The 71603-nt window shown below is 36.3% G+C and overlaps 4 protein-coding genes across 7 annotated transcripts in view; 1 reads left to right on the forward strand and 3 right to left on the reverse strand.

The window, feature by feature from the left end:
- The first annotated feature begins 3295 nt into the window (after positions 1-3295).
- On the forward strand, positions 3296-42183 carry LOC132282880 (probable serine/threonine protein kinase IREH1). 4 transcript variants are annotated; one of them, XM_059784691.1, is made up of 18 exons: positions 3297-4334; positions 15648-15712; positions 15839-16021; positions 16121-17509; positions 22979-23151; positions 23489-23735; positions 34344-34436; positions 34519-34659; positions 34741-34833; positions 36019-36223; positions 36839-36924; positions 38249-38337; positions 40067-40118; positions 40218-40274; positions 40364-40537; positions 40643-40720; positions 41239-41395; positions 41478-42183. In XM_059784691.1, exons 1-17 carry the CDS (start codon positions 3587-3589, stop codon positions 41314-41316), a joined length of 3951 nt encoding a protein of 1316 aa, XP_059640674.1. In that variant the 5' UTR covers positions 3297-3586; the 3' UTR covers positions 41317-41395; positions 41478-42183. The 4 variants fall into 4 exon arrangements, with proteins under 4 accessions (XP_059640677.1, XP_059640674.1, XP_059640675.1 ...); XM_059784692.1 differs by lacking the exon at positions 34344-34436; XM_059784693.1 differs by lacking the exons at positions 34344-34436; positions 34519-34659.
- Positions 42184-48394: 6211 nt separating this feature from the next.
- LOC132286074 (probable inactive receptor kinase RLK902) lies at positions 48395-51900 on the reverse strand. Its single transcript, XM_059788328.1, has 2 exons — positions 50307-51900; positions 48395-49441 (listed from the first exon to the last, which is right to left on the reverse strand). Exons 1-2 carry the CDS (start codon positions 51667-51669, stop codon positions 48786-48788), a joined length of 2019 nt encoding a protein of 672 aa, XP_059644311.1. The 5' UTR covers positions 51670-51900; the 3' UTR covers positions 48395-48785.
- Positions 51901-55560: 3660 nt separating this feature from the next.
- On the reverse strand, positions 55561-65983 carry LOC132286076 (uncharacterized). Its single transcript, XM_059788329.1, has 11 exons — positions 65485-65983; positions 65182-65250; positions 64836-64931; positions 64556-64680; positions 63179-63374; positions 62750-62925; positions 62018-62147; positions 59480-59640; positions 58157-58233; positions 57908-58010; positions 55561-56876 (listed from the first exon to the last, which is right to left on the reverse strand). Exons 1-11 carry the CDS (start codon positions 65821-65823, stop codon positions 56660-56662), a joined length of 1689 nt encoding a protein of 562 aa, XP_059644312.1. The 5' UTR covers positions 65824-65983; the 3' UTR covers positions 55561-56659.
- Positions 65984-67022: 1039 nt separating this feature from the next.
- The window catches only part of LOC132286606 (uncharacterized), a 5184-nt gene continuing 603 nt past the window's right edge, over positions 67023-71603 (reverse strand). The window contains exons 3-14 of the mRNA XM_059788969.1: positions 71330-71489; positions 70436-70506; positions 70278-70355; positions 69941-70028; positions 69701-69779; positions 69414-69606; positions 68976-69165; positions 68239-68309; positions 68082-68159; positions 67767-67854; positions 67539-67594; positions 67023-67423 (exon numbers count right to left, since the gene is read on the reverse strand). Of these exons, the coding sequence (XP_059644952.1) occupies positions 67344-67423; positions 67539-67594; positions 67767-67854; positions 68082-68159; positions 68239-68309; positions 68976-69165; positions 69414-69606; positions 69701-69779; positions 69941-70028; positions 70278-70355; positions 70436-70506; positions 71330-71489 (1232 nt within the window). The 3' untranslated portion in view covers positions 67023-67343. The remainder of the gene's footprint in view (positions 67424-67538; positions 67595-67766; positions 67855-68081; positions 68160-68238; positions 68310-68975; positions 69166-69413; positions 69607-69700; positions 69780-69940; positions 70029-70277; positions 70356-70435; positions 70507-71329; positions 71490-71603) is intronic.

A 71603-nucleotide genomic window follows, 5' to 3' on the forward strand; every position in this document is an offset into this window, starting at 1 on the left:
TAGAGCCGGCTCCAAGAGAAAAATTGAGCAGACTCCAAATTTTAGAGCCTGCTCCATTTTAAAACGCACAGAATCGAATTTTTAGGGACTTTTTGGCTGAAATTGGATTTTCTAAAATTGTTTAAAGGCTACTGGATGTTGTAATTTAATGTTTAAGACTTGTAAAAATGTCGGGAAGCATGATTACAAGTAGGAAACTAAGAACGGGATTAATCTAGGATTAAACAGTGAACCCGTGGGTGGATGATTTGAAAATTAATTTCTATTGTCTACTATGTTTGGAATTTTATTTCTCTGCATGACTTGGATTTATAAATCATGTTTTGCAGCTGTGTTATAAGCATACTGTTGTATAGTTATATGTATACTTAGTTGGGATCAACTGGTGTTAAAATCTATTTTATATTGCATCAGTTATGGTACTATTTGGAGAGGTAGATTCTGTAATTATACTTAATAAATTTAACGGACTGTAATTGGGATTCTAGATCTTATATTGAATGCATAAGTTGGTTATATACATGTTAAACTATATTTATGCTAATTCTGGAGTATAGTTGATAAATACTTATTCTTGTTTTTGTCAACTTCGTTAATTGGAGGATTGTATGTACCGGTATGGGACGGTGACATACTAGGTATGGATTAGTCCAAGCACTAAATCCTACCTAATTTGGAATGAGTTGGATTAACTATAAAAAGGTTAAGTCCTACTTATATGGATATATATATGAACCGGTATGGGACGGTGTCATATTAGGGATGGCTTGGTTCAAAACACTAAGACCTACCTATATTAGGAATGGATTAGTTCAAAACACTAAGTCTTACCAAATTTGGATTAAGGTATGGATTAACTATAAAGGTTAAGTCCATCACCTACTTGTGTCATGTCAATCAAATAAATTGAATGACCTATTGTGGTTTCAGGATGGATTTGTTATACACATATCAGACCACTATACGGATGGATGATATTTTGTATTAGGAGTACGGACTTTATATATTTACTTTATGTGCCATGGCAAGAGCTTGAGTCTCAGGACCATGGTTAGGGCGCGTATATCGCCTAGGATGGATAACTGGACATAGGTGTTGTTTCCTGGTAGGTCTAGGTACTCATGTCCACCTTCGGGTGCGTATTCGCATGTTGCCTTCTATTCCGGCTGAGACAGATCTATTGGACTAGCGAACGTCCTATAGTGTGTACTATATATATATATGGACTACTCTAGATATTGTTGACTCTTCTTAGAATGTATCTGCGTATCGGATTACTGTTTTGATTGTAGTAGATCAGGGCTTACACGTGGGCCTGACCCACTCATTTATTTTTCAGGTGTTCGTCAGTTCCAGGGTTAGAGCTCGGACGTGCAGAGCAGATACAGCTATTCATTCCTCCGATTATGTAGGAATCTTTTCTATGTTAGTTTTGGGTTTTATTTCTATTATTTCAGTTTTGGTTTGAGAATTTTAATAAGGGGTCCAATGGATGGATTCCCGAGTTGTAAACTTATAGAGTTTTGGATTTAAGAGATTTCAATAATGATATTATTTTAAGGATTTTTCAATTAGCATTATTTCAGTTTATTATTTATTTATTTTTATTTATTTCTTATTTCGTCTTGTATTCTGTGTTCGGTTACATATTAATTATTTGATATCCCTCGGGTTTGGGCCTGAGCCTGATCAACCCATGTCTCGGATCCGAGGGGTATCACATTCCACTAACACCACTACTGCTTGCTACAACCACCATTGCCCCGCCTTCCACCATTGTCACCACTGTTGCCTTCCAACACCACCACCTACATCACTACCGCTTTCCACCTCTACCGCCATCCACCACCGCCATTGCCACTATTTATTTAGAAGAATGTCATTCTATTAATTTAATTTATTTATTACTACGAGAAATATTTTGGAGAACTCAATTTAAAATTTATTTCATTCTAAATTTTAATTTGATCCAACCAAACATTAGAATAGTTATTACCACCAAATAATAAAATGAGAACGACTATTCCATTTCATTCTATTCTTATTCTTATTTTATTCCTACTTACATTCTATTATATTCCTATATACTAAACGCAACACATGTCATTGAGCAAACCTTAGGAGAAGTAAAAATAATAACCGCTAAAAGTAATGGACTGGCAGTCACAAAGCCTGCTGCGAGGTATGGGCCATCATTTAGCCCAACAATATCCTGATCTCAATATAGACGCGGAATCCATATTGCAGATTAGAAGATGGATGGTTAGTGATGGCCAACTCATTTGCTGGAGCCCAGCCCAACTCATTTGCTTGAGCCCAGGCCAACTCATTTGCTCGAGTCCAGCCCAACTCATTTTCTCGAGCCCAGACCAACTCATTTGCTCGAGCCCAGCCCAACTCATTTTCTTCTCGGGTTTGAAAAGATGTTAGTAGTATAGATATAAAATTAAAATTATAAAAATTGGACTTTTTTTTAGAAAGTATTCAAATTGGACTTTCTAGCAAATAGACGTGCACGTTTCTGCTGAAATCATGTTGTCTTCTTTGTTGTTTCATTTTCACCTCTCTTTTGCCCATATTGTTCAAACCCTCAAACAAGTAGATGGTTTATTTTATATTTTTTATTTTTTTTGGATTAAGTAATACATGAATATTTGACCCGAATTAACACCTCGTGAAATTTTATTTCACTGAAGATTGATTAATGAATAGACCAATGATTTATGAAGAACTTGATTAATGAGTCTTAATTTTGAGTTTCTTTAATTGTATATTTAATTTCTTAAATTAGGTAAGAACACGTGATACAGTGGTCTTAAAAATGCAAATAAGTGTGGAAAATATTATTCAAACTTTTACTCAACTCCGATTTGAGTTGACAATAATAACTAAGCTAAGCCAAACTCAACCCTAATCCAAACCTAATCCAAACTATAACTTTACATCTTATATATTTATAAAATTTTAAATAAATATAGTATACACATTTCAAAATCATGATCAATATTTTCTTTTAATTTTCTTTTTTCTCTTAAATTTTAATGTATCATATATTACTAGGAGAATTAATGTCCCTATTTTCTGTACATAATTTTCCGAAATGTATTACTAGATTGAATACTCTATATATATATAATTTTTTTTTTCGGAAAGTCATATATATATAAATTTTGTAGTCAAGCTTTATTTAACAAAGAAAGATTAAAAAGTTTTTTTTTAAAATTTTTTTTATTATAAATAAATTGTTCAAAGTTTTATTTATTTATTTATTATTATTATTTGTATTATTATTGCCATTAGACAAACGCGTTTCAACTGCAGTCACGTTGTGTTCCCTGGTGCTTCAATTCAACTCCCATTTTCTCTGTCTCTCTGTGTAGTCTCCTCTATCCATCTGGAAGTTCAAACTTTTGGACAGCTTTGTTTTCCTCTTACTTGCTCTCTCTACATTTTGGGCATGGTATTCTCTATTACCACTCTATATTAGCGAGTCTTTCTAAGTCTTTTTTGTGGTCATGTTGTAGTTGGGCAGCCCTGCATCTATGTTGGGGCTGCGAACTGTTTTGAAACCCTAGCAATCAAGGAAATGGTGTTCAAGGGTAGGTTCTTCTCTTCCAAGAAATCCGATACTTCAAGCCCTGACGGATCCAACAGTCCTCGATCCTTCGGTTCCAATTCGCCAATCAGATCTGAGAAGAAGAAGGTCAAATCCGCCAAAGACGATCAACCGATCGGCGGTGGTGGCAGTGCCAGTGGAAGTGGCTTCAGTGCTCCGTGTCGTCAAACGCAAGTCAAAGATGGCCTCAAGCAGCAACAACAATCACAATCACTGTCACAACAACAGCAGAAGAAAAAGGATTTGAAGGGCAAAGAGACTCAAAGTCAAATTGCGGCGAAGCCGAGCTCGGTGGCGGCGATTTCGAAGACAAGAAAAGCAGCCTCGGATGTGAGGGAAGTGCCGTCTTCGGTGTCACCCATTCTGGCGTCGTCGCTGGGCTTGAATCGGATCAAAACAAGATCGGGGCCGCTGCCCCAGGAGAGCTTCTTCGGGTTTCGGGGAGATAAGGGGTCTGCTCTTGGTGCTAGTAATCTTTCGAAGCCCGGTGGTGATGGGTGTTCTTCTTCGGGTTCGGGGTCTGCGGCCGCAGGGAAAAAGAAGGAGAGTGTTCATCAGAGAAGGATGGGTTCTCAGGAAGCTGTTAACTTTGTGGGTTGGGTTGATAATGGAAGCAATTCGGACAGTATGTCGACTGAGAGTGGGCCGTCTAGAGACCAGAGTCCTCATGTTCAGGCCCGGTCTAGGCTCCAGAATGGTGAATCCTTCTCTGAAGTTGGTATGGTTCCCTTGCAATTGCATATATTGTTAGTGTGTATATATATACATACGTGTGATTTATATATTTTATATATATGTTAACTCTTAATACACGCGTACTTGTAGCTATTTGTACATTGGAACATATTATATATGCGGAGATAACCAAATTAGATGCTTTGGCGTTGGGATTTTTGTGTCTCTATGTATTGTCATTTTACTGATTTTATTGCTCCAAATTCATATTTAGAAGATTGAACTTCGAGGATGACAAGTATAATTAATAGAAGAAGGTTGATACTTTATGTTACTAAATGCAAACAGCTTTGCATTCGGTTGAGCATTATATGATTTCCGAGTAAAAGTAATGTGAGGTGGTTTATAGAAGGTCTGCGCTGCCTTTTCTTCTTAAGAGAATTAAACCCCTTGTATGCAAGACATTATGTTATATATTGTTGTCAAATTGATTTTTGAGCAAAATGTAGCATCTAAAAGTTCTTGTTGTCATTGAACATAAGTGGAAATGAACTGACTTGGAAAGTCCCTATATTTCACCTCATCCTCATCTCTTCACAAGCAATTAACTATATAAAGGATAAAACAACTACATCCCCATTTGACCACTAATCATTCGCCTCCCTCTGAAATCAGTCCTAGACCATTCTTCCATCTCGAGGTTGTGGATATCTGCCACATTAGCATTCCGATCCGTTGTGATACTAAACAAATAAGGAATAAAGTTTATCAAAGCGAGAAATTCATCTCACTTATCGTACTTGAATCTCACCCTATTATCTGCCCCCACGACAAAAATGCATGTTGCACTTGAAATTAGAAATAAAGAAGTTTTATAGTTAATTCTTATTTTGTCTAAATGTCAGACCTCACTAATCCCAAATCTTAGAATATGTCAACCCGAGTTAAAATGCATCCAAGAGTTAGATACAAATACAAGGTTAAGTTTGGCACATTAAAAACATAGTATTCTACATAAAAGTATTACACATGATGCTCTTATTCTTTACGTTTACAAATGTATTCAATATTGATTGAATTTTAAATGGCATATGGTGAAAAAAAGAGAGAGATTTAATCTATTTTAGAAGTAGGTAACCCGTCTTTGTTATCAAAATTTGAGCTTTTCATCTTCTTCTTCCCTCATCGGTCATCACAATTAGAGGATGCAATTATTCGATTTGAGTAAATCTATAGGGCATATGTTCCATATCCATAACTATATTGTGTTGTGTTGAACAATTACATTAAGGGGAATAGTAGTGTCTAGGTAGCACAGATGAGTCGTCAACTCGAAATCCCAAAGAGTACAAAGAGTCCCAAGAACCTGAACTCTCTCAAGTGTGCACAGTAGCATTGTTTATTTGTTGCCATTGTCTCACAAACTCCTTTTATCTATAAACAGGAGCAAATAGAAAGCGTTCAAGAGGGGGGGGAAAAAAGGGAAAGAGGAAGGCTTATGGATCCAAAGACCCCAAAAAGTCCATGTTCTCGTCTAATGAAATACAATCTCTCCCCATTCCCCAACTAAAAAGAGAACAAATAATAGCAAACGGGAACAAATTCCACGGGGTTAGTTTGGTTAGCGTGAAATAGCTAGAAAGGAAAAAAAAAACGGAAAAATTAATTTTAATTTTTTATTATTTTTTGCAGTTTGGTTAGTGTGAAAAGCATAGTTTTCAGAAAAGTTATATTCCCGCAACTGGTTGATTTTCCTCAAAATTTTTCCTCCATAAAACATGCGAAAATTTTAGTTTCACGTGAAATTTGTATAATTATATGCTAGCTTCCAATTATACCCTTGTCAGTTGTTTCTCTTCCTTCTTCAGACCCACAAAAGGAGTGAGTTTTTTTTTTTTTCTTCATAAATTAGGACTCCTAATTAGGTTACAACTTTCTGACTCTTTAAAGTAGGACTCTATATATATGCACGCACACATATATTTATTTATAAAACAATTGTTTATACCATTTTATTACGCTTGTTGCATGATGTATATTACTTAGTGCTGAATTCATAAGGATAGTTTTGGCATATAAATCATTTTCTTTTCACTATTTTGCTATCCAAACTAACGAAACAACATTTTGCCACAATTTTTTTTAAAAAATTTCATGCTAACAAAATGGATAATAGAAACTTAATTTTCTTTTCTTTCATTTCATTTTCTTTTCCTTTCACTTTCCACCATCGATTTCCAACTAACCAAATGGAACCACAGGGTCTGTAGCAAAGCAAAACTCCGAAACGCGTTTGGTAACTTTTGTTGTGATTTGTATAGTACTACCTCTGCCCAAATTCTTGGGATGTTTGGGGAATCCAACTTTTTATGGGATTGGGTTTTAATTTTTTTTTTGGTTGTATTGATAAGAGTGAATTTTCAAATATATCCTTGTTAAAAGACAAAATAGTACTCTGTAATTAGTGCACTTGTTTAATCAAGTCAATGTCAAAGGGATAGTTTGGGAATGTTATTAAAAATAGTACATTCATTTTTGGAATGAGACATGTATCTTAAGACATCCCAAAATAGAAAGACAGACAAGAATTTTGGGACTTTGGGACGGAGGGAGTACAACGTTTGTTGTCGAAAAGAGGCCCAAATCGGAAACACCGAATTGGCGTTTCTTAACATTTTCGCACTGTAGTAAAAACAATAGAACTAAAAAAATCTAGGTAGTCTTTTTTAAATGGGTAAATTACACTAACTTCCCTGAGATTTGGGCAAATTACTCATGGATAGAGCGTTTGACCTTTATTATTTTGACCTCCCCTGGAAGTGTGAAATGTCTTTGATACCCTTATCTAATTTAATGAAGTTAAATTACAAGTCTGTATTACCCTTTTATTTATTCCCCCCACCCCCCATCTTGTAAGCACTATATTACCCTACCTACACATTTTTTTTTTTTTTTTTTGGGGAAAAAAATATAGGAAACCCTTAAAAGAAACCGAATCAAATGTCATTAACAAAAAAATTATATATTTTTGTAAAATTTAAGAATATAAAATTGGTAAGAAAATTTAGGCATCTCATGGTGTTTTTGTCATTTCATGTCAAAATTTAAGGTTATTGAGATTTTTTATTTATTTTTTTTGGTAAGTAAGGTTATTGAGGTCTTTTAACGCAAGGAAATGGCAACTTAGTCATTTTTTGAATTTTCATTAAAGGCAGGGGTGTCATTAAGCACACGCGCCAAATCTCTAGGGAGGTCAAAGTAATAAATGTCAAACGCTCTCCTTGTGTGTAATTTGTCCAAACCAAGGGAGGTTAGTGTAATTTACCCTTTTCAAATAGCCATTTTGTTTATCAATTTTGGAACACTTTTTAGTTTTTACCAAACATGTTTTCATATTTTTTTTTCCAAAAATTTTGTAACAAATTTATGTTACCAAATATGGTTCCAATCACTATTGAACACACTTTACACAAAAAATGTTGTTTTTGTTTCAGATGAAAACAGAAACGCAAAACGGATACGTTTTCCAAATAGGCCCTTAGCGAACAAGGAATAATTTTATGTTTTTTCCCCACAAGAATGAATAATGTCTTGTCCTAATCAATGCTATCATATGTTTTCTATCCCAACTCATGTTAATTTTATTCTTCCCTTCCCTAAGCACTACCTTCAATGTGAGCCACACCACTATTCCTCATTGGTGCATTTACTCTACATTACACAGGCTAAAAACATTTTCGCCATATATATTTATATTTTTTCATTTCGTCTCTAGTTGGTGCTATGTCAATGCTGATGAATTCATCAAGCTACGATCGGCTCTAATACAGCCTAGAAAAAAAAAAAAAAAAAAAAAAAATCCGACTTAGTCTCCTATTGTTGTTTTGCTTTGGTTGTAGGCTGTTTAGTAGCTTAATTATTTTCTACCGCAATAGTATGTTCTACTTGCATGTCTTAAGTATATAGCTAGCTTGAAAACCATTTTGCTACCACAGCTCCACTTCACTTCACTTTTGCGAATTAAACTCAGATTTTTTGAGTACGAGTGTGTTAAATATAAAAATAAGATTTATAATATATAATTACTCATTAGTATCTTGGTTGTAGGTTAGGAATATTTGAAAGGTTGGTATGGCGGAAAAGAATGATATTCGATTAGAGGGGAAGCGGCTATTCTTAAAGGTGTTGAGTTTAAAATTGTTGGTTTAGGAGTAGTAAAACGGATTGAAAGTCAGGGTGTATCCCCCACGAGCTCAACCCCAGTCTCTACCCCTTATCAACGTAAAGGGTGTTGTCCATTTTGAGCATCATAAAGACTCGTATGCCTTTTCATTTTGTCTCTACTTGGTGCTATTTCAATACCGATGAATGAAATCTGTTCTAGGTTTATCCTCTCTTATCTCACCGCACATCCTTCTTAACATCCACATTCCAGCCGCTCTTTTAAAAATACATTAGTTTCTTAGTTGTCAAACGTTTGCCACCTAGTTTAGTAGCCGTTTCATGGAGTTTACCTTATAATTTTAGAGGTTTATGTTGACCACACAATACTATAAGTACTCTCTCTGCCCTCGGAGTTCTTTCACTGCTCCATCTTCTTCTTCTACTCCTTCTTGTGAGATGTTGAGGAGTGATGTAGTTGAGACGGCAACGGAGAAGGGGTGTGGGTTATCAGTTATGCATATTGGACCTGAAGTTGAGTATGGGTTGAATACGGAAGGGAAGGAAGTATGTGACTCTGTTTTTTTTGGGCAAATGGACCTAGCTGGTTGTGCAGTCAAGGACTTGTCTGAGGGGGTTACGGTCCGTGTAGGGAGATACCTTCATTTTCAGTTGTTCAACGATGAGGCTTTGGCTTTGTTCAAAGAGCTTCGATTGCGTGTAGCCTTGAAAGGCCTTAATTGCTTGCCATTTGTAGGGGCCGAGTAGAACAAGCCTGTTAGTTTCGTTGGAATGGGCGACTTCGCTACAGAATCAAATACTACGCCTGTGTATGGAAGGGATATTAAAGAGGAGATGGATGATGATTTGGGGTCTATCCAACATGTTTGCTCTAATGAGCTTGCCCCTTGGCTGGAGAATGATACTGATATATTAGTGGAGGAACCACTAGCTGTTGTGCAACCTGACTATTATGAAGAGGCTGTTGATTTGGGAAAGGATTGGGTAGTCGATAATAGTGGGGCCACTAGCGAGCTGTTGGGGAGTCTCATCAGAGGGTACTGATGACCAGTCATTATCCATCCTTCAAGCAATTGTTGAAGGAAGAGAGGTTGCAGTGACCAATGAAGTCATGAATACAAGGCCTTTATCGTCCTGGAAAAGGGCACATGAGGTCAAGAATCTCATCTCTGATGTCAATTATGAAGGGAAGAGAGGGGTGGTGAGGGAAAGGGGAAGGACCTGAAGTAGGAGTATAAGGAAGGGAGGAGGGGAGATAATTTTATCTGGTTTTTAATGAAGCTACGAATCATTACGTGGAATGTTCATGGTCTCAACGACCCGAACAAGAGGAGGGTGGTAAAGGTAGCTTTAAGGAAGTGGGGGGGCCACGTTGTTTGTTTGCAAAATTCCGCCTGATGTCAATTATGGTTAGGAGTTTGTGGGGTGGAAGGTTTGTGGAATGGGAGGCCTTGAATGCTATAGGTACTTCAGGCGGAATTTTAGTTATGTGGGATTGTAGGTGGCTGTCTAGGATTGATGTGTGGTTGGGGAGGTTTTCCGTGTCCTGCGAGTTGCAGATGGTAGAGGACAATTTCAGATGGGTCTTTTCTGGGGTTTATGGACCGGTTGTCGATAATGATCGACCTATTTTTTGGGAGGAGCTTAGCCATGTTCAAGGATTGTGGTCTCTCCTTTGGTGCCTGGGTAAGGATTTCAATTTTGTTAGATCCCCGATCGAGAGGTCTACAGGGGGGGGGAAGGAGATTTTTTGAAATGGATCAGTTTTCTGATTTTATTGATGAGCATTTTCTCATTGATTTACCAATGGAAGGTGCAGCCCATACTTGGTCAAACGGTAGGGACCCAGTCACTTTTTCAAGGCTGGATCGATTCTTGATTTCCGGGGAGTGGGAAGAGAAATTCCTGGACGCCGTTCAGGCAATTTTAGCAAGGGTCACTTCTGATTATGTTCCTTTGGTGTTGGATTGTGGGGGTTTGTGTTCTCGAAGATCCTTGTTTCGGTTTGAGAACATGTGGCTGAGAGCAGAGGATTTCCAAGGGAAAGTTCGGTTTTGGTGGGAGGGAGTTTTAGTTACAGGCTCGCCCAGCTTCACGTTAACAAAGAAGTTAAGAGCTCTCAAATTCGATCTTAAGAAGTGGAACAAGGATGTTTTTGGGAATCTTGAATGGAGGAAGAATAGAGTCCTTGCCATATTCTTTGAGATTGATCGTCTTGAAGAGGCGGGTGGGGATGTGGAGGAACTACGTTCAAGGAGAGCCTCCTGTTAGGCAGTTTTTGCTGAGATTGCTAGAATGGAGGAGATTTCGTGGAGACAAAAATCCCGAGCTCTTTAGCTAAAAGAGGGAGATCGTAACACAATTTTTTCATAGATTCGCAAATGCTCATAGAAGGAATAATCATATAGGACGAATTTGGGTGGAAGGTGTGGAGCTGCGGAGGGAGGAAGAAGTGCGCATTGGGATCGTTTCCTTTTATCAGAAGCTTTACTTAGAACCGTTAGCTTAGAGACCTAAACTTGATGGTCTCCATTTTGAGGCTATATCTGAATTGGACAGAGATGGGCTTTAGATTCCTTTTACTGAGGATGAAGTTCTACAGGCTTTATCAAGTTGTAATGGGGACAAAGCTCCGGGGCATGATGGGTTTGCTATGCGGTTTCTATTGGAAAGTTGGGCGGTTGTGAGAAACGAGATGATGGGTACATTTCAGGAGTTTCATTCTAATGGCGTTTTTGAGAAGTTGCTTAATGCCTCATTCATTGCCCTTATCCCTAAGAAGGGAGGCGCTTAAGACATTAGAGACTTTAGACCAATTAGCCTAGTGGGTTGTATTTACAAACTCTTAGCTAAGGAAAGTAATGGATGGGATTATTTCGGATTCCTAGAACGCTTTTGTTGGAGGAAGGCAAATTCTTGATTTAGTTCTTATTGCAGGCGAATGTGTGGATTCCAGATTGCGTAGTGGGGTTCCCGGAGTCTTATGCAAACTTGACATTGAGAAAGCATATGATCATGTGAATTAGAATTTCCTTCTTTACTTGCTACAGAGAATGGGGTTTGGAAGCCGATGGAGGAATTGGATTGAGACTTGTCTTTCGTTTGTCAAGTTTTCTGTTCTTGTGAACGGATCTCCTGCTGGTTTCTTTGGGTGCACCCGTGGTTTAAGACAAGGATATCCTTTGTCGTCTTTCCTTTTTCTTATTGTTATGGTGGGCTTGAGTAGACTTATGCGAAGGGCAGAGGATCTTGGTCTTTTTAAGGGCTTTAGAGTGGGAAGAGATGTAGTACATTAGGTGGAGATTTCTCATCTTCTCTTCGCGGACGACACCCTGGTTTTCTGTGATGTTGATGTGTTGCAACTTAGATATTTGAGGTGTATCCTGGCGTGTTTCCAGGTGGTTTTTGGGTTAAAGGTCAACATGGCTAAGAGTGTGCTTGTCCCGGTAGGGGATGTTTAGGACATTCCTCTTTAGCTGCAGTCCTCGGGTGTAGGGTTAGTTATTTCCTTATTCCTTATTTGGGTTTGCCGCTAGGGGTCTCTTCTAGGAGAGCCCTGTGATTGATAGGTATGCGAAGAGATTGGCAGGATGGAAGAAGCAATACTTGTCTAAGGGGGTAAAGTTACTCTTATTTAGAGCACTTTATCGAGCCTTCCCACATATTTTTTATTTATGTTCCAAATTCCATGCTCCGTTGCTGATAGGATTGAAAAAATTCAAAGGGATTTCTTTTGGGGCGGAAGGGGCGAAGAGTTCAAGTATCACCTTGTCAAATGGGAGCAAGTTTGCAAGCCCATGAAGTTGGGTGGTCTAGGTATTAGAATGTTGGTTCCTTTTAATCAAGCTCTTTTGGGTAAATGGTTGTGGAGATACGGGAGAGAAAGACATCGCCCTTGGCGAAGTTTAGTTTCAAGTTGGTATGGAGAAGAGAGTGGTGGCTGGTCTACCGGTCCGGTTCATCTTGCGGGAGGAGTTGGGGTGTGGAAATCCATCCAAAAGGGATGGGATGTCTTCTCTACTCCTATCAGGTTCAAAGTTCGTGATGGCAAATGCGTTCGTTTCTGGGAGGATCTTTGGTGTGGTGACCAACCATTATCTCATACTTTTCCCAAATTATATAGTATTGCAGTTGATAGACATGCCTACGTAGCTGACTGTTATCGCCTTGATAGTAGTGGGATTATGTGGGATGTGCGTTTTAGGCGTTCCTTTAAGGATTAGGAGCTGGATGAGGTGTGTGTTCTTCTGGATATGCTGTATAGGCAGGAGTCAGTTGGCAGTTGGCAGAGGTAGTGACGATCTAATATGGATTCTCTCTTCCCATGGTCTTTTCGAAGTGAAATCTTTGTTCTTATGCCTATCTAATTTTGTTGGTCTTGACTTCCCGTGGAAGACCATTTGGCGTTCTATGGCTCCAACTAGGGTGGCATTCTTTGTTTGGATTGCTGTATGGGGTAAGATACCGACGATTGATAATTTGAGGAAGCGGGGTAACTGATTTGTTAATTGGTGTTGTCTATGCAAGCAAAATCATATCCTCATGCATCGTCTTGTGGCATACAATTGCTGGAATCTTATTCTTGGGTTGTTTGGTATGCGTTGGGTAATGTCACGTTCTTCTAAGGATTTGATTCAAGCTTGGAGAGGATGTCGTGTGAGTAGAGGTGTACGCGATTATTGGAGAATTGTCCCACATTGCGTTTGGTGGTGCATCTAGAAGGAGAGGAATAGTAGAATGTTTGAAGGAAAGGAGTCGCCCACGGTGACGCTAAAACTCCATATTATTCGTTCCCTTTTCAGTTATGTGAAGAGGAGCTCTTGTTCCTCTTCCGATGATTTAATTATTTTTTTTGATTCGCTGGGGCATTAGTCCCCGGTTCTATTTCTGTATAAGGGACGCGTTCTCCTTTTGAACACCTTTTTTATTTCATTATTACGTATCAAAATTTTTTTGTCCATCTTTCTATTTTTGGATGTGCCAAAATACATGTCCCATTCCAAAAATGGATATACTATTATTTGTAACATTCCCAAACTAGCTTTTTGACTCAAGTGCACTAATTACGGAGTACTATTTGTCTTTTAGCAAGGATAGATTTGAAAATTCACTCTTATCAATACAATTAAAAAATATTAAACACTCACTATCATACCCCAAACTCCCCAAGAATTTTGGGACGGAGGGAGTACTCCTTTTAACTCGTCCTTCTTTAATTCACGAGCAACATTATATCCAATATTGGTCTCATTGTGGATAATCAAGTTTAAGTGATAAAATTGTCTGTTTTCTAATTATCCGATGACCATCGATCTCCACTACATTTTGATTTATATTTTTATTTAAAATAAAGTTATAGCATATAGATTGAGTTTTAGCGCTACTTATTTCATACGTCTAATGTACCATTAATCCCTGTTTTAGTTTAGTCCCAAAATAATCTCATTTGCAACAAGCATATACAGATGCTAATTCATAATGTGCTTGTCATTTCATCAGTCATTAAGGCAAAAGATGAGGTTAAATGTTTGTTCCTAATGCAAGCATACAATCATTTGTACCTTTTATTTTTTCTGAGTTAATCATTTGTACTTTTTTCTTTTTTGATGGGTACCATCATTTTCAAAATGAACAGTTATTTTACATCCTGAAATGATTGAGCAGAAAATCCCAGAAAATAAGTTCCTCTAAGAAAACATGGAAAATTGGAAATCCAGTTGTTAAGAATTTGAGGCTAATTGCAACACCTATAGCATTGCTAGAATGACGATTAATAGAGTTCCTCCCCCCTCCATCACTCAAAAGAACTTAGCAACAATGGTAGATCCCGTTTGGGAACATGATTTGTAGGAATGATCTATCTATGGAAATGAGTTTCATCGATGAGTGACAACCGGTTATATTTAGTATTAAACATCCTTCAAATGGGTTCAAGTTGAATGGAGTAAATGTATATAGCTTTAGGGTTCCGAAGGCAGAGGATTTTTAGTTTTTTGTGCTAGAGGTTATCCTTGTACACGCTGTTGGATTCACTCTGAATCATGTTATTGTTACACACTTGCACCTTATGATTTTTTTTCTTTCTTCTTTGCACCTTATGATTTTGTTAACATTGCATTTTATACATACGATATATTGTTCTTAGGGATGGCAACGGGGCATAGTTGGGGCGGGTTTGATTAAACCCTATTCCGGTAGACATACCAACTTTGCCCCTACTTTGGAACAGGTTTGTAATTGTTATATCATCCCTGTCCCTACTCCGGTAGACAAAATACCGACTCCGCCCCATGTACTTCATTTAATTGCTGGGTGCAGCGGGCCGGGTTATACCACTTTTACTATGTAGTAAAAAAAAAAAAAAAAAAAAAAAACTAGCCTAATGTACTCAAATTGGGCTAATAAATAAGCTGACCCAACTTTTAAATTACTAATTAGTGAATATTAATATATTAACAGACACTTTCAGCAAAGTAACAAGAGTCTTAAAAATATATAAAAAAAAAGGTGCATATATATAATCGGAGCAGGGTCGGGGTCATCACTAAATCCGCCCCCGCCTCAAATCCGCTTCAGGTTTTCAATTATTTTACCATACCCGTCCCAAACCCATTTAGGGGCCACTAAATTCACCCCATTAGGGGCGGGCGCAGGGCGGAAACCCGTCGGGTCGGAGGAAATTGCCATCATTAATCTTGTTATGAATTGAAATTGTACGATTGATTCCACTACACTCTAATTGACTGTTATGTACCTTCTACTAAATCTTTTATTGAAGTATAACATGGTCTTCATCTTCTATTATGTGTCTGGAGAAGTAGATCCGAATAATAGATACAACTGTGGTTGCTACTTGTTGTGGGGGAAAAATCAATACCGGGACATACATGCCCCATCTACTGTCGTAATGATACTCTTTCTTAATTAATTTTTCTGTACGTCTTTTTCTCTTTTTGTTCACTGTTTTAAAATTCCAACTAAGGTTTTTATTCCCTCATTTCTCAATTTTCTTTTCTTTCCTTTTTCCTTTTCTGAATCTTTTCAACTTAGGGCTTTTTTGAAATGGTACCTGTTAGTGAAATTCTTAAACCATTGCAATGTATCGTTTATAATGAATTGATTAGCAGTGTATAATTATTCGCCTTGCTTTTGGTCTCTTGAATCATGTCAACAGGGCGATACAATTCATCATGTGGCCCTTCTGGTAGCTTAAGAAGTCCAGATGTTTGTACTCCTGAGGTAAAAGTAAAAAAAACTTTTATTTTTTATGCTGGCAAATGCATTCTATTATTTCTAACTTACTGCAATTTTCTTTTATTCCTCATCTGTTGTGGTACTGCTGAAATCTGAATATTTATTTTGTAGACTTCATACGATTGTGAAAACCCCAAGGAGTCTGAATCTCCCCGCTTTCAAGCTATCCTCCGTGTCACAAGTGCACCTAGAAAGAGGTTTCCCACTGATATAAAAAGTTTCTCCCATGAATTGAATTCCAAGGGTGTACGGCCTTTCCCATTTTGGAAGCCTCGAGGCTTAAATAACTTGGAGGTACTTAAGTTATCCATTCCAATTATCTATCCATTCAGCTGATAGATGCTTCTCTTGCCAGTCTTAATTGTGCCTAATTACTTTGTCAATCATGTACAGGAGGTTTTGGTCATGATACGGGCAAAATTTGACAAAGCAAAAGAAGAAGTGGACTCTGATCTGCATATTTTTGCAGCAGATCTGGTTGGAATTCTGGAAAAAAATGCAGGCTCACATCTTGAATTGCAGGAAACACTTGAAGACTTGCTGGTTTTGGCTCGAAACTGTGCTATGACATCACCTGGAGAGTTTTGGCTTCAGTGTGAAGGCATAGTTCAAGAATTAGATGATAGGCGTCAGGAACTTCCAATGGGTATGCTGAAGCAGCTTCATACTCGAATGCTTTTTATTCTCACAAGGTGTACAAGATTGTTGCAATTCCACAAGGAAAGTGGGTTGGCCGAGGATGAACATGTCCTTCACCTTCGTCAATCATTGCATTCTGTGGATAAGCGGATTCCTCCTGGCATGGGAAAGGATGGCAAAAGTTCTAGTGCTGCAAAGGCCTCAAAAGCAACCTCAACAAGGAAATCTTACAGTCAGGAGCAGCATGGCTTGGATTGGAAAAGAAGTTATGCTGTGCCATCTGGAAATTTTCAATCCCCACCTGCTGCTGAAACAACAAAAAACTTGGATTCTCCTGGAGGAAGGGATAGGATGGCTTCTTGGAAGAAACTGCCAACTCCTGTCCGAAAAAGCCCAAAAGAAGCCGATCCGGTGAAGGAGGAAGAGAATGATAGTAAGGTGATAGCTTCTAAAATGCAAAACAACCGAAGAGTCATTTCTGATATTGATATGAGTATCGCTAAGATTCCTGAGCTTCCTCCTGCTAAAGATTTTAATGTACATTCTTCAAATCATTCCAAGCACCAGCACAAAGTTTCTTGGGGTCACTGGGGAGATCAGCCAAATCTTTCTGAGGAAAGCTCAATAATTTGTCGCATTTGTGAGGAGGAGGTTCCAACATTGCATGTGGAAGACCACTCAAGAATTTGTACAATTGCTGATCGATGTGATGAGAAGGGTTTCACTGTCAATGACCGACTAGTCAGAATTGCCGAAACACTTGACAAATTAATTGCGTCCTTTTCAGAGAAGGATTTTAAACATGTAATGGGAAGCCCAGATATTGCAAAAAAATCAAACTCGAGTGTTACTGAAGAATTTGATGTTGTCTCTCCCAAACTCAGTGACTTGTCCCGTAGAGGCTCGGAGGACATGCTGGACTGTTTCCCTGAAGCTGATAATTCTGTTTTCATGGACGACCTTAAGGGTTTACCATCCATGTCATGTAGAACTCGTTTTGGCCCAAAGTCTGATCAAGGAATGACAACGTCATCTGCAGGTAGCATGACTCCAAGGTCTCCGTTGCTGACTCCTAGGACAAGCCAGATAGACTTACTGTTGGCAGGAAAGGGTGCTTACTCTGAACATGATGATATTCAACAGGTAATTTTTTTTGTTCTTCTTCAGAAAATTTGAGTACCTTTTTTTAAAAAAAACCATATTAACACATCAATTAACTCACTTTCCCTTTTCGACTTTCTTCGTTTTGTTCTATTAGATTCTACTTCCCATAATTTTACTGCAGGTTCTCTGATTGCTGTAATGTTTAGAACACATGTATAAATGTGTAGTTGTATATTTATAAATGTATGTGTTTTTATGTATTAGAATTGGTTTCCATCAATGTAGAAGATGAAACAATTTACTGCTAAATAACATTTAAGATTTGATGGCATTAGTTATCCTCCTTGTGCAAAACCTCATTATTTGTCCTTACCATCGAGATTATGAGTATGCCTTATGTTTATGGTATGCCCTATGACGGCCGCACTGATGGTTGTCACTAAGCGATGTATTGCATCTTCACCAGATATGCTTGAACTGTCGTGACTTTTTTTTTTCATCACAGATGTATAGCATTTATGATCACTGACACCTTCTCTGCCTTGTAATAAATACTTGAATACCCAATACCCGATTGTCATGCTATAGGGAGAAAAAAGGTGGGTATCAGAACCCAACTTATAACATGAATGGCACTCTTCATGCCTCTATGTTGATGTGCCACGTGATTTGACCGTCTCTCACCATTGTCACGTCCCCAAACAATGTTGTTCTCGATGAGGTTGTGGTCACATATCTTTGCGGAATCATGTCCCACCTCCATTTCTATACTCCACTTGGTAATCGATATCAGTCGTTTGGTCTATAAGGGAGTGTTATAATAATTGATCTTTGACTGTGTGGGACAATATCAATGTTCTCTTACTCGTGGAGCTCATCATTTTTGTCTCGACCTTTCTCATTAACTATGCAATCTTTTACCGTGTGATTCAGTTTACTCCTATCTTTAGGTCAATCTCGGTTACCTCATCCTGCCAAAAGCCGCATCTGAGTGCATGCATCTTAATTCTTGTCAGGTGCTAGGCATAATGAGCTCTTTGAGATTGGTGTGGCCGTGTTGTAACCTTGGGCTTTCGCCATGATCCAACTGTGGATCCCAGGGATTTGGACGTTGAAACCGGTGCTCACTGATCTGTTTTTCTTATTGCCATCATATACATTTTTGCTGGTCTTATAGAGAGACGGATATCACATGTCCTCGCGAACACACGCCACATGATGTGCTTTGTGTGTGGCATTCAACTAATGGATATTCTCCTATGAAATGTTGAATTCTTCATTCAATTATGTTGTCTTGATCCGTGTTCGTTACCTCTTGCTGTTTCTGTACTTCCGTATTGCTCTAAACAGGAGATGCCTCTTGTCTTATTAGGAATGAAAACTTATTACAGGGAAAGTGGAAGATGGTGATTTTGGACTTTTATAGATTTTCTCGGTCTAATCAATCTCTTAGGACGTCTATTATCCTAATATGGTACCTCCCTCTTCATTACTAGAACCAGACACCCACAACAGGAATGTCTAATGCCTCTTATTTGCTTGTTTGGGCTATATTCTGATGTATTGGTTGGTGGGGCCCTTTTGTATTGGTCAGCTATATTCTGTCCAGCTTTTTGTGAAATCTTACTTAATCACATAAAAAGGAAAAAAAAAAAAACGGATTTTGGCTTGCATCGTCCTCTTCTTGCACACACACACTATCAGAAGTGTTTCTGAAGATGGATCTGAATTTTATTTCTTACTGATTTGTTACAGCTATTGAAAAAGAAACCCAGCATCAGCTGCTGAAAAATTTACAAAAATTGTAATAATTAAGTGGGAACAAGTGTGAGGATGCTAGTTTGAGTTTGAGAGAAGCCACTTTGTGCAAAAATGATGGCAAAGGATATGTCTGTTGCCTATTTTCATCTCTCAGCAGCCCGCATAAGTGGGCTTAGCACAGGCAATGGTGTTTTTCACTAGGGTTTCAGCTTTCAATACCCAATAAGGTATCTTTGTTGATCTTTTGCTTTGAAAAGTCTAGGGCTCCTACCATCTTTTTTTTTTTTTTTGGTAAGTAAGATTATATTGAAGAAAGACCCTCAAAAGGGGAGCGCTCCCAAAGGAAACAAAGCTGTCCAAGACGACACTATAACTTTAAGCTATCCACAAAGTCCAAAAGACAATCTATACAGTTAGAGTTACAACCCCTCCCATTGACCCAAAAGAATAAAGTAGATTTAATATTTTATTTAAGAGACCAAATAGGAGACTCCTCTCCCTCAAAGGATCTCCTATTCCTCTCACGCCACAGACCCCACCAAATACAAAGGGGAGTAGCCCTCCAAGCATCTCTGACTCGGCTCTCCGCTATACACCCTTTCCAAGTCTAACAGATCCACGGTGGAAAATGGAAACACTCATGGAAGACGAAAAGCCGCCAGAATGTAGACCAAACATCCCTTGCCACTGAGCAATGAAGAAGAAGTTTGTTCACAGATTCACCCGACTTCTTATGCATGTAGCACCAGTTGACCACAATCTGACCTACCATATTTATAAGAAATATATAAGAAGAAGCAGAGAGAGCTTATTATCTTCCTAATGATGAAAAGACACGTTATCCCTTATTAGTTATTTAGATGATAACATAGTTAAACAACCTAAAATGGATAGATGACCATTACATTATAATAAATAAGCACTAGGATTAATAAGGACATATTGACATAAAAATAAATAAAAAAAACTTGGTTAAGGTTCCACGCAGTCTTCCTAACCTCTTTCCAATGTTCTTGCATCACATTGGTACAAGACTAGAATTTGACTTAAAGATATATCTATCAACAAGGATTTTTTTTCTTCTTCTTTTTTCATTGCATTTATTCACTTGGAGAATGTTGTATTTGTGGGGCAACAACTGTGGATTGTATTGTGCAACCTAAGAATCATGAAAACTTCTACAAAGGTTCCACGTTCATGTTGGAATGCATACCTCACGGACATTCCTAGACGCTTGCCTGACGTCTCAGATGTGTCCTTAGTTTCAAAAATAAAGTTCATTATTTTAGACTTTTGGCTGATAAATTACAGACACCCCCACACAAACCTTATGTAGTACAAACACATAGTAAAAGGAGCCATGCCTGACAATCTTGAAAGCAAGATGAACAAACACCAAATGGTCCAGCATTTCCTTTAAGGAAAACGTAACATGTAATGAACACTTTTAAATATAGGACATGAAACAATTGTGATAAAAAATAATAATAGGAAATTACCGGTAGTAGTATATAAATGAAAATATTTATAACATTTGTATACCTTCATCCTCCACATTATGCAATTATTAGTATGAAATTAGAAAATTATTTAAAGCATATAGTTGCCTTATGTAATTGATGCGTATAAATAAAATTATATATATTTTCGTGTCCACCTAGCATTCTTATGATTTATCTTAATTTAGAATTAGGCATATCGGCATATTTGTGTTGTCTTTTGCATATGTGCATGTGTCTGTGCCACTTAGTGTGCTACTCTCTATCCAACTTGAGTGACAATGCAAAATTACTAGTTCTACAATTGTGAGTATGTACTATGGCTTATTGAACACTAATCATAATAGTCTCTGCGAAGGCCCTTCCCTTGACGGATCTTTGAGGCAGGAAGTGAAAACTGAACTCCATTAGGGAAAGGGCCCACTTTTCTATTCTTGCAATACCGCAAACACATTAGAGATATGCACCAAATCATCCTTGTCATCTGTACTTTGGATAGCAGTCATAGGAGCAGGAATCTCTCCCTCTATATTATCCTTATTTTGCAAAGTCTATGCGCCCTGCAAATACCATAGGATGCGCTTGACCGCCTGAAAGTGGAAAACTATGGGCTTCTATAATTACACATGCTTAGATAAGGGTCTTTCTCTTCCCATTATCTCCGGGTTGTACAAAGTACACCTTTGGTATAGAGACTGAAGATGGTTCAATTACGTATTTAGAGACATTGCGACTGTAAATTATATCATATGTGAGGGATAGGATTACCAACCTACGCTCTAATCGTGGTTTGCGAACTCGGCCAAGTTGGTGTGATTTGGCTGCTGCGGAGTCTCAGTCCATCTGATATATCACTCAGAGTGAAATCCACAATCAAATCGTCCGGTTCAGTAGAGAACCGACTGAGTCAGAGTTGACTCTGCCGTTCCCATGTAGAAGCAGTTGGTTTTGCCAGAGAGCCGTCCCTTTCACACGTGCGTGTTCGGTTTACGCGCAAATCCTTTGAAAGCCAGTCAGTTCAACCGAAAATTGGATCTGTTCACTGCCAATCCAACCGGTTCCCGAACCGCGACTCGCCAGTCTCTTTAGTCTTTTGTCTGTGCTGAGGTACCCAGAGGTTGCCTCTCTGGGGACTTGTTGGCTCCAAGCTTAATATCCTCCTCTTTCCCCTCCAGTCTTTCTCTCTCTCTCTACACTGAAGTTTCAAGATATAGGGAGAAAATATGTAATGTGCTTTTTGATTTGGGTAATGGCGAGAAATTGGGAATTATATATTTATCGTGGATGTTAGCTAGTTGTGTTTTAATCCTCTGAGGTAATGTGCCTCTGGTAATGTGCTTTCTGTCAGGTTGCAAGTTTTGTCAAATTACAATATAACCTTTGTAAAGTAGTCGTTTTATGGAAGTTGGTAATATGTTTAAAGGATGGGTATAAGTGTAATTTAGATGTACAGAAGTGGCCTCAAATTTTTTCCAGTGACGGATCTATTGTCCTAGATTCCTTGTGAGTTGTGACGACTGAGTGGGAATCATGACATGAATATAACATGCATTGAGATGTTTCTGGAAAGAGCAAAAGATACTGGTGAGGATGATGAGTGTCCTCATCTTTTTTCAGAAACATTTTCTTTGGGTAAGGTTTTTGTGGAAACTTTAACCTACTTTTTCAACTTTTTTAGCCCTTGATGCTACTATGATTGAACATGATGAACTGAATTAATTTTTTTTATAAGTACGATAATCATTGAAAAGCACTCAAAAGGGGATCTCCAGTTTAAACTTGGATGGAGTTAACTAACTTCTTAAAAACATAACCAAGTTAAGAATTAGAAGTATAAACTCTTGTTTTGAACAAAATTTGCCAGCTAAGTCGTATTGACCTAACAACATGTTTGCTTGGTGCTGAGAATATGTCAATCAGCTCTTTTTAGCATATTGAGGGTTAGTGATGCTTGACCTCAAGTTAAGAAGCACAACATGGATATGAGGCACTTGTAGAAAAATACTTGGTAGATTGGGAACATATGTTGGGTAATGCCTTTAATGGGGATGTTATCTAGTGCAATTATAGAAGTTTGGGCTAATGTATGTGACAATGTATTTAGGTATTTCAGTAAATTTTTTCTTGATAAGTAATAGTGTCATTAGGAAATGCTGATGGTTAGTTTTATGTACAATTGGATATACAGCTATGAATATGTATTTATCACATTTCACTGTTAAGCTATTAAAAGTCCTCACTGATGCAGATGAATGAGCTTGCTGATATTGCTCGATGTGTGGCAAATACGCCTTTAGACGACGATCGGTCACTACCATATTTGCTTACTTGTCTTGAAGACTTGAGGGTTGTCATTGACCGTAGAAAATTGGATGCCCTTACAGTGGAGACATTTGGAGCACGCATAGAGAAGCTGATTCGGTGAGTTCCATGCACCAACTTCCTCCCCACCTTTTTTTTTTGTCCCACCCTGCGCACTCAAGGATCTGTTGTGTACAGAGCAGGGGATTAAAAAGGAATTTGCTTAAATGTTAATTCCTCTGAGTAAATTTAGGGCATTTTTTTCTTTACCTACTTATTTTAGAGATTGAAACAGGTCGTGAGTGAATCATATATACAGGCAAAGATTCTTCTATAGAAACTTACATACAATTTACAGTTGAGTGGAAGGTGTTCGTTTCAACATTTATGCTCTCTCTCTCTCTCTCACCTTTTCTTTCTCACCTTTGAGTTAATGTAATGAATTGTCATTCTCCAGGGAGAAGTATCTGCAGCTTTGTGAACTAGTTGATGACGAAAAGGTTGACATAACAAGTACAGTAATTGACGAAGATGCTCCTTTGGAAGATGATGTTGTTCGTAGTTTGAGAACCAGTCCTATACATTCTAATAAGGATCGTACCTCCATAGATGACTTTGAAATCATAAAACCAATCAGTCGTGGGGCATTTGGCCGGGTTTTCTTAGCAAAAAAGAGAACGACAGGGGATCTTTTTGCAATTAAGGTACTCATGTTTAATTTCACTTTTGTTATTATGTTATTATTATTAGTAATGCTTTTAATGTTATTCCTTACCGCCTTCTACAGTTTACTTTTTCCTGTGCTTTTCATTGTTTGGTTGCACTAAAGTTCATTCTACAGTTTGTGTTATATCAAGTTTTCATCATTTCGTCATTTATTCTATACTCGTTTGTTTTAAATTTCATCTCCCTAGTATTCTGATCAGTTTTAAAATTCGAAAAAGTAGTTCTAGAAGAAATTGTTCAGCAATATATGCAAAATAGAAACAGGTATAGATAGGTTTACTTAGTGTGATTTTTCAGATCTATATATTTTTTTTACAAGTTTGATTTTTCAGATCTATTACGTCCTGAATGCTTGTAGATACTTTGATACATTACAATCGATCTCTGTAAGCAGTGGTAGCACTCTTTATTCACGGGCTTTGTTTATGTTGTTTCAACGTTTACTGGTTTTTAAGTAATTTGTTCACAACGCTTTTGACATTTACTAGTTGATGCATGGGAACATCCGCCTCATTACCGAACAAAAGTTTTTTAGAATTGTCATAACTCCTTTTAAAAGATTCCCAGTTATTTAATAGTAATTTTGGCCTAAACATAGCTGGATTGATTTAGAGGGTTTAAAATTACTCAACATTGCTTAATATTTATAAACTAATCATTGATTTACCTCCAAAACTCATTTAATGATGCTCATGAATATCTGGTTTGGTACTATGTTATTGGATTTGTAGTACTTTACTGACCTAGGGCTCACAGAAAACTGTCTTAATCTTGAACTACTAGGACATTTCTTTTCCAATATTTCAATTCCAATTAAAATTCGTGCATTTAGTGAGGACGAGCTGGAAACTTCACTTTTTATTTTTTTTTCTTTCTTTCTTTTTTCTAAGAGCAGTACCATTATTAAATTCCTGATGCACGCAATATTGTATGACTTATTCTTACTGTTGCACAATATTTATGTTATATTTGAATTTTACCCTCACTTTTGTTCATACATAAACACTCTATAACAATTACTTCAAGGATCCTTCGATGCATTTTTTTTATTGATTTTAATTTATTTGGTAACAAAGTATCTGCCCACTTGCTAGCCACATTGGAGTCTCAGATGGTTTGCAAATTCCGGATGCACCCAATCACCCGCAAACCATGTGCATCATTTAAGTCCAGATCTCACCTTTAGAGAGTCACGTGTGGTCTTCTTCAATGCATTGTTTGTGTTCACATATTTCAAATTTTAACAATTAGAAGCATCTGACCCTTAGACATGCACCTGTGTTCGACACCCATACCCGAGTCTAGGTAACATAGGGAATAACACAAAAAACATGATATCTTGTGACCATACAGTGCCGGTGAAATACGGGGAATGCAGAGAGGATTCGATTATTTATCATGTCAGTATACAATATTGCTTCATTGTGGGGTTTGGGGAGGGTTAGATATCGCTGCCTTACCTCCACGTGTGAGCCTCGTGCACTGGGTTTATAAAAAAATATACAATATTGCTTCATTGTCAGCCTCAGCCTATATTAACATTACTTGGATTATGCATTCCAACAGTGCAGGTATTGTATTACCTTCTTCTATTAGGGTGGGTTGCGGGGTGGGGGGGTGGGTTGGGGGGGAAGAAAGTTTAAAAGTATTAAGTGTTCTTTCTTGTATTTATGGATCTGTCCATCACATGGTTCTAGTCAAAACAACCAAACACTTTATCAGTGCTCACAATAAAATATTCCTTCAGCGATAATTGATACAGCCCTGTTATGTTTTTATTCTGCTGAGGGTAATTTAATTTCTAACATTTTTCCTGTGTCTGCGAGCAAAAGATGAGACTTAAAAAAAAAAAAATTCGTAGGAAGGTTCCTTTGTCTGGTGTAGTGCCAAAAGCTTGGGTTGCCAAGTATGAAGGGGACGCATTCGAGTTTGAGGACAGCCACTTTCTGCAAATAAAATACATGGTCAGGTCTATGCCTAATCAACCTCTATCCAGCACCCTACCCTTGATAACAGATACCATGCTGGATAGTAGCCTTTAAAAACTTTGGCAGAAATTTCAGTATTGAGTATAAATGGAGAATGTATAGCTAGGGTGAATACTCTTTTAACCTGAGCAATGTGTCCTGTTGCAGTTCTTGTGTATCTAGACTTCATAGGTACCATCACAAATTATCAGAAAGAAAATGTAGCATGCGCTGACCTTACCTTCCGAGCACCACATCTTATATTGGTTTTGTGTTATATGGTTGTCGGATTGACGAAAAAGATGAAACATTAATTGATCTGTGTTACTGAATCCTCACTTTGATCTGAAATTGTTAGTTATTACATTTCATAGGACTGAGCCTTTCTTGACCAAAACTCTATAAAGACGTGTAATTTGGACGTCAGATGGAAATTGAATCATTGTATTGTGTTTCCTGCAGCATTTGAATCGAGTCCATCGTGTTATTCAAATGACTTTCTTTGTTACTAAAATCATTAAATATTGACGTATATGAGAATTCATTGAGCAGCACACTATGTTATATAATAGTTTTGTTCGGTGTTCTATCTGTTTACTGTAATGCCTGTGTAAGATTCAGTCAACTTTTGTGTTCTAATCATAGTTGTCCAAACCTATTCACACTGTAAATCTGTATTTTTTTTTTTTGATAAGTAATAATAATATAAAAAAGGCGCTCAAAAGGGGAACGCGTCCCTATTACAGAAATAGAACCGGGACTAAGGCCCCAAGGAATCCAAAAAAATAATTAAATCATCAGAAGAAGAGCAAGAACTCCTCTTCACATAAGAGAATAGAGAACAAAGAATGTGATGTTTCACCATTGCCGTAGACGACTCTTTATCTTCAAACATTCTACTATTTCTCTCCTTCCAAATACACCACAAAACACAATGTGGGATAACTCTCCAGAAATCGCGTACATTCCTTCTCACGCGACAACCTCTCCATACATGAATCAAATCCTTAGTAGATCTTGGCATTACCCAACACATGCCAAACAACCCAAAAAATGTTATCAAATAGTTAATTGCAAGTTTCATTAAAAAATAGTCTAGAAATAACAGTAATTTGCATAGAAATGAAAAATATGTAAATCTTTAGACAATTCTAGCCTTCAACATTATTTGCACAAGGTGACTGCTCTCATACTTGAACCTTCATTTTTATGCTTGTCATTTGAGTTTTCACCATGGTACCATGCAATGATCCTTAACTTGAAAGTATATTGTAGAAAAAAACAGTAGTTATATAGAACCTATTTAAGTTTATCAATATGATGACAATCTTTACAAGTGTGATTGATACCTTTCTTTCCTTCTCTTAATTCCCTTTACTCAGAACAAGTAATCAAACAAATCCAGTGTCCAAACAATAAGTACAGGGCTCCAAGTGAAATAAAAGAATCCCTTTGTGAGTAGAAACACGTGGCAAAAAAATGGATCTTAGTTTTTTTTTATAAATAATAATCGATTAAAAAGCGTTGAAAAGGGGAACGCATCCCTTAAACAAAGTGGAACCGGGATCTAAGGACCCAAAGAATCCAAAAAATTAACTAAGTCATCAGAAGAGGAGCAAGAACTCCTCTTCAAGTAACAAAAGATAGAGCGAATAATATGTGAAGTTTCAGCGTTGCCAAGGACGACTCCTTCTCTTCGAACATTCTGTTATTCCTCTCCTTCCAGATGCACCACCAAATGCAATGCGGAACTGTCCTCCAATAGTCGCGAACACTGCTTCTCACACGGCATCCCCTCCATGCGTTAATTAGACCCTTAGAAGATCGAGGCATTACCCAAAACATACCGAATAAGCTAAATATAAGGTTCCAACAGTCGTACGCTATAGGGTAATGCAGGAGGATATGATCCACTGTCTCACCATCTCGTTTGCAAAGGCAGCACCAATTAACAATACTGTTGCCTCTCTTCCTTAGATTGTCAATCGTCAAGATCTTACCCCATACGGCAGTCCATACAAAGAATGCCACTCTAGGTGGGGCCTTAGAGCGCCATATGGTGTTCCACGGAAAATCAAGGCCAACGTAGTTGGAGAGGCATAGAAACATGGATCATACTTCGAAGTCTTATTGGAGAGAACGATGGATTATTTGTCTATTGAAAGTGACTCTTGGAGTTCTTCTATACTATATGGTCCAGTGAATGATGTTGAGCGTAGGGAGTTGTGGGGAGAGTTGGGTAGCATTAGAGGAAGATGGGAGGTGCCGTGGTGTATTGGGGGTGATTTCAATGCTGTTCTTCACACATATGAGAGATCTCATTCAGGTGGGTGGGATGGAGCTATGGCAGACTTTTCGGATTTTGTGGAGGATTTTAATCTTTTGGATTTACCCATGGCGGGTGGTGCATTCACATGGTCAAGCGGATGTGAAACTCCATCTTTTTCGAGGCTGGACAGATTCCTTATCTCGGTGGAGATGGAGGAGAAGTTTCCTGGTATATCGCAAACGGCCAGTGCTAGGGCAATTTTTGATCATGTTCCCATTTTGCTTGATTGTGGAGGGATTAGGAGAGGTCGCGTTCCATTTAGATTTGAGAATATGTGGCTGCGAGTAGGAGATTTCAAGGATAGGGTAATGAACTGGTGGTGCGCATATGAGGTCAGGGGTACTCCAAGCTTTCAGGTTGCTACAAAGCTGAAAAGTTTAAAAAGGGATCTGAAGGTCTGGAATAAGGAAGAGTTTGGCAAGTTGGAGTGGAGGAAAAGCCAATTGCTCTCTGAAATTTCGGATTTGGACAGAAAGGAGGGTGATGTGGGGATCTCAGGCATGGAGAAAAATAGAAGAGAGTTGTGCAAGGCTGAGTTTGAAGAGATTGTTGTTATGGAAGAAATATCGTGGAGACAAAAGTCTAGAGCCCTGTGGCTCAAGGAAGGGGAGCGGAACACAAAATTTTTTCAACGCCTAGCTAACGCTCATAGAAGAGGGAATAGTATCGGCAGGATCATTTTTAATGGAAACTGAAGAGGAAATCAGGAATGGATTTGTGACATATTTTCAGGATCAGTTCACTGAATTAGTTAATTGGAGACCGAAATTGGATGGCATTGAATTTGATAAAATTTCAGAAGAGGATAGGTTGGGGTTGGAAAGGCCTTTTGGGGAGGAGGAAGTTCTGGAAGCTTTTAAAGAGTTGTGATAGTCTCTGGGACCGGATGGCTTCACAATAGCGTTTTTCCAAAAGAATTGGGAGGTGGTGAGAGCGGACTTGATGATAGTCTTGGCTGCGTTCTTTGAGGAGGGTTGTTTTGAGAAGAGTTGGAATGCCTCTTTTATCACCCTTATTCCCAAAAAGGGTGGAGCGGTTGATGCCAAGGATTTCAGACTAGTGAGTTTGGTAGGCTATGTGTATAAAATCATTGCGAAGGTCTTGGCTTTGAGGCTAAGGAAAGTGATGGATGGGGTTATTTCGGAGTCCCAAAACGCATTTGTGGGAGGAAGGCAAATTCTTGATCCAATTCTTATTGCTAGTGAATGTATTGATGCAAGAGTCAAGAGTGGGGTACCCGGAAGTGTGCAAGTTGGATATTGAGAAAGCATATGACCATGTTAATTGGGGGTTTTGATGTATTTATTAGAAAGGATGGGGTTTGGTACCAAATGGAGAAGGTGGATTCAGTTTTGTATCTCGACAGCTCGGTTCTCTATATTAGTGAACGGGTCTCCTGCAGGCTTTTCGCAAGTTCGAGAGGATTAAGGCAGGGGGACCCTTTATCTCCTTATCTTTTTATTATAGTCATGGAAGCTTTCAGCAGAATTATGCGAAGGGCAGAATTATTGGGATTCATTAATGGTTTTTCGGTGGGGCAAACCCCAAATCAGACCGTTACTTCCACTTGTTATTTGCAGACGACACCATTGTCTTTTGTGATGCGAGGGTGGATCAGTTGAGGTACTAGAGGTGTGTTTTGGCTTGCTTCCAGGTGGTCTCCGGGTTGAAAATTAACATCACCAAGAGTGTGATTGTTCCAATAGGGGTGGTGGATAATATGTTGGAGCTGGCAGAAATCTTGGGGCGTGGTATTGAGTCTTTCCCGCTGTTGTATTTGGGGATGCCCTTGGGTTCTTCGATGAGGAGAGTGGCAGTTTGGGATCTAGTGGTGGACCGTTTCCAAAAGAGACTATTCGGGTGGAAGAAGTAGTATTTGTCGAAAGGGGGAAAACTCACGTTGCTGAAAAGTACCCTCTCTAACCTTCCTACGCACTTTATGTCCTTATTTTTGATTCGTAAACAGTGGTCAACAGACTTAATATGATTCAAGGGAAGTTTCTATGGGGGGTGTATTGATGGGGAGTTCAAATTCCATCTAGTAAAGTGGGAGACTGTATGCACGCCCATTAAAAAAGTTGGTCTGGGTATTCGTAGTTTGGAGATGTTTAATAGAGCCTTGCTATGGAAATGGATTTGGAGATTTGGGTGTGAGAGGGCCGTTCTTTGGAGACGGATTATTGCTTGTTGTTTTGGAGAAGAAGAGGGAGGTTGGAATTCTAGAAGTGGGTCTGTATCAGAAGGTGTTGGAGTGTGGAAAAGCATTAGGAGGGGTTGGGATGAGTTTTCAAAGCGGATAAGGTTTAGAGTTAGGGATGGGCGGAATGTGAGGTTTTGGAAGGATTTATGGTGTGGGGATGTGGTACTGGCTTATAGATTTCCGTATCTATTTAGGATTGTTGATAGGGGTGCACAAAAGAACCGTGGAACCGGAACCGGAACCGGAACCGTGAGAACCGAAACCGAAATTCTGGTTCTCATGGTTCCGGTTCCGGTTCCGGTTCCTAAAATGAGGAACCGTTGAGTTTCGGTTCGGTTCCGGTCTCACGTTGATTATATATATATATATATATATATATATATATATATATATATATATTTTAGGGCAAATCATTTTAGCCGCAGCCTCCCCAATCGCCTCCATCTCTATTCTCTCGACTCTGAACTTGCCCTCTTTCTCAGATCTCTCACTCTCTCAGTCTCAGTCCTCGCCTCCTCTCAATCTCTGAGATTCTCTGCCTCTCTCCTTTGGCTCTTCACTTTGAAAGAGCAGACCCTAATTAAGCTATCTAAGCAAGCAAAAGGTAGAAGACGATGCCGAGAGTTGCGCGGGTAGGAGGTTAACCTCTCTCTCATGGAGGTCCACCCAGACATCATCGGCCTTCGTCAACAAAAATCCAATTAACGGCTCTGATTTGCCATCATCCGATTCCAGCTGGTTCACCTCCCAACTCCCTTACACATTTTCTGTCTCTTCCCAATTTCTGGATCAAATCAGAGGTCAGCCCTCTCACCTTTGTTGCTCTCTCTCTCGTCTTTCAGGTCTAGGGCTCATATATTTTTGCCTACTATGCATCTGTTCATGGCTTTAGCTTTTCTTTTCTGATCCATTTGATTGTTAGCAAGATATACAGGAAAAAAACCAAACAAACGGTTCTCATGGAACCGAACCGGTTCTACGTTTCGGTTTCGGTTCGGTTCCATACTATACGGTTCCGGTTTTGTTTTTAAGGAACCGTTGTGAACGGTTCCGGCTCCAGTTCCGACTGGAACCGTTAGGAACCGAACCGTGTGCATCCCTAATTGTTGAGAATAAGAATGCAATGATTGCTGATTATTTCCATTTTATGAATGAGCGAGTATGCTGTGACTTGAGATTTCGTAGAAGATTCAATGATTGGGAGCTGGGGGAAGTTACAGAGTTATTGGGTTTAATTTATAGCCAAGAGGTGGAGGGGGTAGGAAGGGATGAGATGTTGTGGACAAGAGGTTCTATAGGGGTGTTTGGGGTGAGGTCATTTTTCCAAAGCCTTATGAATGATATTTGTAACGATTTCCCTTGGAAGGTTGTTTGGAGGACTTCAGCACCATTGAAGGTGGCTTTTTTCACATGGTCAGTGGTTCTTGAAAGCATATTGACTCTTGACAATCTTAGGAGAAGACGGCATATTACTGTTAACTTGTGTTGCATGTGCAAAAAGGAAGGTGAATCGGTTAATCATCTCCTGATGCACTGTCAAGTGGCAGCGGATGCTTGGAGCATGGGTATGAAGGTCTTTGGGATTCATTGGGTTGTTTCAAGAACAACAAAAGGTATGCTAGAGGCCTGGCGAGGGAGACCAGTCGGTAACCGTATTAGAAAAGCTTGGAGGGTAGCACCTCTTTGTATTTGGTGGGGGTTGTGGCTCGAGCGCAATAGAAGATGTTTTGAAGGCAAAGAGGCGCCGGCTTGGGCTGTTAAATCGTCTATTCTACATTCTCTATATTTTTGGGTCTTTGGGATTAATTGTTCCTCGGTGGACGGTTTGTTAGATTTTGTCAACAACTTATTGTTGTATTGACGCCTATGGTGCCTTTGTTTTTTCTTTGTTAAGGGCTGCTCTCCCTTAGAGCTTTTTTGATATATATATGCTTTACTTAAAAAAAAAAAAAAAAAAAAGAAGAAGGTTGGAGCTTAAAGGACCTTTGGAGAACTTCCTTTGGACCTTTACAAAGAAAGGCAAGACAAATCGATATGAAATTTGAATTCAGCAAGACCAGGACCTGATTGAGTCGATGGGTTTGGGAATTCATAAAATCTACCTGACTTGCATGATTCTAATCATTTGAGGTTGATTCCATCAATTAATTCATCTGAACACTTTGGTGGAGCAATAAGAACTTGTATTTAATATTATTACAATTTTGTTTGTTTGTTTGTTTTGGGGGGGGGGGGGGGGGGGGGGGGGAGTGGGTGATTGTATCAATTGTGATCCATATCACGATTCACACAATTATGCCATCTGGTTCTCTTCAATATCAAATTCCTATAGGGTATGTAGTCACATCTTAATTTTTGTGATGAAGGAAATTAGTCGAGATGCAATGAGTAGAGAAGTTGGCAGTCACTTTCCTTTTGGATGTAAGTGCATAAACTTTTGAAACAATGGGTGTTACAATAGAATAGAAGAGGATATATTTTATGGAAGAGTGTAAAACATCTTCCATTACATCAGCTGGACTATTGCTTTTAACTAAGAAGTGGAAGATATGCATTCGTAAACCTTTAAAATAAGCATGAAAAGTAAAAAATATCTGCTTAGAATTAATGTTTGGTCCTTTATTTTGTATCAGAAATGAAATGCTGTATTAGTTTGTCGTGCTCTAAAGCACCATTTCAATTAGCCAATGTCCTTGGGACATTTTGAAGTAGCTATTTTGTAGAAGTATCCAGTGGTATGGCGTGTTATTTTTTGTGGCCAAATCTGATCGATTCTCTGGTAGTGATTGCAGTGACAAGCATAGTTGGTGAGCCATAAGCTACTAAATATATTGGTTACACTTTGTTCAGTGTGGAGAGCCAGACTGGATTATGTAATATGATGTTAAAAAGCTACTTTAAACTGTACAATTTGGCTACACGAAAGATCATGAATTAGTTGGAATTGTGAAATAGGCTGGTTAATTTTTCGCAAGATGTGTGTGTGTTACTCCTGAATGAGGTGAATTGATTGGGCCGTCTTGGGCATATATATTTGTGATGAGATGAGGCCTGATAGAGGTCATATCAAAATTTGGGATATAGAAAATGAGTTTGAGCACTGCCATGATCAGATCTCACGGTCAAAGAGATTGGGTATTATAAAAGAAGCTGATGCAGTCAAATCTTGTGACTCGAGTTCAGATCGAAATATTTCACTGTGGCTTAGGGAGAAAAGTGGTATTTTTAATGAATTGAAGTCTAGTTTTAAAAATTGTCTTTCCAAAGTCTTTGGATCAACTAACGATTTTGACCATGAGCGAAAGTCTAGTGAGAATGCCAACACTAGTGCGAGAAAAATGTAGATCTCCATGTTTTACGGTCCTGAAAACTTCTACATAACCAATAAGCAGTGGTACATGGACTACACAGAATGTCTAACACCTCCATCTAGTGCCAAATTCCTTCTTTCTATCTTTCTGTATTCTTCTTGATCAATCACAACTTGCCTGATCATTTGGTTTTCAAAATCCACTTCTACTACCATGCTGTTTTAGTTATGTTTCTTTACAACGCATTCTTTAGCAATAAAAAGGAATAATTTTAATCTAACCAGAACTTCCTTATTTTGGCATTTTCAACAGAAGATTGGAGCCCTAGGGTTCATGCCTCGTCTGTGATTGAACCTTGCATCAAAACTTGAATTTTAAAGGTTTTTTCTGTTTAGGATACGAGGAACATCTATATTACAAGACTTGAACCCAATCACCCATTACCTTTTCATCCTCATATCAGTCGTACCAACAGAACTATCCTATTGATACCACACATAGTTTTAAGGGAGCTCCTAATGGTCCTCCTTTTATTTTTCTTAACCATTGATTTTCATCATTTTATGTTCTGAAGTCCCTCTTTTATTTTTTATTGATTTTCATCATTTTATGTTCTGAAGTCCCTCTTTTATTTTTTTACTGATTTTCATCATTTTATGTTCTGAAGTCCCTCTCATAATTTTTTATTTTATTTTATTTATTGCCCTACTTATTTTGTAATTTACCAGCAGTGAAGGTGATTTAGATTCTAAGCGTGCTCATAATGATATTTTATATAGGTCCTCAAAAAGGCGGATATGATCCGTAAGAATGCTGTTGAGAGTATTTTGGCAGAACGTGATATTTTAATAACAGTTCGCAATCCTTTTGTGGTGAGCAGGTCTAGCTAGGCAAATCATATTACCTTACCTTGTGCAATAATTATCTCATCTAACTTTTCTGTCAATTCGTCAGGTTCGTTTTTTTTACTCATTCACTTGTCGTGAGAATTTGTATCTTGTGATGGAGTACTTGAATGGAGGAGATCTATATTCATTGTTGAGAAATCTAGGCTGCTTAGATGAAGATGTTGCTCGTGTCTATATAGCAGAAGTTGTAAGTTGTATTTGTTCTTCGGAAGCAGTTTCACTTCTTAATTATAATAATTATTTTAACATGATATTAAATTGTGGGCAGGTGCTCGCTTTGGAATATTTACACTCACTCCGTGTGGTTCATCGTGATTTAAAGCCTGACAATTTGTTGATTGCACATGATGGTCATATTAAGGTAAAATTCCCCTTTTAGTCCCTTTCTTTTTAATTTGGATGGATGGAGTTCCACTTTCTCTCATAAACAGGTTATTTTGTTGTTATGTGGGGCATGACCTCCTAAAGTGGATTTATAACCGCTCTTAATCCTGTTTTCTATGGGATTTAGGCTGCCAAGATGCATGAATATTAAATTTTAAATTTCATTGTTACAAGTTCTATTGAGATGAGAAGAAACCACAAAGAAAACTACAAATGGTGTTGTGTCAGAATGTGGAGTGGTACAATTATCAAATTATGCATTAGAAATTGTTTTCTCTTAATTGGCTGGCTCTATCTACATCACCAGCTTCAGATTTTGATTTTCTCAGGATCATTGGAGGCACTCACCTGTGCCTTAAACACCATATTGGCAACCAATGACATTAAACTTGAGTAATCATGGTAGATGTTACGGGTGTGGTGGTCACTTGAACAAACTTATATGACATCTGTAGTCATAATATGCCTTTCTAAACAGGCTCATCTTCCTTTTATTTATTGCAGCATTGTATATAGTGTGAGTAATTTGAATAAATGTATATTTTTTGCTCAAATTTTACTTTTTTGGGGAAAAAAGGAAAATTATGAATGATGATTTCCTTATTGCATTTGAATTTTGTCAAATTGTAACTAGAAACTTGGTTCTGTTGCACTGGCTCTGCTGCTTGTTCAGGCCATCTTAACTGTCCATCCATTTCACTACTATATTCTTATCTAGGTCAGCATGGCAACAGCGTGTATTGGTAATTAGTTCCTTGATTCATTTGTTCTTTTGTTATCTTAAGTTCAGATGGTGTGCTGTTTGTGTTTTATCATATTGCATTTGGCCATACGAATACTTTCTCCCCATAACACATTTGTATTCCTTTTGTTTTGATATGCACTTTTTTTTTGGATTCAATTGATAGTTTTGGCTTCTTGGGGTGTCTTTTTCAATCGCTTTCTCATTCATACACATTTACTTGCAGTGGTTGTCAAAACAGCTCAAGGTTGTTGTCTGATATGTCATATATTTACGCACTTTTTTCTGTTAACCTCTTTTGTTTTAATTCTACCCATTCTGGACATATTTCATGCGCATATTTACTTAACTTGGCAGATCATTATATTTATGGTCTGTTCCTATTTGAGTCATGTCTTTGTAAATTCTTTCTGTGACCAGTTGACAGATTTTGGGCTCTCAAAGGTTGGACTCATTAACAGCACTGATGATTTATCTGGTCCAGCTGTTAGTGGGACATCACTGATGGGAGAAGATGAACCTCAGCTATCATTATCTGAGCATCAGAGAGAAAGACGGAAGAAACGTTCTGCTGTTGGTACACCCGACTATTTGGCACCCGAGATTCTTTTAGGAACAGGACATGGTCTGTATTGCTTTCTTCTCTTATCATTGTGCTCTATTCATGTCTTCATCAGTGTTACTAATCTTAAGTTTAAAATAAAGTTTTGAAAACCTTGAAAGGAAATCTTTTCTTGAAGCATAAGAAAGACTCATCCAAAATTTTGATTATGGATGCAAATGTTAGTTGTTCAATGCTGCTGTTGATGTTATTGCATGTTCTCAAGTTCATGAAACTAATATGTTGTTAAAAGCCATGATGGCTCTCAGTTACAGCAGTCTTATATTTTACTCGATGAGATTATGCCTTCATCTTACTTTATAGTGGGAGAACTTACCATTTTGACTGTTATTAGCCTTCAATCTAAAATAAAGTTTTAAAAGACTTGAAGAGAAATCTGTTTCTTGAAGCATAAGAAAGATTAATCTAAAATATTGATTACAGATACAAATATTTGTTGTTCATTATTGCTGTTGCTGATGTGTTGTGGGTTCAAGTTCATGGAACTAATTTGTTTTTAATTGAAAACCACGAGGGCTCTCAGTTACACTAGTCTCTTGTATTTAACTTTGATTAGATTGTGCTGTCATCTATAAATAGTGTGAATACTTACCATGTAGTGTTGTACACTTTCTTCAGGCACAACTGCGGATTGGTGGTCTGTTGGTGTTATTCTTTTTGAACTAATTGTTGGCATTCCACCTTTCAATGCCGAGCATCCTCAGGTAATTAATCTATTTATGAATTCGTACATGGTTTCATTTTTTCTCCTCTCACTGTGCTTAAATTATTTGCTATGAACCCTCACTCAGGGGAAATTATTATAATTTGTCCTCCTATTTAAATTACTTCGACGAGCTTCCAATTGATGTTTTAGGGCTCAGTATTTTTCAAGCAAGATGTTAGAAGGTTGTTTTTTACTAAGAAGTACAAACAGGGGCGATATACGTTACATATGCTTTGACACGACAAATTCTAAAAGAGCTGGATGCAGATACTGTGATCACACATCGTGATTGGCTTATATATACATTAATATCTCATAAAAGAAAATATAAATGTGATTAATGGTGAACTATCTTATAATTACATAATGTGGAAATGATGTTCCACAAAGATCATCTACAATGCATAATTATATTGTATATACTGCTTATGTTGTTTTACAGTGTCTCTTTTGTACAAGTCAGTCGAAAAGAGTGTTACACCAAATCCATTGTAGAAGAAATAGGCACGTTCAGTTGTGATCTTTGCTTGTAGGTCATGGCTCTCTTTTAGTTGTGATCTAGGAAGCATGGATACGGACACGGGACACGAGTACGACACAATGAGGATATGGTGGTACGCCAAATCTAAAAAAAAATAGGACACAGATATGGCACGATATGCCAAAAATATCAATATAATATATTGTTACATATTAAAAAATAGTTTTTGCTTATTTGGTCCACATTATCATGAATGAAATCTCTTGGAGTTTAGAGTTTGATGCTTGTTGATTTTATTTTCCAAAATTTTATGTTATTCTTCTAATTAACCCGTAATATATTTTAAAATTGCATTGGAATCACATTATTACAAAATTACCTCGTCGTGTCCGTGTTGTACTCCTAACATGTCCATGTCGTGTTCAATCAGAACAAATAATTTCAAATTCCATGACACTTTTAGCCATGTCCAAATTGGCCAAGTCAAATTATGGAATTTATTTATATTCATGGAGATATCCAAGAACTATTGCACTTTTGTATGTGAGTGTTCAAGTGGTGTTAGTGTCTCTATTGGGCACAAACATGGCTTGTTTGTAGGATCCTCCTTTTTTTTTTGAAAGGTAGGATCCTCCTTATTGTCGAGTATTCTAGAATCCTCCTTATTTCTATTACAATGCCTCTTGATACTAAAAATATATTTTGGGATTGTCAGTGCACTTTTGTTGAGAATGTTTATCGTTAGTTTGATTTAGCTAACTTTTGATTTCTGTAATCTTATTTATTTATTTTTTTTCTGTTTCTTTTTTTTTTTTTTTTTTTTTTTGGTTTTTGCTTTTAGACAATATTTGATAATATTCTCAACCGAAATATACCGTGGCCCGGTGTGTCCGAAGAAATGAGCCCTGAAGCACAAGATCTGATAGATCGGTAAGAGAAGCATAGTGATTTTTTATTTTGGTTAGGTGTATGTTTTAGAAAGATTTTTGGTTGTGCTGCGGTTCATATAATTGATAATTGAACTATACTGGTCCATATAGTTTCTTTTATGTTTCAAGGACAACTTAGTTCTTTCAGTTGATATTAATTGTCATTTCCAATCTCACGTTTTCTAATCATCAATACTCTCTGTTAATTTATGTAAATCTGCTCTGAAAAACCCATCATCCTGACTGAAAAGAATTTATGTGTCTATAATTAAGTGCATTAACATTTTAGCCTGTAAGCTTTGATATAGCAGTTGTCTTTGTAGCTTTTGGAGATCTCCACTGGCATTGCTTTTTGTTCCTAATGTTTTATAATTTGATCCAGTATATATATATATATTTTCTGGAATACCTTATTATGTACCTTTTGAGTTAAGGAAGCGTGGGACTTGTGAAAACCAATGGGGCACTGAAATTGAATTTTTTTTTTTTTCTCTTGATAAGTTTCAAGTATGTTACGGAAGTTACTGCATGTCATGACTCGAACCGGATAACTTAATTCAAATTTAGTAGGTTTATTCATTACAATTCCTCATGTGAGTGATTTATATCTGAGCAGGAGAAATCTTATGACAGTCTTCAATTTTTTGTGATAGAAATTGGGCATTTGGTGATATGATAAAATTTCATTCTCCTATTTATTTAGTTTTCTCTATTTTCCTTTTGTGGGCAACATTTGGACCTAAGACCTATCTGAATCAGCACCATACCTTTACTGCTTTACCACCGAGCTAAGGTCTAGGCATCTTCATTCTGGTTTGTATCTATGCATATTCTAGTTGGCTAACGGTATGTTGTTATTTTTTCACCTCCCGAGATGTCTTATGTTGCCAAATTGAGCATTTTATTACTCGGGTCAGTCGAGTTCCTGGAAAATTAGAGATGCCTTTGTTTTAAAACTTAAGTGCACAGAAGATACTATTGTCGGGTGTTTTAAAAAAAATACTAGTGGATCTAATGAATTGTTCCAATTACTGTAATTTACAACAATCAGTTTTGACCCAAAAATGACTTCAAGTACCTATCAATTTATTCTCACGAAAATGCACTACTAAAAAAGAAAATCCTTATTTTGGACGGTGCATAGGTCGTGGCGGGACATTTTTTGGCTTTGTATTAGCACTTTGACATTTCCATTGATATGTTTATAAAATTACGGGTGACACAGCTTAATTGTTCAGTTGTTCTGGACATCGTGTTTAATGGTGAGTGCTAGGAAGGGCAAATTGCTAAATCGTCAAATTTTGTCCTTCTGTAAATAGGGGTTCTTTTGTTACTTACAATCATTACAAAAAGGTGTGCAATGTAATGTGAAAACACTGAGGGAGCTCCTGGAATTAGCCCCAACTTCATGGGAATTCGGTGTATTTCCTCCTTAAACGAGGAGATTAAAGTGAGATCTGTAAACTGCAGCATGAACTTGAGTCTCCATTCTGGAACTTCGACGTCTTACTAGCACTCTTTGCTACATTAAGATTTTATATATTAGAACACCAGAAGATATAAACAACACACTAGAATTTATGTCAAAAATTTCTGTGAAAAAGTTATCAGGTGGTATAGATGAATATGTGTCAACTAAGAATAAAGCATGCATTGCAAAATTGTCAACAGTGGTCTCCCTAGTCCCTACAATATGTTTCGGTAACACTGATGGTATATTCACATTCCAGGTTATTGACAGAAGATCCTAATCAGAGACTTGGAGCTAGAGGAGCATCAGAGGTGATCGTGGTTTTTTATCCATAGCAAATCTCTCTCTCCTTGTTTCTCTGTTTAATTTTTTATTAGCGGATTTAATTCGAAACGAAACTTATTGTCCAGGTGAAGCAGCATCCGTTTTTTAGAGATATTAACTGGGATACACTTGCGAGGCAGAAGGTGCAACTGTCTCTTATACTAATCATAATCATTGAAATACAAAAATGCCATTTCATGACTTATTAGTGGTGTTTTGTCAATTTTCCCAGGCTGCATTTGTTCCTGCCTCAGAAAGTGCCCTTGACACCAGTTACTTTACAAGTCGCTACTCATGGAATACTTCCGATGAGCACTTCTATGCACCCAGTGAATTTGAGGATTCCAGTGACAGTGGTAGCATAAGTGGTAGCAGTAGTTGCCTAAGCAACCGTCATGATGAAGTGGTAACTTTATTTGAAAACAATTCAGACATAAAATGATGAGAATAACATTTTGGACATTTATTTATAATTTGTCTTGACTTCATTTCGCATGTCAATGATGAACAGGGAGATGAATGTGGAGGTCTTACTGAGTTCGAGTCTGGTTCTTCTGTCAACTACTCCTTTAGTAATTTCTCATTTAAGGTACTTCTGTACCTAATCGGCTGCATATCAAGTATAGCTTTATGTCCTAGTTGACTGTTGAAGGTTCTCTTCTCATTCTTCTTCAGCATGGGCAATAGGATTTCTCTTTCCCCTTTGTCAGTGTTGTTGTTGCCTATTTCAGAACTAGAAAATTTAGGAACTTGCCTGTTTTGATAAACTCAGCAGCATTATCGGATTAATCGATGTTGTTGCTGTCATTGTTGTTACAAGTCCTTTTTATAGTTCTTGTCGTGTCATTTAATATTTAACAGAAAATTTGCAGTTCTATAGCTATTCTTAGTGAGTTGGTCTATAATATATCAATTAAGTAGCAACAAAGTAAAGATAGGAAACACTGTCTGGTATAACTTGCCCCCCTATGGTAGGTTATAAAAATTTGTATTATATGTCTATTTTAAGTGGAATGTGTTCTTTTCGTTTATATTTTTAGTTCAGAAATTTTCTTCTCAATTTTTTAATTCATGTGGCTTTCTAACTGACACTTTTATGCTTGTCAGAATCTCTCCCAACTTGCATCAATCAATTATGATTTGCTTACTAAAGGTTGGAAGGACGATCCGCCTGCCAACCCATAATGCATAGCCACCAAGCTTGCCGTCAAAATGCAGGATTGGATTCCGAAATCATTTGGTGTTGTTTGTACACCCTGTAAATGTAGGTTACTGTTTATTTCTTAGATTATTAATGCATCATTTTGCCAGAAAGTAAAATTTTGCTTCGGTCGTTGCTCTTGCAGAGATAGAAGCAGCTTGAGAACAAAACTGGCCGGGGATGTGCTCTTTTCTCATACAGGCAACAGCTCCACACTATATGGGGTTCCAAATTTTATGATTGTGTTGTTTATTTTGGTTTGAGGACCTTAACGTATCTTAATTTACATGCCGTAGTGTGGGTTTGCAGTCTTTGGCCTTTAGTTGTACACTGAGTTCTCCTTGGTCCTCATAAATGAGAACACATCCCTTCAGATTTCCAGGTTCTCAGCACTTGTTGATTGCATTGCATGCCTTGTCCAAAGTGTATTTGTGAAACGCCCCATCAACTGTTGGTAGATAAGTACCCCGATTTCAGAAATGAGAGGACAGTGGTAATCGCATCAGTTTGGGAATCAAAGCATTCTGAAAATAACTATGGCTCAAATCCCATCCCTACGAAAAAGCTTGAGAGAACCTGTCTGAAAAATGGCATCCCGTGCCTTGTACGGAGGGAGAATGGGTGTGTTTGGCAAAGCTGACCAGAGGAGTTATTTATCGTTGAAAATTTTGGTTTTTAGAGTTTAGGATCTAAATAATAGGATCTAAACAAGCATTGTAAATGATTCAGGAAAATATGCCTGTCTCTCTCTCCTAAACCCGTTCAGCAATTCTGGGAATCCTCTTAAGTTGGCATAACTTAATTCGTGCATAGAAATGGACCCCTGAATTTATCTTTGATCATTTTACCAAGTTAAACTTTACCAAATTGCCTCCAAATGATGAAGTTCACCCTAAATTTGGCATTTTGCTTCTGCCTGGAAGCGCACTGAAATGTTTGCCCAAATCAATTATGTGTCTGTATCTATATATATTCTGTAAATGTGTATATATAATTTTAAATTTTGGGTTAATTTTAGTGACAATCCCTTAGGTTCACACAAATATTTTTCGAAAAATACTATCACTTATACTACAAACGTTTGTTCCGTTTTTCACTCACAGTCAAATGTAAAGATTTGACATCATATGAAATGACTTAAATATCCTTTTGACTTTTTTAAAAAGCTCTTTAACTTAAAGAATTAAATTAAAAGACTAAATTATCCCTAAATATCTTGCAAATTTACAATTATATAATTTTTAAATATGTATGTACAGAGTATATGAATATATATATGGGAAAAGCTATAGTACAGAAATATCCTCACTAAAATCTGCCACCTCATAAAAAACATGGGCATTTTCGCAACCTAAACATCTCTTAACTTCTCACGCGCATCTCTCTCTTTCCTTCACATGGTCTGCCAACCCTAAAGAAACTAGCTATCGCCATGCGCAGACAACACCGTCGGTGAAGGCCATGAAAACTACGGCTAAAGGAGATGTTGAATCTGAATCTCTCAATCAATCTTGGAACAATTAAGGACTTCAAAGGCGTGCTGAAGCAGAGAATTACAAACCAATACTTCGTTTGACCAAACACATAAAAATATATATATAAATATTTTGTTCAATACTGCACTTCAAAAGAATTGTCTAAAAAATCTTGATCACAGAAATTGCCCTAATTCTGTGTTAAAAATGGGATTTGGTAATTAATGTTTGGACAATGTCAATCACAGCCTTTGAGAGCCAAAAAAAAAAAAAAAAACTCCTACTAGATGCTCAGGAATTTATTTATTTATAATTCGAGTAAGTTTAGAACACATCATCGATCCAATGTTTTGGCAAGACCGGAAGTTCTTATTTATAATTCGCGTTACAGGTAACATGTTACATGTTGAACCCCTCAACCCAAACTCGACACGGTTAAGTAAACGAGTTAATCGTGTCGACCATTTTATGACCCAAACTCGTTTATACCAAACCCAAATCCTTTTAACTCGTGTCGTGTTATAATTTGTCACCCCTAATGTACATATTGGTATATTTTATAGAGAGTAGCTATATATTTTAGAAAGAGAAATTAATGAGGGTAACTTTGTCTTTTAAAATTAATGATATATTGTCTTAAAATGTATTTTAAAAATGAGGGTAATATTATTTTTTCGCATGTTTTTAACGGTGTTATTGACGAAAAAGTAAAATTGGAACCAAGTGATAATAATTTTCCAAAGATGTTTGAGTGTGATATTTGGTCAAACTTAAATAATGTCAGTGAAATTAACTTTTATATTTTATATACGTTTTTAACTCAAATTTTATTTTTAATGGAAGATGCTAGAGAGCCAAATAAACATAACAACACGTAGGCGAGATGCTAGTCGGTAGTGCGTGTATTGTTCGGGGCCTTGGTTCATGTTCGAAACTCACTAGCATCATTTTTCCTCCTCCTTTAACATTGCTATGTCAAAATAATAATATTAAATAAAAAAAACGTAAAAACACTATGTTAAGAGATGGATGATGAATGAGACATCCTTGGGGACATGATAGTGTACTACTTTCTTTTTATTTGGAAGAGAAGGGAAGAATGTTTACTTTTACTAATGCCGAGTTTATCAACTTTTTAATAATTATAAAGAATAGTATTGTAATTTAAAATTTTCATAACAATCTTGCTCTCTTTCTTCCTATCTTCTGAGGATGATGCATCATCTTTTCTCTTCCTTTCTTGTCTCTTCTCTACCAAACAATGAAGTTTGTTTCTTTATATTTCTCTTTTTTAATATATCAAAAAAACCTAACTAGAAAAAAATAAAATAAATTTATTTCTCTTTTCTAAATTTTTAGAAATATGTTTATTTATAGAAATACATCACTAATATATAATTTGAAGTATAATGGAACGTGTATGGTCTGAAATTTTACTAGTTAAAACAAATTGTCATTTTCGGACAGTATTTAGCTTACTTAATAGTGAGTAAGAAATTCATGTTTACCCCTGATGTGACGCAAAAGTAATGTGATAAGTGTCCCTACAATAAAAATTAAAAAAATTGAATGCTTACCTAGTCAATTCAAAAAGATGCAAATCAAATCCTAATTTAATTCTTTCCCTTTCTTTCTTTCCCTCAAACTACTCTCGAAACCCTAATATGCTAATAGCTGAAGTTTTGAGTTTTATTTTTCGTGGTTTAATGTGTAGTCCTTATATATACTTATCAATTCTTTTTATCTAAAGTACACTCAATAAAGGACAAAAAAAAAATGCAGTAGAAAGGGCAAAAAAAAAAAAAAAAAAGGTACACTCAATTAAATAAAATCTGGTTCACTTGATTTGATAAATGATTTATTGATTGCAGTATAGATTGTTATTACTTATTTATTTTCTTCTTTTTCTTTTAGTGGAAAACAATATTTATGTCTCATTACATTCTTTCTATAACTATAACTATAGAAATTATTCTTTCTATTCATCATTCAGAGTTTTGTTTGTATCTTATAATATTATTTTATTGAAGAATTTTAGGTGAAAATGATTTTTTGATGACAAGATCAGATCCCCTTCTCATTCAATCCCTCGTGACAAAAAGAGAAAACCAAAGTAGCCTGAGAGAAAGTTAGATTTGGATCATATTAGGTTTAATCCGGATAAGCTCTCAAATCTTTTAATTTTTATTATTTTATATTATAGGGACACATGCTTCTCTAATTTTGCGCCACATGGCTCACATCGGGTAAGTATGAATTTCCTATTCACCGATTAGTTCGCAAGTGTTGTCCTTTTTTAGAGATAAGTATTGTTGATGCCTTGCAAAATAAGTTTTTTTTTTTTTTTTTTTTTTTTCAAGGCCTCGTGAAATAAGAGTTTGGATGAGAAGGATATTGTATTTTTAAAGTTAGCAATTGTGGGATTTTACTTTTCAGGCTACTCAAATACAGGGACGTGTGCTCAAGGACTAGTGGAACATTTATTACATTGATCTCCCGAGTTTTAGTAAAATTTTGTAAAATTTTTTATAGGGTGAATTGCAAAAAACTCCCTTTAACTTTCACCCGTTTGTAAAAAACCCCCTTATAAATATCTTTAGCAACTAATCCCCCTCAACTATCATGAGGGGGTCATTTTAATTAACCTCTATTAGAGTGATTGTGTGAGAAAAATTTTCGGACAAAATTACCCTTAACATGAAACATTTGTTTGAGTGATTGTGTGATAAAATTTTCAGACGAAATTACCCTTAAAATCAAAACAATACATTAGTATTACTAAAGTATCCACCACTCACTTTTTTATTATTTTTTTTTAACGGCATAAAACACTAAAACGAGACCTCTGATTTTGAAACAAGGTCTTTGATTTTTTCTTTCGAAAAGTTCTTGCAATTGGAATATATATAGTAATATGGTAGTTATTTATCAATTGTCAACTTAAATTGATTTTGGTAAAAAAAAAAAAAAAACTTGTACCATGATTTTTTTATAAACTAAGATAAAGAAATAGATATATACGAGAAATCCAAAAATATCAGTTTCTTGATTTTTTATAAAATTTAAAAGTAGAAATTTATCAAACTGTGGCAAAATTATCTCATAATTAAGAGGAAGTGGATTTTTTCATTTATATATGTGTGTGTGTGTGTGTGTGTGTGTGTGTGTGTAGCATATCAAAATTTAATTAAAAAGTATTGGGATTAAGATTTATGATGTTGAAATAAATCAAATTTTGTCATAATAAACGCTTTTTCTATAGAATAAATAAATAATTAAAGATAGTCCAAACAAATATTTTTGTTATTTAAGTGAAATATCTATTGACTATAAAAAAACAAAAAATAAAAAAACAAGTGTGAAATATGTTTTGGGGGAGGGGGGTTTTGTTTTGATATTATGGTGGATGCCACTGGATATTTTTTGGGTATGCTATATCCATAATTTTTTAAAATCTTATAAATTTCTGCTCTTAAATTTTATAAAAATAATGGTACAAGTTATTTTTTATTTTACCAAAATTAATTTAAGTTGACATTTGAAAAATAACTACCATATTACTATATATATTCCAAATGCAAGAAAATCTGGAAAGAAAAAATCAAAAGCCTCATTTCATAATAAGAGGCCTTGTTTTAGTGTTTTATGCAGTTAAAAAAATAAAAATAAAGTGAGTGGTGAGTATTTTAGTAATACTAATGATTTGTTTCAATTTTAAGGGTAATTTCGTCCGAAAATTTTATCACACAATCACTCTAACAGAGGTTAGTTAAAATGATTCCCTCATGATAGTTGAGGGGGGTTAATTGCTAAAAATATTTATAAAGGAGTTTTTTTGCAAACAGGTGAAAGTCGAGAGGGATTTTTTGCAATTCGCCCCACTCCAATTAACCATATTTTATTTTATTTTTTATTTTTCACACCAATTAACCAAATTTTATAAAATAACAATTTTGTCTTTTCCTTGGATGAAAATAAAATAAGTTAAATTACATCGACTTTCCTTGAGGTTTAAACAAATTATACGGTTCCAGTTTAATATATATTTGTAAAATAATATATTATTATAAAAATAAGGGTATTATTGACTTTTTACACTTAAAGTCACTAGCCAATCAAGAGAAAGTCAAATAACAAACGTCTAACAATTTATTAGGAAAGGTTAATATAATTTACCTTCTTATTTTTTTTGTGAAGAAAAGCATATATTTTGCCCTATCTATTTATCAGACTGAACCTTTGTCCTTTTGCTGCAGTGAAATTGCCTCGACCAAGGCTTTCAGACATGAGGTCCATCCTCGACAGAAAAAAAAAATGTTAATTTTTTGTATTATATGATCAAACTCTTGCATTCATCTTGAAATAGCTGCTCCACAACAGTTTAAAAAGTAGAAAAATAATAGAACAGAGCATAAGCCAAGAAACAACAAACCCGGTTTGGAAATTGGAAGTTTCAAACTTTGTATGTTTTTTTGGGCTCTCATTTTCTTGTTCCTCTCCTTTTAAATTTTAGTTCACGAAGAACAAACACTGTTTTCAAATTCATCAAGCTTTGGATGCCAACAAAACTTTAGCCATTGCCCAAGGACCACCACCACAAGTATCAGACAGTTTTCTCACTTTACATATAACTGACCCACCATTCATATATATGCACCATTTTTTTTGGACCACCATTGCCCTTTCATCATCATAACATGTTACACTTTTTCAGCCATCATCTATAAAAAAATCCTTATAAGTATCTTGCATTATCTCTATTTCTGAAAATTTTAAAATTTTCAGGCCCATCTTGTGTTTTGTTGCTGCAATGATTGTATCATAATTTTTTTTTTTTTTTTTAAACGTGGATAACAACTTAGCAACTTATTTTTTAGGAGTGATGATATAGAGACGACTACTTTTGTGTGAGTAAGGATTGACACCATTATCACATTACGAATATTAATCACATCATGACGATGTCAGCTCCCATTTACATAATCAATCCGACACATCCAACTTTTGAATTCTAAATCATTAATTATATGAGTTCTCGGTCATATAAATCAATCCGGACACATCTGAATCATTATCCATTTTCTAATGAGAAAAATATTTCAAGTATATCAGCTGCATTGGCTCTAAATAATAAATGATGTCAGTTCCCACTCAACTAAATCAATCCGACACATCCGAATTATTATTCATTTTCTAATTAGAAAAATATTTCCAGCATATCAGCTGCATTCTTAAACAATCACTCAAAAGTAGTGTTTGGTAACAAATTTTTGGCATTGCTTGCCATAATATATCCCAAAAGTAATAGTGTTTGGTAACAAATATTTGGCATTGCTTGCCCTAATAATTATAATATGTTATAGCAAACATAAATTTAAAAATCTTGCTGAACATTTTAACAGCAGACATACCCAAACAGTCCTTCACTTTTAAAAGTCCTACCACCACACAATCACACCCTTTAATGCCTATAACTTCCAAGTAAAAGGAGTGAATTGTTTGAGTTGGGGGCATGAATAAAGAGGATAAAGATAGCCCAACTTTAACAAGGTAGGTTGCATATCCAGATCTAACCTTGTGCAACAAATTAAGAGAAGGATGGTGGTATGATTCACATGAAGAAACATTACAACCAAAAAACTACCCACCTTCCAAGCAACTAAAACAATATCAATTTAAAAAAAAAAAAACCAAAAGTTGGTTCAAAAGCAAAAGCAAAAGCAAAAGTAAAAGCTAAAGTAATAATTACAGCAACCAAGATCCACCCAACAAGAACAAATGGAACAGATATTGACCCCCACCCAAAGTATCAGAGAGAGAAAGGAAAGGTTACTACAATGGGGAATGAGAAAATAGAACATTAAGGGTTCTTAATGGAAGAAAAATAAAGGCCAAGATTAACAAACAACAATTAACAACTGACTTTAGCAGGCTAAAGATGGGCATCATAAAATGATTATGATGATGATGCTTCTTCCTCAGTCGAATGCTGGAGCCCCTGATTGCCGAAAAGATCTGTCATCATCCTCATTGACGACAACATCCGGCTGTGGTTCTTGATCATCTCGCAAGCTAGAATGACAGAGCTCCTCAATCCGTCTCGTGACCTCATACATTGAAGGGCGCTTGTCAGGGTATTGGGCAGCACAATCTATCGCGAGCTGTAAGAGCTGAACCATCTCCTCCTCAACATTCTGGTACCTGAGGAGCTCGAGATCAAAAACCTCAGACGTCCACTCCTCGCGAACTATGGATTGTACCCATCTAGGGAGGTCGACACCTTCCTCGTTCATAAGGGCATGGGTGGGGGCCTTCCCAGTAAGCAGCTCTAAGAGCAGTACGCCGAAGCTATAGACATCAGCCTTTTGGGAAACTTTGCGAGGGTCAGTTACCTCTGGTGCACGATAACCGGCAACTCTGTTGGGTGTAGAAGATGGTCCAACAAGATGGGCTAGGCCGAAATCAGAGACTCGGGCTTCGTAGGATTTCGTCAAGAGGATATTGGATGATTTTATGTTTCCATGGGAGATATTGGGGCCATGAGAGTGAAGGTATTCGATGCCACGAGCAGCTCCTAGTGCAATGGCTGATCTGATTTCCCAATTCAGTGGAGTCCTACCAGCACCTCTGTTTCCTGTAGTGGAATATAACAGAGAAAATGACAGTAAATAGAAAACCAAACAATGAAGCCAAAAAGCAAAGTTCTCTTTCTTGTTCTTTTTTTCTTCTTTCCTCAATTGGCGTAATTGGGCTTTGTGTGCAACATGGTTGCCATGAGTAGGAAGGGACCATTTTCAACTTCATTTGTATAGTAACTCAAAGAATAGATATCATTAAATATGAATGAAACTGCAAACACAAGCCAGAACATTTACCCACAGTTATAACATGAAAACAAACTAATAAAATTAAAATTACAGGAAACTGTACCTCTTCCTAGTATATGTAAGACTAAATAACAGTATTTAGAGACCATGTCAATGCAAATAAGGTAGCTATACACTTGCAAATAAAAAGACCAATCTCATGAAAAAAAAAAAAAGAAAGAAAAGAAAATGATATTGTAAATGAAGTTCTAATCATTAAATTTTATCCTTATTGCTAATCAAGAAATTAACTATAGTGAAGCAACCATAGCAAAAAGAACTAAGAGCGGATATCCTAATGAATAAAAAAAATCAGGCAAACAGTCTCAAAGCCTTCATGTAGATGCAAAACAATGCAGAGACAACACAATAGACCATACAATCAATTCAAAGGAAGAGATAAGATCATTAGCAAAACCCATACTATGTGTCTTGCTTCAGAGAACTAATACACAAATGATAGAAAACACAAATTAAATCAGTAACAACAATTAGGAAGAAAATGCCAAACCAATCATCATACACAAGAGATGATATTTTGTAAACATTAAAGCCAGACCATCATCACATCAAAATGATTTAATTGCAAATGTAAAAAGCAAAACATTATAGCATAGAGGAGGAAAGGGTTACCATGCAAAAGTGCAGATAAGCTTCCCATGGGCATGTAATCATAGACAAGAAGCTTTTCCTCCCTGCTGAAATAGTAAGCTCTAAGAGGGACCAAATTTTTATGATCCATTGCTCCCACAGACTCAATCTTTTCCCTGAATTCTCTCTCAGAAATGATCACATCCTTCAATCTCTTCACAGCCACCACAATTCCAACCTCCAAAACCGCCTTATATGCGGTACCAAACGTCCCCTTCCCCAAAACCTCTGCTGAAGCTCTCAACAGTTCCTCCAAATCAAACAGTTTAGCTGCATTCCCAAAAAATATCAGCTTCTTAGCCCCACCACCATTGCTGCTCATCTCCCCCTTCCCATTCGCCGTCATTGCCGCCGCTGCTGCTGCAGCAACCGAAAAACCATTACCGAAACTGCCATTATCTGCTTCCACCATCGGCTTTTCCCCGCCAATCTCCATTTCCGAGTGCTTAATTGCTGCAATGTCCACCGACCTCGTCTTCTGACTGCTCCTTTTCCGGCACAGAAACAACAAAATTACAATTAGTAAGAGAAAACCCAAAACAGATCCGATCGCAATGCCCGCAATGGCACCACCAGACAACCCATTGCTCTTCTTCTTCCCGTTCCCAGTGTTGGTTTCAGTTCCATTCCCAACAGCAAGCGGTATAGACCCATTTCCGCGACAAGAATCCAATGGGCGACCGCAGAGCAAATTCCCAGCAAATGCCGTCGCCGGCATCGACTGAAGACTCTCCGGCACCGACCCTTTCAATCGGTTGAAAGACACGTTGAACTGTTCGAGATTTGGAAGTTTAAACTCGGGAATCGACCCGGAAAACTGGTTGTTTTCCAGATAAAGTGTTCCCAAGCGGGTCAGATTGTTGAACCCAGTTGAGATCTCGCCGGAGAAGTTATTTCCGGCGAGATTCAAGCGGACGAGGTCGTGGAGACCGAATATAACGTCCGGCAAGTCGCCGGAGAAATGGTTTCCCTGCAAGTAGAGGTTTCGGAGTTCCGTGCAGGAGGTGAGATCGGAGGGGAGGGTGCCGGAGAGGGAGTTGAAGCGAAGGCTGAGAGTGCGGAGGTGGGTCATATTTCCGACGGTGCCGACAGGGACCTGGCCGGAGAGAGAGACACCGGGGAGGCGGAGGGCGGTGACACGGTTGTTCTCACACTGAACACCAGCCCACTGGCATGGGCTCTGTTGGGTTGTTTTCCATAAAAGGGTGCGGCCGCCCACGGCGGCGCGGAGGGCCAAGAGGGCGGCCCTGTCGGACGCCAGATCTGAATTTCCGGTGGGTAGAGAGAGAAAAAACTTAAACAACAAGAGGAGCATTGTTAGCTGAGACTCAAACCCCATTCTCATTTCTCACCAACTGGAATTTTCCTTTTTTTGGGGTATCTGTTTTGATGGTTCTAAGAAGAGACTTTTAAGGGTTCACAGTGTCTGCATTGCTTGGCTGCACTCATTATCTCTCTCTTTCTCCACTGCTTCTCTGTTCTTGATTTTAGAGAGAGAAAGTGTGTGTGTGTGTGTGTGAGAGAGAGAGAGAGAGAGACAGATCCAGGCTGTGTTGTGAATATTAAAACCAATACCAAAACTAAAATAAACCCTACTGCTACTACTGTTCACTGTGTAGTCAACTGAATGCTACTTTCTTTTTCTTTTTCTTTTTTCTTCACTTCTCATTTACACTTTCTTAGATTTTCACACTGTTATTATTAGTGTCACTATTATTTAATGGTATGCCATGCTTCTCTCTCACTTCACTTTATTTATGTTTTTTTTTTTTCAGAAAAAAAAAAAATTACTTTATTTATACTTTCTATTATCTCACTTCTCTGTGTAAAATTACTTTGATTGTGTCTTGACTCAAAAAAAAAAAAAATTACTTTATTTATGCTTTCTATTGTCTCACTTCTCTGTGTAAAATTACTTTGACTGTGTGTTGACTCAGCCTTTCCTTTTTAGTGCCATGTATAGCAAAATTAAGACATTGTCACAACAAAATTTTCACTCTTTTTTAATGTTAATATTTTAGTTTGCTCCCATCATTTTAAAAAAGAATGGAGTGAAATTTAAAATTTTCAGCATGGCCTCTTTTAATGATGCAAGCTCATTTTATGAATTTTGTGAACCACACAAAGGTCCACAGATTATTGATTAGGAAAAGGATTAAAAAAAAAAAAGAAATTTATGAAGTTAAAGCCAATTTAACCTACTGGTTCACTAGATAAGGGATCTATTGTGATGAATCATAAATTTAAACATCTTAGGTTTAATTTTTTTTTATAAAAAAATTAAATTTAAATAATATGAGTTGTTTGAAAGTAATTGAGGATATATAAAATTTAGGTGGAAGTTATCAAAGTGTGAGTTGATTTTTACTGACTTTAATAATGGTGAGGTTGAGCATGCATTTTGACACGTGTAAATATCTGTGGTGTCTTTCTCTCTCTAAAACATAATCATGGTACTCTGTAACTCCAAGTGGGGGATGCCTGAACAACTCAGTCCACAGCCATTAACAAAAAGGAATTGTTGCATTTCCAACTTAGCATAATGAGCCTTTTGCCATAGAATAATACTATTACTAGTACAAGTTGTGTTGTGTCCATCATTTTTAATCACATATTAAAGGACATGTATTAACTCATTCATTAATTAATTCATTTTAGGGCTTTCTTCCTGTCTTTCTTTTTTCTTTTTTTTTCAACTTCAATATTAGTTGGTTCTTTTCATTCTTGACATTTTGAAACATAAATCTAAATACAAAAAATTATGATTTTTAGTCCAAAAGAGTAGTGATATAGTATAATTTAATAATCGAACAAATTCGACTAGTTTTATATGAATAATACGTCAAGAACATTAATGATTCATACTCTAACTACATAAATCAGTTGAAATTTTTTAATTTTCAGACTCTAAATCATTAAAAATTACAATAACCAACCATCATCAATTATAAGAATTAAAGTTGGAGCCATCAAATTTGAAAATATAATTTAAATTGAAAAGTGATAGTCTCATTAAAAAAATTGAACTCATTTGTTTGTTTGTTTTTTTTTTTTGTCTGTATTTTGGAAATCATAAAACTAGTGGAGTAATATTCAATTCTCAAATTGAGAATAATCAATTTAATCAAATAATATTAAATATTAATCTTTTTTTTTAATCTTCACTTTATTTTTCTGTTTCAGTGTTGAAAAATTTTATTTGTATAATAATAGGAGTGGCCAAAATTGTGAAGCTGTTACAATCAGGAATAGCGAAGTCGTCGGTCCATTAATACATACACCAACAAATAGAGATAGAGATAGAGAGAGGGAGAGAGAGAAGAAGCGTCAACCTCAAAGGTTTGTATTAGATATAGAAGGTGGTTGATAGAGTAGCATCTTTTATTGTTTGATTTGTGACCAAATTAAAAGGCTATCCAATTAATTCGACATATATTGTGTGTGAACTATCCAAGTTAATAATCAAATCGTAAGTGCTATATCTATATTTATATATATACACATACATGTATATATATGTATATAATATAGTAGTAAGAAAGAAAGTAATTAATGAGACAGGTATTAGGTGAGAATTTTGAAGGGACTTCCTTGAAAGCATGACAATATAAATAGATTTGCCAACTAAATCCTACGTTTATTTAATTCACCAAATTAGCTGTTTCTTTTCTAATTGTCGGCTGTCTTTAATCTCTCTCTCTGCTAAAGTAGTGTGACACACAAGACTGATAATGTAACTGCCCTTATAATTCTTAAAATTTAAGGTTAAACTCAACGAATTTTATATTTTGAATTTTTAGTATTTGAATAGGAAAGAATTCCCTCTTGGAATCATTCCGGAAATTTATTTTTTAAATTGTCTGGTGCAAGATGGAATAATCGGTGACAATTTGTGTTCACGGTATCGTGTCAATTTACAGGTATTCTACTAAACAGCTCAATTTGAACACGACCAATTTAATAATCGTGTCAAGAACCCTCAACACTAACCCGACTTGTTTATTAAACGGGTTATACATAACCTTTAGAGACCTGTTTAATAAAATCAAATATTTTATTATTTAAATTATTAATAATACTCGATCAAACATTAAATACTAAAAAAATATAATTTTCAATCCAATCAAATTACTAAATAATCTCTAATCTACAAAAGAATAAATTATAAGATACAAGTTTAGATAGTTATTTTAGAACTTAAATAAAAATTTGCTTATGACACGTATTAGTTAAATAGGGTATAAACAAATTATATGGGTTGAACTTATCAACCCAAACACGACACGATTAGCTAAACGGGTTAATCATGTCGACCCATTTATGATTCGATCCCGGTTAAGGTCAATTCAAAACCGATTAACTCGTGTCGTGTTTGAGTAATGTTGGCCGATCGTGTCAAACTTTGCTACATCTAGAATGGACCCAACAGACTATATTTCTCTTCAATTAAAACATTGGCCACATTATTCACAAATTTGGTCTGATTAGGTTGCATTCAGTAAAAATTACAAATTTTCAAATTTTGACTAGAAGTGAAAATTTCAAAATCAGGAAACTTTGGTTCAAACTGCATTTTTTAATTAGCCCAAAATAAAAACATGAATGAAGAAATCTCTTAAAAGTTAAAACCTTTGACTTGAGGGTCCTGATTAGGTGACCCATGTTACCCACACGAGCCACTTCTATTTACCACCAAGTCATCATCAATACAGGTTCACCTCATAAATTCCTCCAATCTTTCTCTCAATTCTTGTCTCTCTTTATAGAATTAATTTGGTATAAGTATAAGTTTGTGAGCATTGATAAGGTCACTATCCCATGTTTTTTCAATGCTCTTTTTCTTATTGTGTTTTTTTCTTGCAGAAAACAATGGACTCGCATTTGTCAAACACGAAAACAATTGAGTGTTGTCAAGAAAAACAAACCCACTATTTGGTGTCGTGGTTCGTCTTTTACTAAACCCTTAAAAGTACCTACTTTTTGATTGCTTCACATTGTTGGAATTGATTCCAATTCTATTTTGTAATTATGGGGTTATTAGGCAAGCCCTATCACAACTTTTTCTCCACAGGTGTTTAGGACCTTACTTTTTCTCCATTATTATACATAATCTTATATTCACTTTTCTTTTCTTTTTTCTTTTCTTATTGAAAAAAGAAATGAAAATGGCAAAAGAAATTAGGATTTAAGTTGCAAGTCAACGCATCCAAAAAGTTTTGTTTTGTCGGTTATCTTTACCTTAATTCCATATGAATAAAAACACAGACATTCTTTCTAAAATAATTTTTTAAAGATTAGTTTTAATTATTTCATTCCATATTAATTTTGCCCGGTCTTCTTTGCCTTTTACATTCTATGCAAATTTCATATATATATCTGATACATGTAAAATAGACATACATATAAACACAGAGAGAGAGAGAGAGAGAGAGAAGCAGTAGCTATTCCTGTTCAATTCTAGAGCGTTGCTTGATTACTAACCAGCAACCACCACTAATTATTTCCTCTAATCTTACTTCAAAGAAATAATGTTCTTTTCTGTATAAAGAAATGCTAATATAAGGTTCAAAGGGCACTTGTAGAAAAATACCAGTTTTTTTTTTTTTTTTTTTTTTTTTTTTTTTTTTTTTTTTTTGAGCAGGTCTAAATGTTGGCTATGTTTGTTTTGATGTAAAATAATTTTCAATAAATATTTTTTTATTTGCGAGTGTTTGATTGTCACAAAATACTTACGAAAAAAAAATTCAGTGTTTGATTGTTGACCTAAACTTTTGCCAAACACCGAACAATTAAAAATAAAAAATACTCAGTTTATTTTACCTAAAAATAGAAAAATCTTTTCCAAAAAAAAATATTTTAGAAACATACACGGCCTAAATGTTCTGCTCCAGTGCTCCTTGTGTATTAATATTATGAGTTAAGTGTGCCATCAACATATTACATCCCCAACCTGTAACCGTTATCAGTTCAAACAATCAATGCTACAAATTCAAGTACAACGACATACATTACAATCAATGCTATAACTGTATGGCCTTTCAAACTACAAACTGATGCCTATAAACAGTTAAATGGTATAGTTATTACAGCAATCTTTCCAGTGTCATATAAGGTCTCCTATTTGTCTTAATCTCAAGGTCATGAAACTTTCAAAGAGCAAAATACATGTGAAACAATCTTTCAAATAATCACATAAAATTTTAGTCCTACAAAAACTATTATATTCTTTTCTGATCTTGAAAGGAAGGATGCAGACAAAACTGATGATACACATCCATTCCCAGTATCTCTATAGCAGGCAGGGAACGACATGCTAAAGCCGCTAACGTCATTTTCTAAATTGTTTTACGGGAACGAGGGTCATGTTCTATCTGTTGATTATGTTGCAGTAATGTGCAGGATCTAGTAGTGTTACGCAGGAAGGTAAATATACATGTTATAATGAAAATAGTAGAAACAGAAATCACAAATGTGGAATGTGGTCTGCTACATCTACACAGCATCGGCGTCTCCATGCTAACCGATGCGAATCTCTTTCCAGATTGCGTTCCTCTGTGAATTGGACAACAATTAGAAAGGCTGACGCAAAGTAAATTATGCATGCATGTGTTATAAAGGAAAAAGAAATTTTGGATAAGTGGGAATTGCTTATATCTGATTTGGACACGTGAATCAATTATTCAAAATGCTTGATCTATGGCCATGCTTCGACTTTCATTCTAATCAGAAGAAACCCAATGTTTGCTAAAATGACGAGACCTTCTACGACCCCTCTGTAAACATAAGTGCGACAGACCTAACCATCGCTGTAGGAACTGGTGGAGGCCAAATTCGGTACAATTTTCAATCCCCGAAAATACGATATAGATTCATAATATATATGACCCAAATTTAATGACTACGCATGCAGTTGAATACGGAGTTGTAAAAGAAAAACATATGATTTTAGCTTTACCCATAAACAGAAATATCCATCTCGTTGTATCCCATATCTTAAGAATCCACCAACAGATCATAAACTACTTAAGAGTTCATTCATAAGAATAACATTTTCATCCATCAAATTAACAAAGTGTCTGAACTTATTTGGCTGAACATACTCATCTCAACTCAATAAAATCCTAAGAGTGAAATGCTAACTAGTAACTACATGGCGTTGATTAATAAATTTTAAAAGAAGTGTCTATACATGAATGACCAAGAAAATGAACGCTCACTGGCACAGCACACTCCATAGCTTCGAACCTTATAAAGAGAAGCCCTTACATATTCCCACTTCACACTTCACAGATCTAGGCTCATATGCCATTATTTTCGATTAGTAATATGGTTCGTTATAATCTATGTTTTCATAAATTGGTTAATCATTCAACATCTGCACATTTTTCAGTTCACTGTCAACTATTTTTACCCTAATTGTGAAATCAGCCTAAAAACATTGAAAAAATGTCAATAAACATAATAAAATGAGGAATGGCCATGAATGCTTGTCTTCCAAATATAAAATTCACATGAAAATGAATTTGAAAAACAGAAAGAAAAAAGGTGTTGAACTGCAATAAAAGCAGTAGCATAAAATATACCCCAAGAAATCCTTGATTGGATTCCACAAAGATGCAACATGTTTGCTCCAATGGCTTGAAGCATTTCTTATCTCCTGCTCACCAAAGTCACCTTTAGATGTCCCTAGTAAAAGAAGAGAAAAAACAGAGAAAACAATCAAAAGAACATAAATAATTGCTTCAGAAAATCAATTTAAATGAAAAAAAACATCTTTCCTAATTTAATCATATTATATCCAGCACTGGTATTGAAATGAAAGGAAAAAATACCAGTGGACGGAACTGAATGGTCTTTCTGTGATGCCCTGAGTGAAGCCAACTTTTCAACTAGTGTGCGTTCTGCGTCACTGGGATTACATAGTTAGACTTAGCAAACAGTGTTTCTAATAATAAGATAACACACATCAAAGGTTATCTCTTCGGATTAAATGAACCGTGGACTTCAACCGGGAGGCTGAACCTTCAATCCTTCCTATAAGGTATCAGTTTTTAAATCTTCCAATTGGTTTTAATTTCTATTTCAATACTACCTTAGATTTGCTACTGTAGTAGGCAAAGTACTGTATTATCACAAGTAGCATGTCAAAATTATGAAGATGCAGATGAAAGACAAATAGTTCCCCATTCAAAAGTTCCAATGGAACCTGGGAACAGGCATGACATTTCCTGTAACACTAAATTGAACTGAAGACGCTAAATCAGCTGTCCCTGATTTGATCCTTAGTGGTTCTATACATTCATTCAAAAACACTGCTGAAATCTATGCCTGTTAAATCTATAAGGATTCAGTTTCTAAATCTTCCACCAATCTGGTTTTATTTTCTATTTTAATATTACTACGTTAGATTAGCTAATGCAGTAGGCAAAGTACTGTATTATCAAATGGTGCATGTCAAAACTGTAAAGATGCAGATAAAAGGTAATAGTTTAATGGGCATGACATTTCCTGAAACACTAAATTGAACTGAAGACACTAAATCAACAGTCCCTAAATTGATCCTTAGTGGTTACTGGTTACTGGTTACTGGTTAATGTCCTTTAACTAGGAAATATGTAAAACGATAATCCTAGATCTAAATGGATTATGTTTCTACCTTTATACGAGTTTTTAACCATCAATTAATACACAATAGACTAGTGACAACATTATAGTATGGGCTCCTTACCTCCAACTATCTCTTGTCTCATTCAGTTATAACTAGTTAGCTACATCTCTCCTGAGAATCTAGTGAGAACTGGGAGTTATAGATGATTCAATACATTAGAAGTATTTGAACCTGTAATCGAAATAGTGGCACAAATATCTTTAAAATAACTTGTATTAGGATTAATGGCTCTTTAGGGCTGAGACAACATAAGATTTTAGTTGTTTTTGTAAATCTAAAGGAGCACTTACGACATGGTTCTTAGGTATCGAGGGTTAAGGAGTTTCAAGCATTTGATGCCAATCATGTGCATGTTAAAGAAAAATCCGTAACGCGTGAAATATTAAATTCAAGGACAAGACTAGCTCTCCCAGTTGTTGATCGTATCTACACCTCAAATGGAAACTTGAAATACAAAAAGATCCGTGAAAAAGTAATCAAATCAAACCTCATATCTTTTGGGATCTTAACATTGACGATAAAGTGATGATCACCTCGAACGGATGGTTTATTGATTTCTGGAACCCCCATGTAAAACATTTTTACAGTTTCTCCAGGTTGAATTCCAGAAGGAATCTGAAGATCTCTCAAACCCTCGACAGTTTCCACCTGAAATTGGTGTAGATTCATCAAACGAATTAACTTCCAAGTAAACATGAATGCACCTAGCTTTTGTTCTATTAAAAATATAAAGATGATTCATGGCTTGCAGCCCCACCCGCCTAAAAACAGATGGGGCTGAAACCTCAAATGAAACCAATAAATTTTATTTGAGCAAGTGACTTGGGCTGAAAGGATGCATAAGAAGAATTAAATGGACATGTATAACCAAAAAGAAAAAAGAAAAGTTTTGATGCAAAGCAAATGTAAGTGACATTTAATCCATGGAACTGACAGCAAATAGATGATATAAAGCTTTGTTAAGTTGAGATAAATTTAGTAGTATGGTTATATTATTTTCACCATTTTAACCAGAATTGTACAACTTTTCCTCTCAACAGTATTTACTTTTTTTTTCCCCTTTTTTCACCCCCTCCAAGTTATCACAAGTAGCCATGTCCCAACTGGAATTTGAACCCTGAACCTTTCCATTTGCGGTGGCAGGAGATACCGATTTAAGCTAGAAGCCCAGTAGGTAGCAAGTTATGACTGTAGTGTTACAAGCTTCTTGTAACGGCACTCTTTATCTAATAGAGCTATCAAATATTTCCGAAGGACAGTTTTCTACATTGATATTATAGGAGCGGCCTGTTTTGGCAACTTAATAGTATCCTAAAAACAGTTACAATTCCTGTTATCTAATAGAACTATCAGCCAATCCTGTTGGTATAATTCTTTAGAAGATTTTTTCCAGGATAAGGCGATTCATTAAAGAATAAGGTGGCTTTCTAGAGATCATTCTAATAGTTGACACAGAGAAGAGAAAGAAGAATCTGCTCCTGTCTGAAGACTTCAAGGCATATGTCAACACACGTCTGCTACTGGCATTGGACAGTTGACTTTCACCGAAATGTCTGGAATGTGCGAACCTTTTTGTACAAACACAAAAATGTGACTTGGAGATATATTCTAAGAAAGTTGGGATTGTAGAGGATTATAACCAAACTTCTATAAAATTCTTTTAAACGGCTCTCGGGTTTCTTTTTAAGAGTATTTCTTGAAAAATAACAAATAAACCACGGAAGGCTGCTTAAGGGAGGAATCCTAGCAACACAGAAGATATTTATAATCCAAATAAGATGCCTCCTACAGAAACTTTTTTGTTGAAAATACAGTCTCAGCCTCAATGATGATTTCAAGCGCCTTCGCTATCACCACACTGAACACTTGCAACATAAAATGCTGGCAAGTGTCAAGACACGCAGTTAAAATTCATATAAAGTAAAATTTATTGAAATGCAACTACAAGAAGTAACAATGCTGTAGCACCAAATAAATTTCTAGGTTACCTAGAAAATAATTATAAATAAAAATTCTGCTAGAGTTCCAGAAAAAACTTGGAATTACAGAACTATCATTGGATGGTAAAAGAATTCCTACTGATTGCATTTTAGGAAGGGTTTTTCTAAAATGTCATTATCAGCTGGGCCGCAAAAGAAATTCATTTCTTCTTTCCTCTTCATTACGGTCATAGAGATTCTGACTAGGATAATACTAGTTGAGGATGATTTTGTCTGGTTCCTGCCTTAGCAAAGTTGGTGTAGCACTATCTAACCTTCAATTTGCTAACAGTGCCTAAATTCTGTAGATGCCTCCCCGTGTATGTATTAAATATTCCCGGGGCATTTTGAGATGCTTTCATAATGCTTCTGATCTGATTAATCTCATCAAAATTGATTAACACCCAGAAAAATGGATAATGTGAAAAAAGTGGTAAATACACTTCCTGCAGTATATGGGTTGTGATTCTGAAGATAGTTAAAAATGGCCTTTACTTTTTCTTTTTCTTTTTTTTTTGATAAGTAAGATTGTATTAAAGCGCCCAAAAGGGGGATGCATCCCACAAAAAACTCACTGACATACTTTTGACCACAAAGAGAATAGAAAAAATAACTGATCTCCATACCCAACCGGCCAATAAGTTGGAGAATGATGAAAATGATTCCATTTTTACCATGTCCTTACAATACTAATCATTAGAGATCCTATACACTTACTAATCTAATATCCGTAAAAAAATTGATCAAAGAAACAAATGGTGACTTCTGCAACTAGAAATTAGGGAGGCATTATTAGATAGAAAACTAGAAACTATTGCATAGCCACCCAGTTAATCATTAATAAGAACATAACAAAAGAAAAAAAAATATTCTTAATTGGTGATATATGCCATACAAAAAGAAGGTTGACACTGACATAAGAAAAACTGATATTCAGATAAAAGAAATATTTTTTGACAATGCATATATCCAAATCAAAGAAGTCCATACAGAAACATGCCAATTTTTTTCCTTAAATTCATTACAGAAATTAGAATGGTAATTACCTTAACATCAGTCCCTAGTATTGCATCGGTATAATCAACATTGATCTTTGAATATAGATTCAGACCATCCCTCCAAATCCCATGTTTTTCGTCAATATGGAGGACTAAAAAGAGATCACCAGCTATGCCCCTGCAATGAAAACCCAGCATCACAAGCTTGTTTTTAGACAAAATTTAAGTTAACAAAGAAAAGGGGTATCTAACATAATGAACTATGCAATTTTATGCATACATAGAGAGAGAGAGAGAGAGAGAGAGAGAGAGAGACACAATTGTTAACGAAGTCAAGCACATAGACATCAAATATAGACTAGAGCAACTGGAGTGAACAGATGATTGCGTATCAAAATATTTTGATCAGAACAAGACAGAGCGTATAGATTTTTTAGTGATCTCTATGTTGCAGGATTTTGTGGCCATAGTCCAAAACAAAGATCCAGCAAAATACTTTTTACAGTTAATAACGACATGCTTTGTGTGTTGGGCCAACAGAATTAAGATATGATTATTTCTAGAATAGAAGAGAAAACCCCAAGCTTTTAGAATACTTCATAATCATTTTGTCCTTAAGTCACTTCTCCACCTTCCCTATAATTAAAAAGAGCTAATATTACCAAGCCCAAACCAAAAAATGGACATGGCCAAAAGACATCCATTCATAGGTCGCTCAGTTAAGCTTTAAACATCTACTATCGTATCTCACATGAGCAAATTCATCATCTTAGTCCACACCTTTCCTTGTCAAAGTTCCCTTCTCCTCGAACTTGCATCGTGCTTCCATCATTCACGCCAGGTGGGATGACCACTTTTATATTTCGCGTTGACCGTACTGTACCAAGGCCACCACATCTTCGGCAATGATCAGTAATTATCTTGCCATCACCACCACATTTTGAGCAAGTAGATACCTAGAAATCACAAAAAAAAAAAAAAAAAAAAAAAAAAAAAAAAAAAAAAAAAAAAAAAAAAAAATCGTCTATACATAAAATGTCAAATATAGGAACTGAAACTAAATAATAGATGGCAGGAAAATGTTGAAGTAGTGTATATCCATTCTACTTGCGCATAAAGGCTTAAAGAAAATCTGAATTACAGAATAGAAATATATACACAGCCAAATTTTCCAATAACCAATTGTATTTCCATGTTGTGTGAAATTACCTGAGACATTATTCCAAAAGGTGTATTATGAGTTTTCATTACTCCTCCTCTACCTCCACAGTCATTACACAATTTGATGGAACTGCTAGATCGGGCGCCTGTTCCACTGCAACTATCACATTTCTCGAAACAAGAAACTTCAAAGTCCCGCTGTCCTCCAAAAATTGATTCTTCAAAGCTCAAATGCATGTCATATCTACAATATAAGGAAACAGAATCAATACATAAGTAAAGGGAAAACCACAAACTAAGCATCCATGAGGCTAAATTTCCAGAGTAATTGATGGATAGGGGAAAAAAAAGGGACTGCAAAAGCATGACCAAACAACATTATAGGGAATCACTATCAGCTTCTAGTTTCTCACGAACAACCCTCCCAGTTTATCTATAATATTGGGACCATAAAAGTTAAGAGGAAAAATCATTGTTTGAACTTCAACTTCCTCTTTCAGCTGAAGTGCTGGGAGTTAGCACTCTAAGGTAGATAGAGCAACATGAAGTGAGCTAATTAATTTTTTCTCTCTCTTTTTTTTTTTATTTTTTATTTTTTTATAATAAAGCTGTCTTTCAACTTCAACTTTTTGATAAGCGAAACAAACATATTTTATGCAACAACTCTTAATGAAGATTCTATCCATAGCTTAACATCATTGCTTGACATCTCAAAATATGATTGAAGTGGGTTAAGTTTATAGTTATGCTGAAAGGATTACTTTTTATAATTTTTGCAGAATTTGTGATAATAACTTATGCAAGTTTCAATAGGAAACTGTAAGCACATTCATCTCGTGGAAGAATAACATATTTTGATCAAGATTGTTTCATTGAAGTTTCCAACTTCCTGTTTTAAGTGCATATATACATGCAGATGAAGTTCACAAATCTTCGCTTGATAATGTACAAATTTTGGCCCCACTAGATTTTTACTAAAGCAACAATCTTAAAACATCATTAGAAATTCCCGACTGACATTACTTCATTTCTGATCATAATCAATGCATCAGAAACTCAAAGATATTTTCTCCCCACCAAAAATCAATATGACAGTCACGCAGTAAAAACAAGGAATACAAGAAAAAAAGAATTCAATGGTGGGAAGAGTAACCCCAAATGACTTGGTACTCTTACCACATGCCAATATGTTTATGCCCAATAGGTTCATTATGATCAGAAAATCGGAATCAAATGCTACCGTTAAATTTTAAATTTTGCCTACACCAACTAATTTGAATGATACGATGAATATCAGATCCTTTAGTACATGTTTATGTCTTACTCACCTACTTTTCTCAAATAACCAAAACCATTACCCAATACAGAGTTCATGATCTTAGAATTGTAGAAGCAAACAATGAAAAATGCAGAGAGAGATAATACCGAACGTCAAGAATCTGGCTGCCCTTATTTCTCATATTGAAGTTAACACCCCCTGGTTCACCACTTCCTCCAAAAAATCCATTTCTCTCGCCAAAAAATGCTCCGAAAATTTCAAAAGGGTCCACCTGAAAATAAGAAGCGTGATCATTACCACTGAGAAGCACTTGAAATAAATAGGGTCCCCAAGTCACAGGAGAACTTAGATGGAATATTTATATTAACACGATAAAGAAAAGCCAACATCGACATTGGAGAGAGTACTTGAGCTTCTTGATCTTACCCCCTGTGAACCACCGTCTGATACATCATATTCCCCTCGTAAACCTGCCTCACCAAAGCGATCATATAAAGATCTCTTTTCATCATCTGATAGAACCTACATAGATGCTTCATTACCACATAAAAACAAAAGGAAGAGCAAGCAAATTATGAAATGCAATAATCAGTAAGCACCTATAAATTCTGTAAATATGATGTCTTAACCATCTCATCAAATTAGCCCAATGTCAATTCATACAAATTGAGATGCAATGAGAAGTAATGTCATTAATACACAGAGCCACAGTACTAGAAATGACACAACATGACAAAAAAAAAAAAAAAAAAAGAAGATCATTGTTTTCTACCTCATATGCAGCACTTATCTCTTTGAACTTTTCTTCAGCCCCAGGAACCTTGTTCATATCCGGATGATACTGTTTCAAAACAGGGACATACATAATATAATAGGTAACCCAAAATCAACATTTGCAAAATGCATATTATCACTAAGTGCAATAATCAGAACCTCCGCAACAACATAATGCAGTTCAATCTTGTAATGTAATCCGAAGATGAAGATGCAAAACTATAACTATATATACTTATGCGTGTGTGTGTGTGTGTGTGTGTGTGTATAAGAAGAAGGAAAGAAAAAGAAAGAAAGGAACCTTGCGAGCAAGTTTGCGGTAAGAGGCCTTGATTTCCTGCAATGTTGCGTTTCTACTGAGATTAAGAGTGGAGTAGTAATCATTAGCGGAATTGAGAGCCCTAATACAAAAGCTGCTGCTGCGGCGACGTGGTGTTGTGGTGATGGAAGGAAATTGATTAGGATTGAAGTGTTGATTTGCTTTGCCAAGAAAACTCAAAGTGTGGAATGAGTTGGAGAGAGAATGTGGTTTTTGGAGAGAATGAGAGGCAGAGGAGTGTTTTGAAATCAAAAGAGAGGAGAAGGAAATTGTAGGGTTTGAATTGAAATTGATGCAGCAGTGGGTTGGGATAATTGGCATAGCTCTACTCACTACTTCTACTTGCTCTCGGAGGAAAGAAAAAAGAAAAGGGGGGTTTTATAATTACTGTAGAGGTTTTGGCTTCCTTCCTTCCTTTCCTCTCACATCGTCTTCTCTTGCCCTCTTCTGTTTGTGTTGGGAAAATGAAGGCAAAAGAGATGAAGAGGGAAATTCTAGAGGGGAGAAAAAAATGCGTGAAGGGCCTGTTTGGCAACTTTTTTTTTTTTTTTTTTTTCATACGAAAAAAAAAGAATATATTTTTGTTATGTTGTGATTTATTTCACAACATTTCAAAACAAAAATAAAACATGAAAAGATGTTTGGATGGTTGTAAAAAAAATATAGTATTTACATTATATTGGTTATTATAAAAAATATAATAATTCGTTTACTATATAAACTTTTATTAAGAAAAAAATAAATCAACAAAAGCAATTCATACATGTGGATCAATCTTCTTTGTGACCGAGTAAGACCAAATTGAATCTGTGATCCCACTAATGAATTTACTCTTCATTTGGGCATATTTGATTAAATTTGTAAAGTTATTTGAATTAGCTCATGTATATATATTTTCCTTCCCTTTGTTTTCGTTAGTAATGCATTTCATTGCATTATGAAGCATCTACCAAAGGAAAATAATTTTATAACCAAGCCAAACATCCGATTCCATGAACTGAACACCAGAAATTTTTCCGTCAAATACTCCCACAAAAATTTGAACTCCCAACCTCATAAGAGGTGAGGTTATAAACTTTAGTGAAATTTTGTTGTTTGTCCCAATCAGCCTATCATTAACTCTCTCCATCATCTCCAATGGTATTTTTTATTTTTTATTTTTTTTGATGACCCAGAGCGCCCCTAGGCATGGCTCTTCGGACCCACTCTTCAGACCCACCCCAAAGGCACCAAACTGGGGATACAGCAGCCGGCCCTACAGCTACAGCACCAGGTTACTCGAGAGTGATAAAGGGGGTGGCAATAATCGATCCCAGGCCATGTGTGTGACCGCTCAAAGACTTCCCAACCGCTCCAAGCCCCCGGGGGCATATCCAATGGTACTTGGCATCAAGCTTCCACAATAAAACTCCAGCTACCCTTTCAATGAATGCAACAACATTGACTGCAGCATAAATGCTATCAGATTGTCACATCGTAGCACAAAACTCAAATCTATCAGATTGTCACATTTTTTTCCCTTTTCAACGAGTGGTTTGTTATCTTAAATGCTACATTAGTGTATTTCAAAACAGATGCGCATTAAGTGCAACGGTTTTCGAGCACAAATTTTGGCCTGTAATCTAAGAACTTCATACATAATCTCCAAGACAAGTTCAGCTCATCGGAGTCAGTTATAGGGAATGCCAAAATCTGTTCATAATACATCAGTTCGCTCCATTAATTTAAATTTCATAATACATCACTTAAGTTAGTTCTAAACAGGGCTAGAAGTCCATTACATTTAGCTGCTGCTCATGTTGCTTTCCTAATGCATCTTGATGTTATGCAGGATATCGTCGTCATCGTCTGCGTTTCTTCTCTGCTTGTTGAAGCTCATCCATTAGTAGATGTGCCACTGATTTGAATCCCATCTCCCGAGCTACAATTTCAGTCCAAACAAATAATTTTTTTTATTACTTATATATCATGAGAGAACTCAATAAATGAAAATGATAACAAAAATACAAACACCTCAAATAATTATATTGACAAACCTTTATATATAGCTATCCCAGTTGGAGCCATCTTCCGCTTCTTTAGGCAAAATGAACTATTGAAAAAAGAGTCGCAGAAAAAATCAGATTTTTGCTGGTGCATAAAGTCTTGTCAAGGATCGCAGATATATAATTGCAAATAACCCTTCTTCAGAAAATGATATGACATTGCAACAAAACAACTCGATCTATAGTAACACCGATGATGTCTAAAAATAGTGGACATACCTATTGCATATCCAATACGGATTCAGTCCTTTTTCTTCTATGCAATGAGGACACATCCATTGCGAGTTTCCTCTCACCTCCTCAATGTCTAGCAGAGAATTATGTAAAAAAAGGTTTTAAAATTCTATTACAATTTCCTTTTTCAAAAGTCCATCATCTGATCATGGCCCAAATGTAATCAACCAAAAACAAAATATATGGATAATAATCTGAACATAGCTCAAAGTCTAATGATTGAAATACTTAATATTCAGTTCATCTTATTATCCGTTGACTGACAATCATCCATTTACTGAGTCCTATACTTGTACATACCTTCGCCATACCTAATCTTGAGACAAGCTCGACAAAGCACACCATTGCTAGAATGACATACTGAACAATCTGTCTTGCCTGCTTAAGAATCATTTGAAGATGTTAAAGTATTCAAATAATTGAAGATAGAGGAGAGAATTTCTGTTCTAACACTCACCCATGCATGGTTGATCAGTATCTAGATTACTGCATCGCTTGCAATCTTCTTCGCCACACAATTTCTTTTGCCTGCATTTGTAAAACCAGGAATGGAGAAGCTTAAGCATACTTTAACATATAAAATCTTTCAAAACCCATATTACATTTTCCTATAAAAAGAAAAGGACCAGCAAACAGACTTAAGTTAAGCTTGCCATTAAACAAACACAACTGAAAAGCGACTGTATAATTTGGGCTCTTAAGGAGTGTTATTCTAATTGTCCAAAAAAGACTACCTTTTTCGATGTGCAAAATTCCCTCACTTGTTTCAAACTCTGTTTGAAACTTGTGAACCAGGAGGGGAAGGAAAAGGAATTGTGGGGAAGTTCATTCCTTCCTTTGTTTTAAAATGTTAAAAATTAAACTGTGCACACACACAGTGCCAGTTTGGCCTTGCTGTGAGAAAGTGACTAAAGTTTAAGCGCTTATATCTGTAGAGGTAACAAAAGAAGTACCGTCTCTTGAAAAGAGGAATAGAATAAACAGTGAAGACATAAACACAGAGATTACAACAATACAGCTTATAAGAAACTCAAATTTTCCTTACTATTGTCAGTGTTGTGTGTATAAAAAACCTCAGTGCATTCATTCACTCCCCATGCCAACCCTCTTCCCAACCCCTCCTGTCCAATCCACAAATCTTCATAACTGATTAAAAATAGTGGGAAATGCGTAGAAGTTTTCAAGGAATGGTACCTGCAGAAGTGGCAGCAAATTCCGAAAACAGGGTCATAGACACTGCCCCTGCCCTTGCTCGCGCAACGCTTAGCTGAATCTTCCGGCAAAAGTTGCAGCAGCTTCTTACCGCTGACTTCCACCAAAGGTGCATTTGCAGGCCTCTTTTCTTCCCATTCACTAGACCAAGTTAACGAACTCTCTTCATTCTCTGCAAAAACCCATCTTTTCTCTAATTATATACTCCATACGAAAAATGAGATATACTCCATCTTTTGTGTGTGTGTGTGTGTGTGTGTGATCAACAAGTAGAAAGATGAGAGTGAGACCTTTTCTTTAATCAAATACTCCATATGAGAAAGAAAAAAAACATGCATTAACACAAGCTCTTTCTAAGAAACAAAAGAAACCCTCCTTTGTGTGTGTTGTGATCAACAGGCAGAAAGATGAGTGTGACACCTTTTGCTGAAGATATCATCAAATTGTCAGAATGGGCGCTTGTTTGCATCAATCGATCAGAACGGCGCAAAGGAGTGCGTTTATAGTCAACTTTACAGTGCTTTCTGACATGGGTCTTCACCGGTTTTGCTGTCGGAGTGACTGATTGGAGGTCCGCGATGGCTTTGTGTACTCCCAAAGACGCCAATCGAGCCTGTCCTTATAATCAACATCACATAAAGTAAATGCAAATACGAGATGGTAAGAATGAAGAGTCTTATAAGAGAGAGAATGAGAGATGGAGAGACCTGGTTCTCCAAAATTCGAGCATTTCTGAGCTCTTCGTAATCGCTCTTTGCTCTCATCGTTCTGTTTAGGCAAATTGAACTATTGAAATATAGTAACAGAAAGAATCAGATTTTTGCTAGTGCATAAAGTCTTGTCCAGGATCCCAGAAATACAATTGCAAAATAACCGTTCCCAAAAGGATATGACATTGCAACTGGAACTATAATAACACCAATGACGTTTATAAATAATGGACATACCTATTGCATATCCAATTCGGATTAAGTCCTTTATCTTCTATGCAATGAGGACACACCCATTGCGCATTTCCTCTCACCTCCTCGATGTCTAGCAAAGAATTACATACAATTTTTTTTAACTTCATTTACAGTTTCCTTTTGTATATGAAAAGTAACTATGCGACAAGTCCATCATCTGATGATGGCCCAAATGTGATCAACAAGAAACAAAAAATATGGATAATGATATGAACATAGCTCCAAGTCTAACGATTGAAATACTTGACATGCACTTTTAGTATCTTATTATCCATTGAATGACAATCATCCGTTTATTGAATCCTACACTTGGACATACCTTCACCAGACCTAACCTCGAGACAAGCTCGACAAAACATACCATTGCTAGAATGACATACTGAACAATCCGTCTTGCCTGCTTAAGAATCATTTGAAGATGTTAAAAGTATTCAAATAATTGAAGATACACAAAGGAATTTATGTTCTAACACTCACCCATGCATGGTTGATCCATATCCAGATTACTGCATTGCTTGCAATCTTCTTCGCCGCACAATTTCTTTTTTCTGCATTTGCAAAACTAGAAATTGTGAAGCTTAAGCATACTTTAACATATAGAAACTTTTAAAACCCACATTACATTCTCCTGTAAAAAGAAAAGGACAAGCAAACAGTCACTTGAGTTAAGCTTGCCATTAAAAAAACATAACTGCAAAGCAAACTGTTTAACTTGAGATTTTAAGGGCAGCTCACTTAGTCTAAGCCACCCATTAATTCTAATCATCCCAAAAGGACAACCTTTTCGATGTGCCCCCCACTTGTTTCAAGCTCTGTTTGGAACTTTTAAACCAGGAGTGGAAGGAAAATGAATTGTATGGAAGTTCATTTTTTCCTTTGTTGAAGTGATTAATTTAATCTGTGAACACACACGGAGTGTCTTATTGGCCTTGCTTTGAGTCTGACTGAAGTTAAAGCGCTTATATCTCTAGAGCTATCAAAAAAGTGTTGTCTCTTCTTGAAAAGAGGAAGGACAATGCTATTCAAACATAATAGTCTAACCGAAAGTTCTAACTGAGGGATTTTTATTCCTGGGATGAATTGGATAACTTTGACCTTATCCAATTCATCCAAGGGATACAATTTCCTCGATTAAGACTTTCGGGTTAAACTACTAGGTGTGAGAATCATTATTCAAAGAGGACAATGCTATTTAAAGATAGAGTTTACAGCAACACCACTTATAAGTAACTCAAAAGTTCCTACTGTTGCGTGTATAAAAACCTCGGAGCATTCTTCATTCCCTATGCCACAACCCTCTTCCCACCCACCCCCCCTCTCCAAACCCCAAATCTTAATAACTGGTTGAAAATAGTCAGAAAGGAATGGTACCGGCAGAAGTGGCAGCAAATTCCCTTGCTTGTGCAACTCTTGGCTGAATCTTCCGGCAAAAGTTGCTGCAACTTTGTACTGCTGAGTCCCACTAAAGGTGCATTTGCAGTCCTATTGTCTTCCCCTTCACTAGACAAACTTAACGAACTCTCCTCGTTCTCTGCCAAAAAAAAAAACATGCATTAGCCATTAGCACAAGCCCTTCGAAAGAAACCCCAAAATTATTTAATAAATAATTTTTTTTTTAAAAAAAAAAAAAAAAACAAACAAACAC

Source organism: Cornus florida, unplaced genomic scaffold, assembly GCF_030987335.1.
Source record: "Cornus florida cultivar Cherokee Brave unplaced genomic scaffold, ASM3098733v1 CherokeeBrave_3.0.0_Hap2_Chr11, whole genome shotgun sequence".
Lineage (NCBI taxonomy): Eukaryota > Viridiplantae > Streptophyta > Magnoliopsida > Cornales > Cornaceae > Cornus > Cornus florida.

Excerpts from the sequence above, each read along its gene's own strand:
- LOC132282880 (XM_059784691.1), top strand. The coding sequence starts at position 3,587 with ATGGTGTTCAAGGGTAGGTTCTTCTCTTCCAAGAAATCCGATACTTCA. Across the intron at positions 17,510-22,978 it reads AACATGATGATATTCAACAG|ATGAATGAGCTTGCTGATAT; the intron begins GTAATTTTTTTT and ends TCACTGATGCAG. Across the intron at positions 40,119-40,217 it reads GAGCTAGAGGAGCATCAGAG|GTGAAGCAGCATCCGTTTTT; the intron begins GTGATCGTGGTT and ends CTTATTGTCCAG.
- LOC132286074 (XM_059788328.1), bottom strand. The coding sequence starts at position 51,669 with ATGAGAATGGGGTTTGAGTCTCAGCTAACAATGCTCCTCTTGTTGTTT. Across the intron at positions 49,442-50,306 it reads CTTATCTGCACTTTTGCATG|GAAACAGAGGTGCTGGTAGG; the intron begins GTAACCCTTTCC and ends ATTCCACTACAG.
- LOC132286076 (XM_059788329.1), bottom strand. The coding sequence starts at position 65,823 with ATGCCAATTATCCCAACCCACTGCTGCATCAATTTCAATTCAAACCCT. Across the intron at positions 64,932-65,181 it reads AGATAAGTGCTGCATATGAG|GTTCTATCAGATGATGAAAA; the intron begins GTAGAAAACAAT and ends GCATCTATGTAG. Across the intron at positions 59,641-62,017 it reads TACTAGGGACTGATGTTAAG|GTGGAAACTGTCGAGGGTTT; the intron begins GTAATTACCATT and ends CACCAATTTCAG.